This window comes from Chenopodium album, chromosome 22 (genome assembly GCF_948465745.1).
Source record: "Chenopodium album chromosome 22, dcCheAlbu1.1, whole genome shotgun sequence".
Classification (NCBI taxonomy): domain Eukaryota; kingdom Viridiplantae; phylum Streptophyta; class Magnoliopsida; order Caryophyllales; family Amaranthaceae; genus Chenopodium; species Chenopodium album.
Genome location: NC_137855.1, coordinates 11,969,900 through 12,041,988, shown reverse-complemented (window position 1 = coordinate 12,041,988; position 72,089 = coordinate 11,969,900). Strand labels below are relative to the sequence as shown.

General features: G+C 37.6%; 3 protein-coding genes across 3 annotated transcripts; 2 read left to right on the top strand and 1 right to left on the bottom strand.

The window, feature by feature from the left end:
- The first annotated feature begins 24,775 nt into the window (after positions 1-24,775).
- LOC145603960 (uncharacterized) lies at positions 24,776-25,606 on the top strand. The gene has a single exon (XM_081659926.1). The coding sequence runs from the start codon at positions 24,776-24,778 to the stop codon at positions 25,604-25,606; it is 831 nt and encodes a 276-aa protein (XP_081516052.1).
- A 12,597-nt stretch (positions 25,607-38,203) lies between these two features.
- LOC145603959 (uncharacterized) lies at positions 38,204-39,679 on the bottom strand. The gene is made up of 3 exons (XM_081659925.1): positions 39,209-39,679; positions 38,658-39,012; positions 38,204-38,580 (listed from the first exon to the last, which is right to left on the bottom strand). Exons 1-3 carry the CDS (start codon positions 39,677-39,679, stop codon positions 38,204-38,206), a joined length of 1,203 nt encoding a protein of 400 aa, XP_081516051.1.
- A 27,264-nt stretch (positions 39,680-66,943) lies between these two features.
- Positions 66,944-67,774, top strand: LOC145603958 (uncharacterized). The gene has a single exon (XM_081659924.1). The coding sequence runs from the start codon at positions 66,944-66,946 to the stop codon at positions 67,772-67,774; it is 831 nt and encodes a 276-aa protein (XP_081516050.1).
- The last annotated feature ends 4,315 nt before the right edge of the window (positions 67,775-72,089 follow it).

Genomic DNA, 72,089 nt, shown 5'->3' with positions numbered 1-72,089 from the left:
CTCGTTGACTAACCCATATCCTGAATTTTAGAGAACTAGAGCCATGGTTAGGTTGCAAACTCATTGCATCATATTGTGATTATGTGACTACTTGTGCATTATTTGTTATGCATATCTTATATGTGTTTCCCCTAACCGTTTGTTTGACTTGTGAATGAGTTTCAATAAATTCATTAATGACTAAAGGACTTTGCTAATTTTATTAATTAATTAATAAATGATTAAAGTCTAAATAAATTGATCGAACTTGACTTAGTACGACTTTTAGGCTCGTCCCTTAGAATAAAATACTGGAAACAATCCTAGATCAATGTTCCAGCAATGGCGCAGAGGTCTGGACTGTAGCGCCACACACTAGTGATTAGCGTCAGGCGACAATGTTGTCGTCTGGCGCTGATCCTTAGCGTCTGGCCATAGTCATGTCATTTGACGACAGTCCATATTTCTGCTCGAGTCTTCACGACGAGTCTAACTAATCAATTTGCTTAAACGGTTTAATCGGTTTATTAATGACAGTAATCATGTAAAATCCTTAATTGAGTCTAGGCACATAGTCTCATGGTCTCACACAAGAGTTAAAGTATGTCACTCACATTCACTATTAAAGCACACACATAATATGTCACATTTTGACCATGTCTAGAGAGTCTTGTATGCGCGTATTTTCCGTCATTTTTCTAGGGGGTAAGTTGGATATTAATCCTCCAATTAAACTATACTTGTTTAAACCCTTACTTAATCCTAAAAAATACACCCTATTTTTGCTTTTTTGTTTTTTTATAAACCAATAAAGTCAAAGTCAATTTGAGTCAAGTCATTAAAACAAATAAATGGTTAATTTACAGCGCTTGGTCAAGAAAAGAAGGGCGATTAATCAAAGAAAATACATTTGTTCAAGTACTTCTTTTTAACAAACCAATCAATCGGAAAAGAAAAGCCAAGAAGATAATGGCGTCTCAAGAAGAAGTCAATGAACTCAGGAAGGACGTGGCCAACTTAACTGAATTGATGAAGAATATGGCTCTTCAAATCAATGACCCTGTGAAGCAACAACAAATGGAGCTCATGCAAGAAAGCTTGAGCAAAATATCCAATGATTATAGATTCTAGGGCATTAGCTCACAAGGGGTCTCACTAGATGAGGAACTTCTTCCGCAGAAGTTCAATACCAATGACATCCCTAGGTTCAAGGCAACAGATAATCCTTACTTCCACCTAAGAGCTTTCGAGACAATAATGAACATTAAGGGGATAGATAGGAAAGTTTTTCATTCACTGTTTTCCCTATCTCTTGAAACCGTTTGTCAACAATGGTTTTTTTCCCTTGACAAAGAGAAAATCTCTACTTGGGATGCCATTGTAAACGCTTTCATTGATAGGTATAAATGTAATATTCAAGTTGAAATTGATCATAGGGAACTTGAGATAGTTAAGCAAAAAAGAGAATGAAGGCTTTACTTCTTTCTTTAATAAATGGAAGGAAACCTCTGCTAAAATGATTGAGGTACCTACTGAAAAGGAATCTGTGAGATTATTCATAAAGGATCTCCAGGAAAAGTGTTCCAAACATCTTAAGTACCAAAGCAACTTGAATACTTTCAAGGCCGTTTATGACATTGGAATTAATATTGAAGACGACCTTGCAAAGCAAAAAGCTGGTAACACCAACTCCAACAGTGGCTGGAAAGGAAAGAAGAACGAAAATCCTTCTTCTTCCAAAACCACCCACTCAAATAATGTTAGCACCTTTTGAAGGACTTATGTCTTCGATAAGTGAAATTACTAGATATATCAAGGATCACTATTATGGAGATAATAAGTTCGTTCTTTTGGGTCGTCATTATCTGTTGCTAGACTATGATCAATGATCTTTGGGCTAGTCAAATAGTCCAAAGCCCGCTAGAATGGATCCTATGAGGTCACACACAAGGGTATTGGGTTAAGCAAGTTAGAGGCCCATTTATGGGCCTCATGAGTAAGTAACTAATCATGAATTGGATTGGGCTAGCATAGTTAGATTTGAGTTAGGTTTTGGGCTTTGTCATGGACTCTTATTTAGAGATGAGATCTATAAATAAGATCCATGCCTAGGGTTGTGACACAGAACAATTAACAGTTGATTGTGAATCAAGGCAACCAAATCCCAAAACCCTCTCACTCTCTCTTTAACCCAAGGCTCTCTCTCTCCTCCCCTTGGACTCATGGCCGGCCACCCCTAGTGGCGCGTGTGGTGGTTTGTGGTGGTTCGTGGTTGGTTTGTTGCTTGTTATTCTGCTTAGAAGGTCAATTGAAGGGTTCAATTGCAACTAACTAGCATTAGTGGAGGTCTTAATCCGTGCCCGTGGACCAAGTAGAGGAATCACGTTTGAGGTTCTTTGTCTCCCTTGTTCTTGTTCGATCACACGTGGAATCACGCTACAAAGGTATTAATTCTAATTCTTTATGTGTTATGCATGATCTTGGGATTAGGTGCTATATGAATATGATTCATGTTTTCCGCATTCGTACCTATAAACTCCTACAGTGGTATCAGTTAGCCTATGCATGTACATTATATTGAATATAATTCTTTGATAGTCCACAATTTGAATTCAATTTGGAAAGAGAATAATTTAATTATGGGTCAATTATTATTTTAATTGTGATTTAACAATATAGAATCATTAAAATTTGTTTAATTTGCTCCAAATTATCCATCAAAGATCCGAATTTTGCCCCTAAATCACTTGAAAATTCGAACCCCCCCCCCCCCAACCCTAATTTTTGAAATTTTCGAAACCCTAAACCCTAATTTGTGAAATTTGTGTTTTGGTTTTGATTTAATTCGATAATTATGTGATTAATGAATTTAATCTATTTGATTTCATGTTAAATTATGAATTTTCATAAACAAATTACTTAATTTAAGAGTTAAATTAAATTGGGGATTAATTTCATGAAGAACCCTAATTTCAAGATTGAATATGATTTAATTTTGAAATTAATTGGACCACATTAAGATTAATTTAATTTTAACAAAATTGTTTTGTTTTTATTTAAATTAAAATAAAAAAAAGGGGGGGTTTTAAAGCAGCGGCAACCGCGGCTGGGTGGCGCAGCCACGGCGGCTGCCGCTGTAGGTGGTCCGGAGGGAGGGCGGGGCGGGGTAGCAGGCGGGTCAGGGAGGGGCAGCAACAGCAGCACCGTGCAAGGGTTGCGCGGCACTGCTGCTGCTGCTGTGCACCGCTGCAAGCAGTGTACACCTCACGAAGTACGGCCACCGTGGCTGGCTTCGGCTGGCCACACCACGATGGCTGGTGCACGGGTCTAAAAAATTATTTTATTTAAAAAAAACAGATTTCAAAATTAAAAAAAAAAGGATAAGTTTTGATTTTGAAAAGATAATTAACAAAGTTAAAGTGGTTAATTTTGTTTAGTTTGGATAATTATGGAGCAAAAGATTCTATTTGGATAATAATTAATTTAATGAGATTATCCCATAATGAATTTTGGATAATAATTGATTTAAAATTATGTGATTGGCTAGGCAATTAGGATAGAATCTCCTAAATAAGTTAGGATAATCATAGAAAATAAATATGATTTATCTTCCATAATTAAAATATGATTTGATTCTATCTCTTACCTAAAATAAAATATATGATATTTTATGGTTGGTTAGAAATAATATATGATATTATCTAATTGCAGTAATTAATTAAAATATGAGATATTTAGAGCCATGTTTCCTTAATTATGAACATTTGATGTTGTAGTTTAGGAAAGCATGATGAGTGATTTATTATGTGGCACTTTATAATATATGATACTATTTATTGCTATATATAAACTAGTATGGCCTATAGATTCTAAATACAATCTGCGCATCGTTTTGTATTTTCGTAATCTAAATACGGTATGCGTACCGTTAAGTATTTTTCTAATTTATTTTATTTTATTTAAGTAGTAGATAGAATAGAATAATATTACAGGTTGCAGTTGATCCAAGAAGCCTATGGAGTGGAGGCCCAAAGGAATAAGATGGATGAGATCCATGAAGATTCAAGTGGGAGCATTTTCTGCTTTATTAGTTTTCTTAGGATTAAGGGGCCATACTATGTCATGTTTTATTTATGCATTAGTAGATTATGCATGTTAGATTTATTTTATGTTGATTGATGATGCGCTAGAGTTCGCTAAATAATCACAGCATAATAAATCTAGGTCTCAGTAATATTGAGGTTGCTTTTCCAATTGAATACACAACAATCCTTAGATCATGAGTGATGGGTCGGCCTCGGCAGAGTGTCACTTGTTATCATAGGTAATTGTGGGGTAGATCACGTTCTACAAATTTAATTGGTCATACTCAACAAGGTTACCTAAAGAGTTTAGAACCTTGAAGCTAAGGGTAATAATTAAACATGTGATGATTAATTATTCAACCAAGAATTACAAAGAGTTGTAATCAGTAAAGAGTTTACTCACCTTGAAAATGTAATGCTTGATGGTAGGGCCTCAGTCCGGTCAACTATTACACAAATAAAGGATCTTGGAATCATTTAATTCAATAGGGATCAATTTAATATTGAATAAATGCTTTAAAGTTACCAATTTAAATCGTTTATGGTACTTTAAATTTATTAAACATAATTATTGAACTTTGCCTCGTTTTATTTTTGTTTGTAGATGAATAACCTTTACGACAACACTATTTTGCCAAACAAATTGAATTTAAGGCTGAATCTCATAAACTTCAGGGAATGGGAAAACGAGCTGAGAAATGTTCTCAAAAGCCAAAAGCTTGAAGCTCGTTTATATATACCCATTGAGAGCAGATATATTGTTGGTTTTACTCCTGAAAGGCATGCAAAAGATGTTTCGGATGCAGAGAAAATCAGGAAACTCATTTTAGAATCTATTCCAACTTGTTGGAAAGGAAGGTTCAGGCACTATGAGTTGACCAATCTTCATGAATGTCTTCGTGCCATCTGTCGAGGTGGCATTGGAAGGCTAGGAAGTGGAGGCTTCAACGACTATAATGTAAGAGATGTCGTTAATTCGATACCTCATATTTACTACTCCTAGACTGACAGTGTAAGGTTTGAGACTTACAATATCCAATGTAAGATTATGGCTAAGAAACTCATGCTTGGTCAGTCAGTTAAGACCCATGTCAATGAACTGATTGGATTATTCAATCAGATGGATGTCCTAGGGAGGCCGTTCGATGATGACTCTGTACATGATATTATCATGTTCTCGCTCCATGATGGATTTGATCTAGTCAAGCTTATTCATGATGATGAAGGCTCGACAATGACACTAGTCAACCTTTTGATCAACCACTCAGAGGAGTACTTGAAGAAGGAAGGAAGTCAGTGCTTCTATTGCGGTAGGTGGTCTTGCCACATACTTGGGTGTCCCTATTACACACCAGTGAGAACGGAAGGTAAAGAGTTACCTAACATTTTTGTTGTAGAAATTAATCTTACTTCTTCCTCAACTTGGGTATTCGATACCGGTTGTGGTGCTCACATTGTTAATAACATGCAAGGCTTAGAAGGAAGTAGGAAGTTAGCAAGAGGGGAAGTCACACTCCGAGTAAGAAATGGAGCAACAGTTGCTGCACTTGCTATTGGAGATTATCATTTGAGACTTCTGTTTGGTCTAGTTTTGGTTCTTAATAAATGTTATTACGTTCCAACAATTACCAAAAACATTATTTCAGTTCCAATTTTAGATACTGAAGGTTTTTCTTTTGAAATAAGAGACAAGTGTTGTTTTATTTCCAAAGAAAATATGTTATATGCTAAAGCGAAATTATTTAATGGCTTGTATGTCATAGATTATACAACTCATATCTACAACATAGATCATAAAAAGCAAAGAACAGATGGATCAAACCCAACTTACCTATGGCATTGTAGGCTTGGACATATTAACCAAAAGCGCATCCAGAAATCACATAAGGATGGACTCCTTTAAACATTTGATTATGAATCATTTGAAAATTGTGAGTCATGCTTGCTTGGTAAAATGACTAAGTCACCCTTTACGGGTGTAGGTGAAAGAGCAAGTGACCTTTTGGGACTCATACATACGGATGTGTGTGGACCAATGAGTTCAAAATCTAGGGGTGGATTTAGTTACTTCATTACTTTTACTGATGATTTAAGTAGATTTGGTTATATTTACTTAATGAAGCAGAAGTCGGAAGCTTTTGAAAAGTTCAAAGAATTCCATAATGAAGTACAAAACCAGCTTGGGAGAACAATTAAGGCATTACGATCTGATCGTGGTGGTGAATATTTAACCCAAGAATTTGATGAAAATCTGATTAATTGTGGAATACTTTCACAGTTAACCCCTCCAGGGACGCCACGGTTAAATGGGGTGTCATAAAGGAGGAATAGGACCTTATTGGATATGGTTCGGTCCATGATGAGCTTTACTGATCTTCACATATCATTCTGGGGATATGCATTAGAAGCAGTTGCTAGAGTACTGAAAAGAAGCCCGTCCAAAGCAGTTGAAAAGACACCATATGAGATATGGAATGGAAGAGTTCCAAGTTTGTTTTTTCTCAAGATTTGGGGATGTGAAGCCTATGTAAAACGTTTACAAGGCAACAAACTACACCCTATATCAGACAAGTATTTCTTTGTGGGTTACCCCAAAGAGACAAAAGGGTATTACTTCTACAATCGCGAAGATAACAAAGTGTTTGTTGCTCGCGATGGTGTCTTTCTAGAAAAGGAATTCCTCTCTAGAAAGCCAAGTGGGAGTAAAGTAGTTCTCGAAGAAATTCGAGACGAGCAAAAAATGGATGTGGATAACACCACATCAGAGGCGAGGGCGCATAATCATGCGTCGAAGCAAGCTAATTCGACTAGCGAGACTCCTATCGTCCCACTTGAATCTAATTCTTGTGAAAATCTTTAAAGAGTTGAAGAGAGAGCATTTCTATTGTTGCTCCTACCCCACGTATTTCTGCCAGAATCAGAAACAAACAGTTTGTTGAGAATGAGGAACCTACAACCTACAAGCAAGCTTTGGCGAGCCCCAACTCAAATGAATGGCTTGAGGCCATGAAATCCGAAATGGAATCGATGTCTGAAAATGCTGTGTGGACCCTGGTGGACTTGCCTAATGGGGTAAAACCTATTGGTTGCAAGTGGGTTTACAAGATTAAAACAGACAAGGATGGAAATGCCTACATCTATAAAGCAAGACTGGTTGCAAAAGGGTACAGACAGATTCATGGTATTGACTATGATGAAACCTTTTCCCCATTAGCAATGCTTAAGTCCATTCGGATTCTTTTAGTAATTGCTGCATTTTTCGATTACGAAATTTGGCAGATGGATGTCAAAACTGCCTTCTTGAATGGGTTTTTGATGGAGGAAGTGTATATGACACAACCTGAGGGTTTTGAAGATCTAAAAAATCCTGGAAAGGTATGCAAACTTCAGAAATCCATTTATGGATTGAAGCAAGCATCAAGGAGTTGGAACCTTCGTTTTGATGAAGCAATCAAAAAGTTTGGTTTTCTTAAAAGCGAAGAGGAACCTTGTGTATACAAGAAGTCCAGTGGGAGCAGTATAGTTTTCTTAGTCTTGTATGTAGATGACATACTGCTCATAGGAAACGACATACCAATGCTTAAGTCAGTCAAGGAGTGGTTGAAGAGTTGTTTCTCCATGAAAGACTTGGGTGACGCCGAGTACATCTTGGGAATCAAGATCCATCGGGACAGGTCTCGAAGGATGATTGGACTGAGTTAGGAGACTTATATTGATAAGATTCTTGATAGGTTCGAGATGGCAAACTCCAAGATAGGATTTCTCCCCATGTCCCATGGAATTACGCTTAGTAAATCTCAATGTCCGGTTATGCTAGATGAGATGAGACGTATGGCTATTATACCTTATGCTTCGGCAGTAGGGTCGATAACGTATGCCATGATTTGTACAAGGCCGGATATTTCATATGCTTTAAGCATGTGTAGCAGATTTCAGGAAAATCCAGGTGAAGCACACTGGACAGCTGCCAAGAACATCCTTAAGTACTTGAGAAGGACTAAAGGAATGTTTCTAGTATATGGCGGTGAAAATGAGTTGTTTTTCAAAGGTTATACGGATGCGAGTTTCCAAACAGACATATATGATTTTAAATCCCAGTCTGGATACATCTTCTGTCTGAATGGAGGAGCAGTGAGCTGGAAGAGTTCAAAGCAAAGCATTATCGCAGACTCTACAACAGAATCAGAGTATTTAGCTGCTGTTGAAGCAGCTAAGGAAGCAGTTTGGATTAAGAAATTCCTTATTGAGATGGACATTGTACCAAGTGCTCAAAAAGGGATTGAGTTGTATTGTGACAACAATGGCACCATTGCTCAATCAAAGGAGCCTAGGTCACACTTCAAATCCAAACATGTTGAGAGGAAGTATCATCTCATTCGAGAAATCGTTGACAGAGGAGATGTCAAGATGTGCAAAGTTCATACGGATGAGAATATCGCTGATCCACTTACTAAACCCCTTCCATTGCCTAAGCATGAGAAACATGCTAATGCAACTAGATTGAGGCTAATGATGTAATTTAAGTTGTATTTGTTTTTGAGAAAAAACTTATTACATATGTAATACATTCATTGGCAGAATTATGTTTAATAAGAAATTCATCATTTCTCTTATTTAATTATGGTTTTATGATATTAAATAAAATGTCCAAAATAATTATGGATTGATGGGCTCATCAGGTTGATGACCTGGTGATGAAACCCCACAGGTGAACAAAATCCATACATTATTCTGTTCCTAGTTTGAAATCATTAAATTGGACATAAATGATTTCAATAACTGGACTAGCATGTAAGATTGATTGGATAGCGCAGTTTCATGGGCTATAGGAGCGTAGTGATGCTCGGTCAATCACATGGATATGCATGAATGATGCATGATCGAACTATAGACCTACTTTGAAGCTCAAGTATAAAGCTTCCGGATATATTAGTGGATTCCTTTGACATGAGTGGAACATTGATTCCATTCAATGAATTATATAAATGTGTACACTCAAACGTCTTCCCGTAACTGGAGATTATAAAGGGTGTTTCCTGGTTACTTCATGATTTGAGTGGGAGCCTTGGTTTCCACAAGATTGGATTGAGTCTACCTATTTAATTAGGAATGTGTATTGGCCCCTTGAAGAGGGAGAATTTAGAAAATGCATGGCCGTGCTCAAATGGATTACATAGTAATTATTTGTTTTGTAATTCTAACTCAGTTTTCAAGAAAAGATTTGTAGATTAATATGATCACGCCATGAGATGCAATCATATTATCAAATCGACACACATTGACTTAAGGAATTTGAATATTGCGCACTTGTCTCAGACAAGTGGGAGATTGAAGGAGTTATGTCTTAGATAAGTGCAATTACTAGATATATCAAGGATCACTATTATGGAGATAATAAGTTCGTTCTTTTGGGTCGTCATTATCTGTTGCTAGACTATGATCAATGATCTTTAGGCTAGTTAAATATTCCAAAGCCCGCTAGAATAGATCCTATGAGGTCACACACAAGGGTATTGGGTTAAGCAAGTTAGAGGCCCATTTATCGACCTCATGAGTAAGTAACTAATCATGAATTGGATTGGGCTAGCATAGTTAGATTAGAGTTAGGTTTTGGGCTTTGTCATGGACTCTTGTTTAGAGATGAGATCTATAAATAAGATCCATGCCTAGGGTTGTAACACAGAACAATTAACAGTTGATTGTGAATCAAGGCAACCAAATCCCAAAACCCTCTCACTCTCTCTCTAACCCACGGCTCTCTCTCCTCCCCTTGGACTCACGGCCAGCCACCCCTAATTGCACGTGTGGTGGTTCGTGGTTGGTTCGTTGCTCGTTCTTCTCATTAGAAGGTCAATTGAAGGGTTCAATTGCAACTAACTAGCATTAGTGGAGGTCTTAATCCGTGCCCGTGGACCAAGTAGAGGAATCACGTTTGAGGTTCTTTATCTCCCTTGTTCTTGTTCGATCACACGTGGAATCACGCTACAAAGGTATTAATTCTAATTCTTTATGTGTTATGCATGATCTTGGGATTAGGTGCTATATGAATATGATTCATGTTTTCCGCATTCGTACCTATAAACTCCTACACCTTTAACCTGAATGAAGTCCTTGCCATGAATAATCAAGGACAAAAGAAACCATTTAGGAGAAACTTTACTCCTATTGGTATGAGTTATGACACCGCATTTGACCGTCTTCATGCAAAAGGTCTTATAACTCCTATTAGACCATTTGAGGATCCACTAGTCGAAAGGAGAACGGCTAATTGGAACCCCAATGCACACTGTAAATCCATCAAGGTAAGGGCCATCTTACTAAAATTGTCTAATAAATTGAAAGTAAAGCAATGCTCTAATCTTTCTTCTCTTTCTTTGCCCTCTTCTAATTCTTGTCAGCTTCTTCCTCTTTATCCATCACCTTTGCTAGCAAGCGTCCCTTAGAGGATCTGCATTCGATCTTGGTGCCGATAGTTTCCCCTTTAGCCATCACACCATGTTTCTTCTCTACCCACACTTTCTTTTCTGTTAAGACATCTTTTCTTTTCTCTTTGCCTTTAGTAGTGTTTTTCTTATTAGGCATAATAGAAGTCTTAAATTCAACCTTTTCACCTAGGCGTTCCTTAACAGGAGCTTTCTTGTCTCCCAGACGATTCTTCACGTTGGTTTTATTTTGAACTCTATTCTTGTCCTTTTTAGGTCTATCAAGTAGCCAATACTTCACATCCTTAGACAAAGAAGGAGGAACCTTTTGGGTAACAACTTCCCATAAAGGCCTAGCACTCCAATAATTATCAAACCTCTCCATGTCTTGTGAAATAGGGAATTCATAAGGACGACGAAGATCTCCAGAAGGAATGGTTTAAGCAAGGCCATACTGTCTTTTTACCCTACAGGGGTAATAAAAAGTCAACTTTGATAAGCTAGGAAGACGGCAAAAGGGTTGTTTGTTGACACCAACCATCTTCTCCATTTTCCACAAAGGGATGACCCACTTGATGGCAAAATCACAAGAGGCAAATATTTTGCTCCACTCTCGACGGTCCATCTTTATGGAAAAGCGTTTCTTTCACCTTACAAAGCAATTTGGTGTATATTTGTCAATATTGTCAGGAGGACTAATTAATTCTAGCCTCTCCATTAGCCACATCTGCAAAAATTCAATGCAAATAATTAGTATTACTATACAAAAATATATGTTTTTGATTCCTGTAATTAAAAGTATTATTTTTCTACCTGTAATAAAATTAGAGAACCTCGAAGAGGTGCTTTTGGATTTTTCTTTAATTCATCCAAACTAAGCATAGTTTCTCCAACAATTGATGGCATTGGATTCCTCCCTGATTCAATTTGTTCCATAACGGACACTAAAATTGCTTGACCCTCACGATTACTTCCACTAGTGAGGAGATATTGGCTAAACAGGCAAAAGAGGAAAGCTCTCCTCCTATAAACATGAAAATACTCAGAATATGGTCTATCAAAGTAATGGCGTGCAAAATATTTCAGATTAACTACATTTCCATCTACAATATTTGTTAGATCCCTGTCTTTAAGATTAAAGAAACGCTCAAAATCTTTATAATAATATTCGCTCACATTAAGAATTACCGCAAGATCTATGGAAGGGAAGCCTAGAATGGCACCAAATTCTTCCGATAAAGGACTAATTTCATCATAGCCTAAACTAAAGCAATGGGTGTCTGGATCCCAATATTCTAAGGTGGTATGAATAAAATCTATATCTATGTCTACCCCCTTAATACCATAAATACCTCCCTAGTGAAAGAAATCAAGCTCTTTTCTCTCCTTAGCAGTCAAAAATCGGCACCACTCACGAGTAAAATCACTAAAACTCTTAGACATGATTTCTTAATGAGAATTAAAGCTATAATTATTGTTTTAATCTGCTCGAAATATACAAAAATCGGCAGATTTGGGGGCTATTTATGCACAAAACTAGTACAGTCTGTTTCCCGAAAGGATTCGGAGAAAAAAGTTTAGCGCCAGACGACATGAGCAGCGTTTGGCGATGAGGCCTATTGCCTGGCGACAAAGGTCAGCGTTTGGCGACAGAGAGTCGACACGACGCCAGCTTTTCGCGGTATGCGAATCATGTTTTTATGATTACGACTCGATTTTGTACATTGACTTTACGGTTTTTGACCTCTTGTTTTCAAAACCTTATCCAAACACTTTTTCGATTAATTTAAGCTTAATTAATTTTAGGCTTATTTTAGTCAAAGTTTACTTTATTTTTCATTTTTTCTTTTTGGGGGAGAAAGTCGGATACCCTCCATTGATAATAAAAATGACGGAAATTTTTGCGCAAAATTAGTCACAATTTTTCACACACTCACATGCACATGAAATGAAAAATAAAAATGCAGAGATAACATAAGCATAATAAGTTTGTATATACAGTATGTCTAACATAGAAATCATATAATACATGATAGCAAAATCCTACAAGTCAAATAAAATAAATACAGGTACAACTACGATGCCGGAGGACGCAAATGGGGAGGACCTCCCAAAGTATCAAAGAACAAAGCAGATCGCGGGGTATGCCCCTCGCTAGCTCCGGGATCACCGACAGTCGGGATCGACAAAGTAGGGTCAGCCCATCCAGGCTCACCCTGATGATGAATAGCCAACGGCTGAGGCTGCAGCGGATGCTGCGACGACGAGCCAACCTCGTACGTCCCACCACCCCCTAAAGGAGCCGATGTCACGCCTCCTTGGCCTGTCGGCCTAACATGTGCACCCTCAGACGAAGAGCCTGAACCCTCCGATCTCTCAGCAGGAGCCGTCTCCGATCGGCCACCCTCACCCCTGGAAGAGGTACGACGACGCCTCGAGCCAGACCCGGATCTCTCTCTCCTAGCCTCGGGTCTCGTCCGAGTATGTGGAGGAGGAATAGGATGTCCCTGCGAAAATAAATCATGTCAGATGCAAAATAATTAAATAAAGCATAAGATAAGGATAAGAGAAATACCTCTGCAGCATCGTCACGACGACAAGAGGCTCGATCCCTCAATCACACCAGCAGGTAGCGAAAGGCATCCAAACCCCTCGCCATCCTCGTTACCACCTCGCGAGAGAACTGTCAAGAGACAAGTCAGTGACAATCAAAGATATATTTACAAGTAAACTGCAAATAAATAACTCACCCAAGTCTGGTGCCGAGGTATCGACCGCTCAATAAAGCAGTGATCCGGAGGAGCTAGAGGAATCATCTCCTCAACGGGACCATACATCCCCTGGTAGGTGATAGATATGGGTGGAGCAACAAACTCCGCGCGCGCATCCTATAAAATAAATCTGAGTAGTCAGTTACTACTTGGGGGCTATACAAAAGGCAAAAATGGAAGATGAGGAATACCTCCTCCGCTCCCTCTAGAAAAACAGGTGGTGGAGCCAAAAGCGGCAGCAACGCCTCCGTATAGCATAGCTCCAAACGGGCATGAGTCCGCCAAGGTGTACCCACTGGCGACCTACTCGCAAGGGTCCTCAATCTCGCCTTGTCAAACATGTGCCGAGAAGGGCTAGCAGGAACAACAAAAGCCTCCGAGGAGTGCTGAATAGCCACTTTCTCGCCTAGATAAACCACAGCGTCGTACGTCCCCTGTAAGTACCGACGCTGAGCAATGTACTGCACAGCAAGCACAGGAATGTCGAAATCGGCCTATGGCCGAAACTCTACGGCCGGCTCCTACAAAATGCATATTCATAAGATAAAATCCTACTAGAGATACTAAAAGGCAAGTATTTGAGGAACATACCGAGAGGATCAACTCTCGAACGTGCCTGGTAGTAGCCTCATCATTGTGATGGCCTCCCCAACCGGCAGCAATGGGGAGCTCGCGAGTTGAGGGTCTCGCCGGCGCGAGAGACGGAAAATACTCGTAGAATCAGATCTACGAGAATAAAGAAGTGTCAATAAAAGCTAAAGAGATCTAGGGCTAACTTTAATAAAGGAAATAAAGTATACCTCTACGGTTCTCCAAAAGCTTGAGAGCGTGATATCTCGCTCGAAAGAACCATGACGACTAGCAAGTCGCAATTCGACTAGGAAGTCCGCGTAGGCCAAGCTGGCCCAATCATATGACCCGACCATGTGAAGGTCGCGAAGAGCAGGCAAGTAGTAGAGTAGCACTCGACTACCTCTGTCAGGTGAAAAAGTCCCTAACAGCAAGATCAGAGCAAAGATGCGCACCCGCTGCTTTGGGGTGGTCGCACCATCCTGAAAAGCCGCCGCGAGCGTGGACCGGCGAATACACCGAGAGCTAAGATGCGTCAGCTCAGCCTCACTACGAGCCCGAATGATGATAGGGCCCAACAGCTCCAATACCTTTAGAGAAAAGATGGAGATCTCGCTATCAAATGGAAGCACGACCGAACTAAACTCCAATCCCGTGATGAGACTTAAGTCAGTAGGGGTAACAGTCATCTCACCCCAGGGAAAATGGAAGGTGTTGGTGGTGTCCCAAAAGAACTCCACCAAAGCTCGGACCACGTAATGGCTCTATCTGAAAGAACACAAAGCCCGAGTGGCCCGCAACAGAGGAGTCAAGCCACAAGACTCCCACAGGCGGCGCAGACCGTCATGATCGCGGAAGTAAGTGTCGTATAAGGAGCCAATGGTCGTGTTGCCAGAACCATGGCTACGAACTCTCCCACTATGGATCCCACGCCGAACACGTTCCGAGATGTGAAACTCAGGTGCAAAGTACAGAGTTCGCTCATCCCACTCTGGGAATGTCCCTAGAGAAGAAGAGGTCCCTACGCCGACATCGACGGGATCGTCCTCCCGATGAGTCTCCCTAGAACGAGAGCCGAAACCTCATCGTCTATCCATGCTATATTATGCAAAATGACAGTAAATTAAAGGTTCTATAGTATCTAAGGTTCGCTTAGACACATGATACTATGTTCGCAAAAAAAAAACAGAGTACGTAGTACTAAAACAGAGCGTAATTTCAATACATGCAGAAATAGCAATTTTCAATAATCAAACAATTTCTTGCAATACTATGACAAATATTGTGACAAATTGAATAAGAATGGCTAGCAAAAATACAAAGAACAAGCCGCATTATTCTCACGAACTCAAGGGGCTTAACAATGGCAATTTGCTCATTTCTTCACCAAATCGAGTAAAACAAGTCTCAAAATACTCTAAAGGCAATATATAAACATAATCAAACAATTTCAAGGCATAAGATTCAACAAACAAAGCAAATTAAGCATAATTGGGTTTGAAATTTTCGAAAACCAACGGATAAACATACTCGAATTCAGCAAAAATCGAGACAAGTTTGATTAAAACTTACATGGATCGGGAAAATAGATGAAATAAGCTACGATTTGCAACAAGTTTGAGCGAATTTGGTTGAAAAACAAGCGAGAACAAGCAATTTGAAGTTTTCGAGCGAAAACGCGAGCAAGCAGCAACAGCAACAGCAAAATGAAGAAGAAAGGGGTTTTATTTGAAAAACCCGACATCAGCGCCGGACGACAAGCTTGTCTCCATGCGCCAATGCCTGTCACCTGGCGACAAAGCGAAATCCTGGCGACCGCATGTATCGGCGTGCGCTGGTGCGGCGACAGGATGCATGTCACCCATAAATGATTATGCGGACCTTACACGACAATTTTGGGTTCCTTGGTACGCCTGTTAGCCCCTATAAGCAATTGACATGATTAAGTAATCGGTTCGGTTACAATTGCAGTAAGTGATCGACCTAGTAAAAGATCGTTTTACTTAGCTTAAAGCGCCTAAGTATTGGCTCATCGCAAGCACCGAACTAATGGTTCACAAAGAAGCACAAGAGCCAAGGTACCGGCTCATTCACAAAACGCGCCGAGGTACAGGAACAGCAGCAAATATTCAAACAAAGCATTGAGGATCAACAAGCGATGGTCTTCGGTAATTTTCCTCGGAAAGTTATCACTAGAAATTGAAGATAACTACAAGCAGCGGTCTTCGACGATGTCCCAAAGCAGAGAGGAGATTGTCTATAGCGGCGAAGCACAGCCGTGGCGAGGTATTGCCACAAACCTTGAAGATGGCGAAGCACAGTCACCTTCGACGATGTCCCGAAGCAGAGAGTAGATTGTCTATAGCGGCGAGGCACAGCCATGGCAAGGTACTACCACAAATTTGAAGATGGCGAGGCACAGCCATGGCGAGGTACTACCACAAAATATCTCTCTTTCTGTTTTCAAAAATATTTTTTCTTTTACTTTATTCATGAAAATTGCCAGTCCAATTTAGTTTGGTCCATCGTAAGGGTCCAATAATAGTGTAGTTGGATTGGGCTCGAAAAGAGCTTTCCAACGATATATTATAAGCCCAATTCCGATGAATAATGAGGAAGTTATGGATTAAATTAAATTAGGCCCAATGATTTTACCTGTGGCCCAATGGTCTAGAGGATGGCCTATTAATTATTAAACCTAAAGTTATTAGGATTGATTTTAATCTTCTAGAAATATCTAGAAGGTACCTTTTAATTCTAATAAGATTAGGATTGATAATTATATTTTAAAGATGTTTTATTTTGAATAAAATATGTGATTTATCACAAATATGATTTTAATTTGCTTAACGCGGAATTAGCTGCTTAATCGTATTAAGAAGATGATTCTGCGTACAAAGCGCGTTTTAATTTTGACTTAGCGCGAGACGACAATGTTGTCGCCTGGCGCTAACAGCTGTCGCATGGCGCTGCTCCTGTCGTCTAGCACTAACTTCTGTCGTTGGCGACAGGAGGTATTTTATTCCGAGTATGACTTGATTTGATTTCGAGCTATTTTTTCTATAAATAGGGGTCGTATCTCCCCGTTTTTCATCATTCACAACCATCATCTCTCTCTATTCTCTCTCTAAAAGCTAGAAGCTTCTTCTCTCTATTCTTTTTCTAAACCTTCCCTCTCTCAAAATTCCTCATACATTAGTTCTAGGCACACCTAGCCAAGTTCGAAGTTGCCTTCGCCCTAGATGTGAAAGGTTAATATTTCTGAGGGTTTGGTCCCAAATGTCTATTTCAATTATTTAATTTAATTGTTTAATTATTATTTTCCTTTAATTTACTAACGTGTGTATTTTGTTATTAGAAAGAGGTACGAGGCATCGAAGTAAGTAATTTAATTGCTTTATTGATCTTTTGATATAGAAATCATGCTTAGATTATTTTGTTGATTCCTAGTATCATGTTAGGATGTTTTTCTTGCTTCCTAGTATCATGTTTAGGGTAATAACTAAAATTTCTAATATCATATATGTTTATGATGTTTTCTATTTCTTTCCTAATATCATGGTAGTGTCATGTTAGGGCTAATTGATCTTTAATGTTTAGTGACATGCTAGGGTTTGTTATTAATCTTGTTAGTATCATGCCTAGGATCTTGCTATTATTATTATGCTTTATTTTTAACATGATTATGATTATGATTATGATAATGATCATTATAATTATTGTTATTTCTTGATCACACCTTTTATGCATGTTTAAAGGGAATTTGTACTTGTAATCACGCTTAATAAGATAATTGATAATCTTGTTTAGGCTAATATGATTGTAATTCAAGTGATTGCCAATAATAGTTTTGTTTGTGCATTACTATTCAACCAATATAGATTAAACAGGTTTAGGGTTAATCTATTGATTGTATGTTAGTCAGAAAGCGCACATGAATACCAGAAGAATAAAGTAGAGGCCTATTTTTAGGGTAGATTCAATCTCTTTTAGGTTGGATTTGTACCTTCATCCCCGAACTTCCAGTCATGGTTCCATACCTGTTGGAGTTAATGATCTCCTGCATCGTTAAGGGGTGTAACCTTCACCCAATAAATTGTTTACAAGTTCCTAAAACTTGTTGGCGACTCTTTTACTTTAGTTTCCTTCCCTTTGGACGCCACCATGCTTAAGTGTACGATCACATTGGGCCTCAAGTGTGGGATGCTTGAAATATTCCCTACAGGTCCCTAACTCCCTATTGAGTTCAAGACGAAAGTCACTTGGTAAGTGAGGGATCATAGCTTGATGTCCAATATGTGTTAATTCAAGTCACGAGACATTGACACTTATGCAATTGTTTTATTTTGCCTAGAATTCATTTTTCTTTCCTTTATTTTTCATATCTTCGAATATGTGGGGGATTGTTGGAAGTTCTTGATATAAAACAAGAGAGTTGGGAAAAACAAAGAGAGAGAAAAAAACAAATGAAAGGGAAAAGTCCCACATTAATTAGGGAATGAGGTTTTGCCCTGTTTTTATATTGTAGTGCTTAAGCACTACTTAATTGAGTGAGTGGGAGGTGTGTGTTACACCACACACACACGCGCGCGCGCGCGCTGAGCCGGGTCGGGTCGGGCTCAGGCCTCAGGTCTTGGGGTCTTAAGGAATGCGATGCGCGGGCGTGGGCCCTTATTATCTTTTTGGAGAAATTTTATTTCCTTTCTTTGTTAAACAGAATATTCCTTTTTGACTGTTGGGATTACGGAATTTAATTAGTCCCTTGATTGTAGTTGACTGATTCAATTCCTTGATTATTGCTTCTGTTCTTGACTGGCCAAATATTAATCTGGACGGTTTCTTGGCCAAATTCCTCCCTTGTTTTATGCTAGTCGTTTTCCATTAGTTGGCTATATATATTCCGTCTTTCTTCAGCCAGAAAACACACAAAAACTTCAGTCTTCTCTTTTCTAAATATTATCTAAACACGAGTTCTTTCTATTCTGTATTCTGAGCAAGTATTCTGAATTCCAGTCGGGTTTGTGAGTGCACATAAACTTTGGCGCTGTGCTTATCCTGGAGGGCGACCGCTTCTAGTCTACTACACCGGGAGGTAGCGCGGAATCGTCTTTTAGGTCAGTGGTTCTCCATGACACGGCTACCGTCAGTTTGGTTCACGCATCAAGAGATAAGTTATTTTTGTTTTATTGCTTTTTAGAATAACAATTCTTACAAAAAAATCATTCATAAACACCAATTTTTATGTTTGGCCTGGCCAAACAATATAATAATGAAAACAAAAAGGAAATCAACTTGGTCTTTAGCTTGTTGGAAAATATGAGAAAATACGAAGAATCTCCAAATTTCAAAAAATAGTCACATGGTAGCTGTAAATAGCAATAATATCAACAGATATCAGCAGTTAGATATGGTAGAACGTCAATAGCAATATATAGCAGCTTGCAGAACGACAACGGTAATATATAACAGCTAGTAGAACGGAACAATAATAGCAGCTAGCAGAACGGCAACATCAGACAGTTGTAGCAGGAAAACAGCAGTCAGCAACAAATAGGAGTAACAGCAAAAAAATAGCAATAATAGCAAAACAGCAGTAGCAGCAGCAAAACAGTAGTAACAACTAGCAAAAAGCTCCAACCTTTTCAATCCCGGGATAATAAAAGAAACAAAAATTTATTATTTATCTCTCTAAACATCAGCAATCACATATATGCAAGCATGCTTCTTGTGGCATGATCACTTCCGATATACCCTAATTTTTCATCTGGATCCATTTGATCCTATATATGTGTGAAAGTATCATATATCAAACAAATGTAGCAAAAAATGAATTATGTGCTTTTTAAAAGAAAACTAGTGAATAGCCCGGGCCTTAGGTTGCAAATTTTGTAATTGTACATACAACTGCTAATTTTTTAAAAAGCATTTAATAGTTTGTATGTGTTTTTAATACTTTTGTACGTAGTATAATATTGATTTATTTGTGTGTAAGATTAGAGCATTAGTGACAATTAGCCTAGATGATTAAAAAAAAAAAATTATCTTATGCTATCTTTTTTCTTTTTCTGCTTTTTCTTTGTTGCTCATATTGATGTTAGACTTGTTTGTTTGGGCTGAGAAAAGTGAGTATGTGACTCATGTATGTGAGTCTTTTTTTTTTGTAATTTTTTTACAAGCTCTTACCTTTTTCATTGGTAATTATTAGTCCTGTAACTTGTGGACTATCTTGTGGGTTATTGAGCTTTATTGTAGTCGTTCAGTTCCAAACCATGTCTGTTCAGCTCTTACCTTGTTCTGTTTTTGCTTTGTTGCTCATATTTCAGTTTTGGATTTGATTTTCTAAGCTGTGTTTTGGCTTCATCACTGAGTTAGCTTGAATATGTTGCCATGCTGCTTCCCCTCTGCTGCAATTTTCATATCCCAATTTAAGTGAGTTAAGACAACAAATGGGCCCTCAATTGTTGATTTTTTCACCGTTTAAGTACTCAATTTCATCGTTTGGGTACTCTTACCCTATTTCCGGCCAAAAAAATTAATTCACCCAAAAGAATTGAGTCCCTTGATTAAAAATTGAGTACCTTGGGTTAACTTGTGGGGCCCACCAAAAAAAAGCACGGCTTTCTTTTTTCTTCCTCCCCTTTTCATATTCTTTTTCCTTTTCTGGAAAATTGTCACGAGGTTTGGTGAGGAAAAGGGCTTGGATTGTAGCCAAATTTGGGGAAAAAGGTAAGAATCCCATCCATTTTGTGAGGTATGTATGATTCTTCAGTAATCTACTTGTTTTTTTACTTTTTTATTTCGATTATTTATGGTATTTGAATAGTGTAGTTTTGCGAGTTAGGGTTTATAGTTTATGGGTTGAGAACGACAATGCAATGGTGACTTGTTGTTGTTTTTTCAATTAATTTGTGCTTATGATGTAGTATATTGCTGCTATGTGATTGATTTTGTTGAATTGTGGGTAATTGTTGTAGAAATTGTGCTAGGGTTTGATCATAAATGTTTTTGTGCGTTCAAAAATTTTATGGGTGAATGTTGCAAATTTGGTTGTTTTTGTTGTCAATTTGAAGTCGCTAACTTTAGATTATGGTCAATTTAATTTGTTTAGGCAAGCAAAAATGTTCCAAGGGAGGATCTTGAACACAAAAGGGAGAAGGATATCTGTTCTTGAGAAAGCTGGACTGATTTTCAGGATTTTTTGTCTTTTTTTTTTTTTTTGTTTGGGATTTTTTGGATTTTTTGTTTGAATTTTTTTTATTTTTTTTTTGGAAAATCTTGCTTTGAATTTTGCCTTATTGATATGGTTTTTTTTGGGTGAAGAAGGATATTTTTATGGCTTTTTTTTTACTACTGTAAACTCACATTAATAGCCACTAACGACTATAGATTTAATCAGTCATCAGAGTTTGATTGTGAGTTAGAAAGTTGAAGAGGGAAATATTCTGATTTTTTCATCCTCTTCCTCATGAATTGTCTGTATACTGATATGTATTGAAAGGATTTTCAGGAATTCTTGTTCTGTTGTTTCTTTTTTTTTTTTTTTGTGGGGAAATCTTGCTCTCAATTTTGCATTACTGATATGGTTTTTTTCCATATGTTTGGAAGGATATTTTTATAGTTTTTTTTTTTTGCTGTTGTAAATTGATTTTAAAAGCCTCCAATGGCTATATTTTTTTAGAAAACAGATTAGTTTAATTTATACATTTTATTTTTATTAAATCTATAACTAATACTAAACTAATTCCCGCTGACATCATCACTATCCACGTGTCAGCTTCTTATAATAATTTCCCTCCAAAATTATTTTTGACATTATTTTCTTTTTAACTTTTTCAAGGTAAAGCTAATATTTGAAAATGGTTAATTAATTATACATTTTTCTAAAAGTTTTAACAATTAAATTGACTAAATAAAAAATTTCTATTTCTATTTCTATTAAGTAAAAATAATTGACGATTGGTCTCTTTCACATTTTCTTTCCTCCTACAATTTATTGGTGATTGTAGAGTTTGGATTTTTCACTCTTTATTAATTCTTCCTACTTTCAACAATGAATAAAAAATGAAGGCTAACATGTTTAAAATTTTATTAAAGCTATGAAGTTAATAAGAATATTTAACAATATTAATCCTTCATTTTAACTCAGTTAATATTACTAGAGGGACCACAATTTGCGTGCTATGTTTTACTTAAATATTAGATAAAGTGGCGCGTTTACCAAAATATTTATAGTAAATTTTTATTATTTAAACCGTGCATTGCACGGGACTAATTAACTAGTGTAATTAGTATTTAATTACCTATAGTTAACGGTGAGTTAAAGGTGAGTTAGTTGGCCGGATTTTGGGTTAAAGTACCCAAAGAGTGAAAAAAATAATTGAGTACCCGAAGAATGAAAAGGTAAGAATTGAGGGCCTGATTGTGATGTTAACTCAATATAAGTTAACTTGGTGTTCAATAAACTTTTAATTTCATTAGACATAATGTGTGGGACGTGACACCAGATTTATTGTTTTGACAGAGCTTCCTGATGACTATACATTTAAGACTACCTTTAGTTTGAATCATCTCCTTATGTTGATTGCTGTTATGCCCCTGCTCCTGTTGCTGTTTTGCTATATAGCTATTTTGTTGTACTTGTTTTGTTTTTTTTTTGTTGAATTAAAATTGTAATATTATAGCTTTGTATTAATGAAAATTATAAGTTTATATACTTCCTCTGTTTTTTTTAGTTGACACCTTTCTATTTTCACGCTTGCCAACGCATGTTTTTAACGATTAATATCTCTAATTATCAACATTGTAAAATTATAAAAAGTGAATAGTAATAAAATATACATTGAACCGATTCAAACAAGATCCCACATGAATATGTTTTATCGTATGTATAAACCACAAAAGCGAGTCAAAGCGTGTTGTGTGAATAGTGTAAAAGTCAAACAGTGTCAACTAAAAAAAACGGAGGAAGTATATCTTAGTGTTTATATATCAATTTAAATGAAAAAAATGCAAAAAAAAAAAAGTTAGACCATTAAGGGCATCGATTCTAAACAGGAACCGGTACTAAAAACCCCATTTTTGCCACCGAACCATAACTAAAAATATCAGTTTTTGGCATCCCTCAAATAAGCACTGGTCCAAAATCGGTGCGCAAAGCCGGTTTTGAACCGGTGCTCATTCGCTATTTTCTAGTAGTGACTGGGAGTACCGGACGCTGTATTTTCCTTTTATTATTATTATGCGTAGGACGTTCATTACTTCATGTTACATTTACTTACCCGGTTAGCTCCCGGTGTAGTTTACCTCAATTTATTTGGGGCAGGGATTTGGTTGGAAACCCGTTCGATGCGTAATCAAATTAAATGGACATTGGTATTTGTCTAGTTAAATGTTGAATGTCTTGAATGCTTGTTTACAGGTGCAACAAGGTAAGCTGTGCGGTTGATAGGATGAAAGCATGTTAGTGTGTTTGATTTTGTTATGTACTCAACTTTGCTGATTGTGTGTTTGTATGTTTGTATGTTTATTTGGTCTTGTCTTTATCTTGGCCTTACGAGTGGGGACAAGTAGAAAGAAGTTTTTCAGGTGATGAAGTATATTCATGATGAGCATGAGTGAATAGCGAAGCATGCTTAGTTCTCCTCGGAATATGTTGTGTTTTATTGCTTTATTAATATTTATTTATTATGCTTGCAGACTAACGCAAAGGTTTTGGTATCACTTGGTTTTAATAAGGGACTTCAAAAAAAAAAATTTGAAAGAAAATTTTTATTTTATTTGTGCAACAAATAGATAAGTATAAGGAAAATTTGATTCTAATAAACCAACCTTTGCGTGGTCTATTTTTATTAATCCGACCTTTTGATTATTCTACAATAATCCAAGCTTTAGGGGTTGTTCTATTCTATTAGGTCAAGCATGTCACTTAACCTAAAATAATAGGTCACCTGCCACGTGTTGCATTTTTATTTGTCCAAAAAATATTTTTGGCTATTTTTTTTTAAAAAAAACTTTAAATTTTTTTTAAAAAAAACTTTTCCCCCCTTTTTTTTCTTTCATCTTCTTCCTCCCTTACCATATTCCTCCATACCCAGATCAAAACCCAGAAATCCGACAGCAAGGAACCCACACTTCCACCTCCGACAGCAAGGAACCACCTCCGTTGAAACCTAACCCTCGAACCCAGACATCTCGCGAAACCATCGAAAACCCATCATTCCCTTCCTCATCTTTCTCTCTCCTCCGATTTCAAGATCAAAGATGGACTTCTATGGAAAAAGCTCATGGATCTTCTCTCTCCTCTGCGCTCTTGAGCTGCTCCTCGCGATTTCCAAGAGATAATTTTTTGGTTCTCTTCATTTTGATTTTTGTTTCTTGTTGTCTATTGTGAAGCACGTGTCTCAAGTTGTTACAACTGTAACATACTAGTGCCACCTCAGCACAATTAGTTAGAGTATTTTAGTGCTCGAATTAGTTGTAATAAATACAGAGTAATATATAAGATCTTGTATTAAGCTTTACATGCAATTAATTCATTTCATATTTTTCTCCTACTATCTTCTTCTTTCTTTCTCTCTGTAATAAAGCTACAGTTCAAAGCCTTTAATAGAGATTAATAAAGCTTCCGATATTTTCTGATTCTTTCTTCAGTTTGTAACATGGTATCAGAGCGAGGTGTTGCGATTCTGATTAGTGCGAAGTTTGTGCTAAGTTCTTGAAGAAAAATCTTTGTGAGTTTTTCCTTCAGTTTTCCGGGTTTAATCAATTGTTTCGATAGTGATTCAAATTGTTTCTGTTTGTCTGAGTTTGATTGATTTTGTTGTACGAATTGTTTTTGGGTTTGTTTGTTGGATTGAATCGATTGAATCAATTAAATTTCTTGATTCTGGTTATTCTGGGTTTGGAATTTTTTGTGCATATCTTGTGTTTGTGAAATTGATTCTTAAAAATGGCTAGGAGTGATAGAGTTCTTGATCTGAATCAAGATCCAACTAGTTCATATTATTTGCATCCTTCTGATTTTACTAGGATGAAGCTTGTTGCTAGTGTTTTTGATGGTAATGGATATGGAAACTGGAAGAGGTCAATGATTGGCTTAACAGCTAAAAATACGATGGGTTTTGTAGATGGAACTTTGACTAAACCTTCTAGTACTGATGTTGTCACTTTAAGGGCATGGAATAGGTGTAACAACATGATCATAGGATGGATTATAGCTGTTTTAGATCCACAGGTTGCTGATAGTATTCTGTTTGTTGACACAGCAAGAGAAATTTGGTTGGACTTGGAAGAAAGATTTGGTCATGCTTCTTCTGCACAATTATTTGCATTACATCAAGATTTGGCTAATGCTGCTCAAGATGAAGACTCAATTTCGGAGTATTATAATAGGCTTAAGAAGTTATGGGATGAATTGGACAATCTTTGTCCATTGCCTATTTGTTCCTGCACTGGTTGTACCTGTAATTTGGCACAAAAGTATGTGAAAGTTCAGCAAGATCAAAGGTTAATGGTGTTCTTGATGAAATCGACTAACAATTATGCAAATGTTAGGTCAAATATTTTGATGATGCCTGCTTTGCCTACTCTAGCACAAGCATACATGATGGTTTTACAAGAAGAGAAACACAGAGAGTTAAGCAATTTGTCTCAGAAGAATACTGTTGAACCTGTAGCCTTTGCTACAAAAAGGTTTGATAATAGATATAAGGGTAATCAGTATAATAGAGGAGGATATAATAGAGGTGGTTACAATAGAGGTGGTTTCCAGCAAGGTTAGTCTAATAGAGGAGGTGGAGTTAAAAGGTCGATCAATTATTATTGTGATCACTGTAAAATAACTGGACATAGTATGGAAAAATGTTTTCAGCTGAATGGGTTTCCTCCTAGTTACAAGGGGCAGCCTGGTTACAATCAAGGTCAGAGCAATAAGAGGTTTGCTAACTATGCAGAGAGTAGTTTTGGTAGTGGTGATTTGCTTGAGGTGCCTGTACAATCTGTTGCTCCTGATGCTGGTAGTTTCACCATGGAAGAGCTCAGTTAGCTCAGGAATTTTCTCAACAGACAGAAAGAAGAGTCAATGAATGAAAGTGGAGATGGAAGTGCTCTTTTTGCAGGTAACTATTGTATGTTATCACCTGCTTATAGTTCTGGTTGGATTGTGGATAGTGGTGCAAGTGATCATATGTGTTATAGTTTGGATTTGTTTGATTTCTATAGGATAGTTAATGATTTGAAATATTTCATTACTATTCCAGATGGGTCTAAGGTTCAGGTGACACATGTTGGTACAGTTAAGTTGAGTGAGAGTATTGTTCTTGAAAATGTGTTATTTGTGCCTTGTTTCAAGTTCAATCTGATTTCTGTCAGTAAACTTTGTTAAGATGGGCAGTGTACATTAAATTCACACCTGATAAGTGTGTTATTCAGGATTAACACTCTATGACACCTCCACTTGTTATTGGTAAAGTGGGAAATGGTTTGTACTTTGCTGAAGTTGGTATGGGAATAAGAGTTGGAGCAGCAGCTGCAGGATCTTCAGGTACTGCTTGTACTAGTCTTGTAGATCAGGCTAAGTTGTTGCATCTTAGAACGGGTCACTTACCATTTAGTCAGTTGAATTTGATACAAGATAGTGTAGATTGTCATAGAGTTTCAGGTGATATAATCTGCATCATTTGTCCTGCTGCTAGGCAGCATAGCAAATCCTTTCCTCATAATAGCATAAAGTCTTTTGCACCATTTGAGCTTATTCATATTGATGTCTGGGGTCCTTATCAGACTATGACTCATAATAAGTGTAACATGTTCTTGACAATAGTTGATGATTTTACAAGGAATGTTTGGATTCATTTGTTGAAGTCTAAGACAGAATCAGTTGATGTTTTGGTTAATTTTGTTACTTATGTTGAGAATCAGTACAATGCTTCTGTGAAAATAATAAGAAGTGATAAAATGCTAAGGAGTTATGTGAGGGTAAGATTGTGCAGTTGTATACTTCCAGAGGTATTCTTCATCAAACAAGTTGTAGTGACACACCTTAGCAAAATGGGGTTGTTGAAAGGAAACACAAGCATTTGTTAGAAGTTGGGAGAGCTTTGTTTTTTCAGTCAAAACTTCCTATGAGCTATTGGGGTGAGTATGTTCAATGTGCATCATATCTGATAAATAGGATGCCTTCTCAAAGTTTGGGTAATCTAACACCTTATGAAAAGTTACATGGTCATAAACCAGATAACAGTTACTTAAGAGCTTTTGGGTGTTTATGTTTTGTTTCAACATCAAAACAACATAGATCAAAACTGGATTCTAGAGCTGATGCCAGTGTCTTTGTTGGCTATTCTCCTACACAAAAAGGGTATAATAAGGTTTTGAATTTGTCTTCTAGGAAAATTACAGTGTCAAGGGATGTTGTGTTTCATGAAAGACACTTACCTTTTCATCTTTCTAATAATCCACAACCAGCGCCTACACCCTTCTTTCTGCCAGCTCATACACCCTTTCCTACTATTTTTGATGATGTTATCCTTGATGTGTTTACTGAGCAAAGTGTTCCAGCTGATACCACAGCAAGTTCCAGTTCTTCTGCAACCACATCTTTAAGTCAGGGTAATAACGAGTCAACTGTTGTTGATCTTTCTCATGGTGTTAATACAATCAGACAGTCCACAAGGCCAAGAAAACCTCCAGGTTGGATGGATAAGTATGTATGTGGTAATGTAGTTGCTAATATAGACCACTGGTGTAATCTGGTGGCTTTTACTTCTTATTCTGATGATCACAAAGCCTTAATTGCTAGAGTAATGTCTGTCAAAGAGCCTGTGTCTTATAAAGAAGCAGCTGGTGACAAGAATTGGGAAGAGACTATAATGAAAGAGTTACAAGCACTAGAACAGAACAAGACTTGGGTTTTAGTTGATCTTCCAGCAGGGAAGAAAGCAATTGGATCTAAATGGGTTTTTTAAATCAAGATGAAGAAAGATAGCACTATTGAAAGGTTTAAGGCCAGATTGGTTGCAAAGGGATATAATCAGAAGTATGGTATTGATTTTGAGGAGACTTTCTCACCTGTCATCAAGATGGCTTCTGTTAGATGTATCATAGCCTTAGCTATACACAAAGGTTGGCATATTTTTCAGTTAGATGTTAATAATGCATTTCTCCATGGAGATTTGCATGAGGAGGTATATATGAAAATGCCTGAGGGAGTGCCAAACCCTAGTAACAAAGTCTACAAACTGAAAAAGTCCCTTTATGGTTTGAAATAAGCCAGCAGACAGTGGTTTGAGAAGTTAGTTTCTAAACTAAGAGTTTTGGGTTATGTTCAATCCAAAGATGATTATTCATTGTTCATTAAACAAACAGCAAATTACATAATAATTGTTGCTATTTATGTTGATGATATAATCATCACAGGAAATGATTTACAGCAGATCAGTTTTTTGAAGTCACACTTGCATAATACTTTCACCATCAAGGATCTTGGAGTTTTGAATTATTTCTTGGGAATGGAGATTGGATATGAAGATAAAGCTGTCACTATGTCACAAGCTAAATTCACCAGAGAATTGCTTGAGATGTGTGGTATTTCAAGTTACAAGCCTGTTGTTACTCTATTTCCCCTTCATCTTAAGCTGAAAGCTACTGATGGTGATTTGTTGACAGACCCTTCACATTACATACAGATGTTTAGTGGGAAAGTTAAATTTTCAACTCACACTAGACCTGACTTAGCCTTTACAGTTCAGAATCTAAGTCAGTTCACGTAAGCTCCAAGAAGTTCTCACTTACAGGCTTTGCATCATACTCTTAACTACGTTGCTGCAACAGTTGGACAAGGCATTATATTCAAGGGTGGATTGGATCTCAAGTTGCAAGCCTTTATTGATCAGATTGGGCAGCCTGTATTGATACAAGGAGGTCAATTTCTGGTTATGTGATGTTGTTAGGCAACTCCCCTATCAGCTGGAAATCTAAGAAGCATCCAACAACTTCTAAGTCATCTTCAGAAGCTGAATACAGGGCTATGGCCTCTGCTGCTTCAGAGGTAACCTGGTTAGTCAGAATTTTAGGTGAGCTAGGTGTTGATGATTTGAAACCTATGCAGCTACACTATGACAACATGTCAGTTCTATACATAGACTGTCACTTCACAAGGGAAAAGGTCCTAGAAGAGTTGCTGCAGCTTACTTATCTGCCTACTACCTCTCAATTAGCTGACATCATGACAAAGATCCTTCCTTCTGCTCAGTTTGAAGTCTTAAAGTCCAAACTTGGTATGTTTAAACCATCCCAAGTTTGGGGGGGGGGGGGGACGTGTCTCAAGTTGCTACAACTGTAACAAACTAGTGCCACCTCAGCACAATTAGTTAGAGTATTTTAGTGCTCGAATTAGTTGTAATAAATACAGAGCAATATATAAGCTCCTGTATTAATATTTACATGCAATTAATTCATTTCATATTTTTCTCCTACTATCTTCTTCTTTCTTTCTCTCTGTAATAAAGCTACAGTTCAAAGCCATTAATGGAGATTAATAAAGCTTCCGATATTTTCAGATTCTTTCTTCAGTTTGTAACATCTACTTTTGATTTGCATTTTTGGGTTGTAATTTTTGTGGGGTTGGTTAGTTGATCTGATTTAATTTTGGTGCGACAGCGGGGGTGGAGGTGGCGACGGTGTCGATGTCGAAGAAGAATTTGACGGTGTAAGTTTTGGCATTTTGCGGCGCTTTGAGTTGGGGTTTGAATCGGGAATTATGGTTATGGAATCTGGGTTCATTGTTGTTGAGTCGTGGGTAGGGTGGCTGTGGCTGGGGGTAAGGGCAGTAAGGAGGTGGCTGGGGAGAGAGCTGGCCGGAACGCTGGAAAGAGACGGGAAGGGGAGAGGTTGGCCGGAATCAATGGGGGGGGGTGGGGAATGGGAGGATTGATTTTTTTTTTAAGAGTTTAAAAAATTGAAAATGAATTTAAAAAATTTGAAAATGAAAAAAAAAATAAAAAAAACTAAAGATCAGGTTGTAGGTCACCTTAGCCTAATAAAATAGAACACCCTTAAAGCTTGAATTATTGTAGAATATTCAAAAGGTCGGATTAATAAAAATAGACCGCGTAAAGGTTGGATTATTATAATTAAATTTTCCTAAATATAAATACAAGTATGTATCAGATTCGTGTATACACACACCGTATGACCTTGGCAATCCTAATAGCTTCAGGACTGAGGAGGCACCGCCTTATCTTCCTATAAATACAAACCCATCTACTCCTTAGGTTTTTTTTTTATTCACAATCATCATTAGAAAAAAAAAAAGGTGGGTTAGAATTTGAATCAGAATCTCCATGGCGTGTTTTGGTGGTTTTTTTCCTTGTGATTCTTCTTTGGTTTTTGTTTCAAGCGATGAATTTGATGATGGTGATAGATCTGTTTCTCATTCCCAATCTCCAGTTTCTCGTTCTCGTTCCCGATCTCCGGTTTGTCGTTCCCGATCTCCGGTTTGTCGTTCCCTATCTCCGGGTTCTCGTTCCCGATCTCCGGTTTCAGTTTGTAGTTCCCAATCTCCAGTTTCTCGTTCTCGTTCCCGATCTCCGGTTTCAGTTAGTCGTTCCCAATCTCCGGTTAGTCGTTCCCAATCTCCGGTTAGTCGTTCCCAATCTCCAGTTTCTCGTTCTCGTTCCCGATCTCCGGTTTCAGTTTGTAGTTCCCAATCTCCGGTTAGTCGTTCCCAATCTCCGGTTAGTCGTTCCCAATCTTCCGTTTTTCCTATTAGTATTAAAGGCACAAAAGTAGACATAGTATCATTGCTATGTAGCAGGCAGCGGGATTTCCTGGTTGACGAAAAGGGTAATAAAATTAGTGTTTCTAGCCTTATGAATACGGGCAAATACATAATTATCCACTGCTTCGAGGTTCCTGTTTTATCGAACTCCTATCCTGGCGAACTTTGCTGGGCACTTAAAGCCGCGTTATCTACTCCTCTGTGGTCCAATAATTGTCAGTTGGTTGTGGCTCTCAACATAAAATCGGAATGGCAACACAAATACGAAGATAGTTATTTGTTAAATTCTTTTTTATCGGCCCTCCCCTCCTCCCTTGCTATCCCCCTATGGGACTCCGCCTCTTACCATCGCCTTTCTGAGTTGAGGCCCCGTTACTGTTCTCTGCCTGCTCTTATTTTAGATCCTAACCATATTGTTTTGGACCAAGATTGTGACGATGTCGTTCTTTATGGTGCTGAATATTTTCCCTTCACTAATGATCACCTCTCAACCTTAATAGCCACTTTCCGTGATTGGTCAACTCGAAGACCTATACCGCCCCTTGAGGATCTCTTGGGTCTTCCACTTGATCATTCCCTATCTAACCTCACTGCTACTGCCACCACTTGTGTTTCCGATCTCAAACATAAGCTTGTGGGATTGTACTTGTGCCGTTATGGCAGATTATCATACAAAATCAACACGGTTTTTAAACAATGTCAAGCAAAACACCGTGACTTGGAGATCGTTGTGGTTTACCTCAGCTTTAATGATAACCCTCTGCATTTCATGGCTTCTGCCAATGCCTTTTTAATTAATCAGGGGATAACTTCCTGGTGGGTGTTGCCGTTCGACAACTCTACCAGCCGTAGGCTGTGGAATATTTGTCTTAGGTCTGATCGTGAGAAGTTGATCATCATAGGACCTCAAGATCAATTTTTAGAAATAAATGCAGCTAGTGCTATTACCGACTTTGACCCAATCTATGATATGTATCCCTACGCTGCGGAACCCATTGCCCGGCAAGAGACTGCAAGGCTTCAAAACCTAACTTTAGAGTCTCTCTTGTTTTCTACTACACAGAAACATGAACATGGTTACCTACTTACCCAAAAAGGTGATCATATCCGTAATTGGTGCAGTTATAATAAAAAAGAATACTGTATCAAAGAATACTGTAAGGATTCTGAGATTATTCTAGTTTTCGTCCCTCTCTTTTTTTCAAATCAGCTGTTATTCAGTAAAGATTTAATGCCGTGGCTTTGGGATTCCACAATTCCATGGCTCATATGCCCTCCTGATCCTGTTCGTGAAGCACGAATATCCAAGGACACAGTTCTATATGGTTTGGACAGTGATTACTACTTATGTTTGACATTTCGAGAGGATGGCCGAATTGTTTCAAAGAATTGGCCTCAATTATTGTCAGACCATAATTGGGTTGATGATCAGCTCTACTCCGAAGTTCTTTATTTATACAATGAGAAATTAGAAGGTTTTTTTGATTAACTTGTTATCATTTGACAATTAGTTTGACGATCATGTAATGTAAGTTTTTTTTTTTTTTTTTTAAAGACGTTATATTAATATGTTTTAATTACCAGTGTTTTAATAATTGATAACTGTACAATATAATTTTGTTCTTCGTATTTTAAGTTAACATCAGACACATTATGATCTAATGCCTTTAGGGTCGTTCTAATTATTTTGGAGTTCCTGTGCAAGATAAAATTCAGCTCTCCAGAGTCTAAGCAGAGGTGGAGTGCTGATAAAATTCAGGCACCTCTTTAGTACTCTACTCGGGTTTGGGTTAAGGAGGGGCCTTTAGCTATTTCAGATGGTGTTGCTGCAGATTACTGCTTATTCTTCAATAATAATTAAGTGCCTTTAGTCATATCCAATTATCCATGGTATTAAGTGCTAGTCTTTAGGCTGATAGCTGATAGCTTTAGGCAACACTGTTTCAGGGCTAGTCTTTCCTTCTTTCTTCCATTTTGAGGATGTTCACTTATTATCTTCAATCCTGCGTTACGTAACTTAAGTTCCAAAGCTCTAACATTTTGGTGATAGCCTCTTCTGTCAAACTCGTAAAGTTCTACTGAGCTCTTGTTACATTACACTCACTAGTTTTGCTCGTAATTAACTGATTCATATTTGTTCCTTTATGTTCCTCTAAACTCGTCAGCATATTGTTATGCTAACCCCATCCCTACGTAATATTCTATTGATAACCTAAATATATTTTTTGCATATAAAGTATATTGATATGAATCTATGATGATGTATAAAGTTTTACTAACGAGCTCCTAAAAAATTGCCTCATAGTAGTGTGTGTAAACTGTAAATGACCAGTCACATATACAGAGTAAGTCTGAATAGTCCAAAACAAGTTAAGCAAAAGTATCAGTATCAACTCTGGGCTAGTGTCATAATCCTTGGGTAATTTGGAGTTCAGAAGCCAATTATATCTTAGACAGCCATTGAAGTCCATTATTATCTTGCTTACTTGACATTTCGAGTGAGCTTATTCAGGTTGGGTCAATTTTGACAAAATGATCCTAAACTAATGAATCGTTTTCATGTTGTCGCTGCACCATAAAGGGCCTATAATGTCATCCATATAACCATGCTCCTGTCATTCATGTAAAAGAAAATTCTGGTGAAGCGATTTACAGGAGGAAAGCAGCCAGAAATGTCAGAGGAACAGCACAGAGAACAAATCTGAAGCCTTCTTCTATACAGCCCTGTTTCATGGTCGGATGATTTAGAACTTAAAATTTCTCTGAATACTATGCTTCCATCTATATTGGGTGTGTACACGAACAATACTAAAGGAGAGTATCTTACCTATTGTGCTTCATGATTCATCATGAACAACAAATTCGCTCACCAATCACGCAATCAGCCCAAATATGCATCAATAATTAGTTGTTCAGAGCAAAAGAGGCCAAGAACACAAAAATGAAATTATGGATAACTGACAAAGATTTAAAGAATTATATCAATAAAAGCTTCTACAAAACCCCCAACCATCCTCAGTATCGGGTCCAACCCAGTAGCCAGTTAATGTTTGGGGACTGTAACTTACATCAGAATAAAGGGGTGATAGAACAAATGAATCCCTAGATGGTACTCTAATCAGGTGCCCTGAGTACAGACTCTGTACAGCGGTGTGATTCCTGATGCAGGCAGAGGAGATGACTCTGAATGCTGCAAGCATAGGATATGATTTTAGAATAACAATTCAATTTTAAGTTTAAAAGCAACTCTAGCATAAGGAAGTTTGAAAATGTATTATTGATTATATGAAACCATATTGAATATATTAGCATCGTATAAGACATCCATGTTTGCAATATTTCTCAAGGGAAAAAAAGAGCTATATAAAGAGAAAAATAAGGTGAGAAGGTTCAAAAACAAAAGAAAGAAAGTGAGAGAAGGGTCAAAAACAAAAAATGCAGAAGGTAAAAAACAAAGAGAATACGTGAATCCTAGTTGTTAAAACTATGATCTATACCAAATTACCAAGCAGCCAAGATCAGAAGTATAACATCAAAATCAGTTTCTCATATATATGATGGTACCATTTTTTCTAGGCTTCATATTATTCCTGCTCCAAACCAGAGATTCCTATAAGACATTTGATTCCAAACATACATCAACAATCCAAACCTAACCCATTGATCAAACTCATCAGAGTCGGGAGCTTCACAGGAATTGCTTAATTGTTCTCATGTAGCCTTAGTTATGGGAACTTGGAAGTCCCACCAAATAATTAGTAAAAAATGAGCTACAACCATAATGACACGGATAGTCAGCTAGGGGGGAGCAATATAGCAGTTTTGAAGAACCAACAGTCTCATGCCACCAGCTCCTAAGAAGAAAATTAAGATCAAGATGAACATGACAGAAGAGATATTTGAAAGTTGATATAAGAAGCAAAGGTGGATCAAGTCAAGTGCCTTAGCTTACATGCTCTCTTATAGACCATAGACTTGAAACCATGTAAAGAAATCTGTAGTGAAAACCTTAATGGCGCAAAATGAAACTTACATGCTCTTAAAGACCATGGACTTGAAACTACACGGTGATCACTTGTTTTGGGCTGTAGCTCCTGAAGTGAATAAATTACTTTGTAAGTCAGTAAAACCAATCATCAAAACTAAAAAAATAAATAATACAAGTAGTAACAATGTAAAAGTTGCTAATATATTTTGGTGCTTCTACAAGAGAACAATCCCTCCTCACCCTTACTCCCAGAGTAATCACATGAACAGCCAGATCACCCCACCAACTTCCCTGCATCAGCGGGGGAATGGGCTAAGCGCCATAGCTTTTTAAAAGGAAAAAACACCGAAAAGAAGCTCAGGGAAGTAGGGAACTCTTGATATTCGAAATGTGTCATCATATATTGCATTCAGACACAAGGTTACGAGTGAAACTAATCAACAGAAGTATTGAGATATGTGTATTTCAAGCAAATACCAAGTAGTAAAGGACTAATGAACAAAGCTGATTAGCAGAAGAAATGAGATACGTCCTATTACTCTAAGCTGCGCCCTATAATACCTCCAAAAGACTAAGGCCAATCTTACTCACTCAGACTCTTCGTTCCAACTCAAAGTTCCCATACTGCCCAACCCTCGAAAATACACAATGTCGCATACTACATATTCACTTGGATACCATAGTAGAATGCAGATAGCTGCACAATTGACCTCTTGCAATCAACAACAACTATAATTGATTTCTTGATACCAACAATTATAATTGAATTTAATTTCAATCAGCAAAGCCTGAGTCTCATCTAAACAATGTACTTGTATTTCAACAATTTCATACTTCATCTAAGTTAATATGATAGGTACATACACTATTTTGATATGTCCTAAAAACCTTGTCATAGTTCCTAAAACAGTATGATGAATGAATTATCATAATTATATTCCTCAAAAGTCACATACCTACTTAAAAGTTATAACTATATCAAATAACGGTCCAAAATTTTCAAAGTCTCCTACTAATTTAAGGGTTTGAAACTATCCAACAATAACAGAATCTAATGCCTGGAATTCCAGAAATAATGAAGGGGCTAATATCTAACGGGGTAGATTCTACTTGAGCATTGATTTAGAGAGTAATAATTCATTTTATACTTATAATGGCGGCTAGCAGCTTCCACCAGGCGGCTATAAAATTGGGTGGAGGGATATGAAGGTGAAGGATAGAGTACATAGCATGGGAAAAGAAGATGCAGTATAGAAGAGGAATTGTTATGGGGGAAATTGTTATGCTAGGGGGGAGGTGGGTAACTATTAACCTCATTTTTTAGGGAAATAGATTAATTACCCTAGATCTAAACTTTAAAATAATCCAGAATTATTACTCATGTAATTTTTCCCCTCCCATTACACCTATTCCAGGCAGCCCCTAAGTGTTACACTTTTCATTTCTGATCGTGTTTTTTTAAGTGTTATACTTCATTTTTTAGCAAAAAGCTACATTAAAATACAATATCTCTCTCCTCTTATGGTCCCCACCCAAACCCACTACTACTTTTTTATTATATCTATCCTCTCACATTCGTTACTTTTCAATAAACTATTAACCCCGGCCCACTGTCTTTCTTTAATACTCCAACTATCCCACTTACCTCTTATTTTATTTAAGTCAATTATATTGCCTAAAACTATGTGCCGGTCAAAGTGTAACACTTAAAAAAACACGGAAGGAGTGATAATTTGCTTTACACTTTGAATAAAATGAGAAATTGGGAGATTTTAATGAATAACATTATACAAGTAAGTTACAAAATACAGCAATTAGCCTTCAGATTCTTCAAAAGAAAACTTGTGAAATGTAAGATAACATTAGCTCAAATGAAAATAGGAAAATAAATAAAAAGCGCAAAATTGAAAAAAAGAGTAATACCCTGAAATAATAAGAGACGATTGGAAAAGGAGAGAAATTAACTGCAATTAAACACGCCATTTTCTTCTCTCTCCAAATTCTTCAGCCCTTTTTTGGCTACTTTGAAGTTTGAACTGCTTCAAGTTTTCTTCTGTTGCTTCACAATTTTTCCAGAGAATATTGATGAAATTTTTTTTTGAAAACGAGAATATTGATGAAATTTTAATGGGTAATTATCACTGGTACACTCGTGGTTTTGGCTTTTATCTTTGGTACACCTCATTAAAATTTGATTATCAGCGGTACACTCATAATTAGCAACTAATTACTACAGTAACTAAAACGTTAACTAAACGTTAGTCAAGGGATCTAAGGTCATTTTTAGTCGAAAAAGATGAAAAGACCTCAATGCCCTCCCACTTATTCTCCCTCCAACCTTTCCCTCCGACAATTCCCTCATAATTTTTGAAAAAAAAAACACAATTCCCACCACACTTACACTTATAAATACATGCTCTGCTTCTTGCTTTCTCCTTGAATTTTTTTCCCTTTCTTACTTTTCCTTTCAATCAAATCAGCAATGGCTTCCTCGTCTTCCACAAGGTCTATTTCAAGCAACGTATTTGTAAGAGGTGTGTGGGTTAAAAGCATTACCTGCAACTGTAATATATCCTCCAAGAAGTGCGGACATGAGGTTCTCAAACTCAGCAGCAAATCCAGAAAGGCCCTATTACAAGTGCAGCCTTTGTGGATTTTTCTTGTGGGTTAGTGATGAACACATAGTGAGGGATGTTGGTGGAAGACCTGGTAACATGTCAGAAGCAGCACACGTGTAACATTTAAGGGCAGAGTTCAGTGAGTTCATGAAGAAAACCGATGAATTTGCTGATTTTGTCCATATGGTTGTTAAGATTGCAATTGTTATGTATTTTGTCTTATTGGTTGTTGTTTTGAAATAGATCCAGGTTAAGAGTGGGTGTATCAGTTGCAATGGGAAATTAGTTATGTAATCTAATTCGAATTGATATAAATAAAAGTGTTTAATTTATGTTCTTTTCCTTGTTTCTGTAATTATTAGTACTAAATGGTTCTACAACATAAATAAGGTATCAAAATTAGGCAAAATGACATAAATTAGACAAAAGCCATATATTTACTGTTATAGCAAAAGAAAACAACCCAAGCATTTGATGGTTACAGCAAAGGTACTGAATGTATTTTGTTCAAAACAAGTACACATTTTCACCAAAAAAAATCCTAACCAGTTTCTGTTCAAACAACCTTAAACTTATGCATCAGTTGTAGAAAAAAAAAACCAAAAGCAAATCTGCATATATCCCTTGACTCAGCTCTAAGATTGTGACAGGTCTTGTGGCTGACTTGACAGCTGTGAACTGCTGAGCTCAGTTGCACCAGAACCTTCAGCTTGTGATTTTGATCTAGCAGCTTTTGCAGCATTTGTCTGATCTCTAACTCTTGGGTTCTTGATCACAAGTGCTTCTCCAGAGCTCTTTCCCAGTCAACCCACCTTTGGAAGTTGCCTTGTTATGTCCAAAACATCCACAACTTGAGCATTTCACAGTCCTTGACCTTTTGCTTGGCTGGTCTTCTCCTTGTTCCCTTTTCCTATTTCTGCTAGGTCTGCCCACCCCCCTTTTCATCTTTGGTGGGTGGACATGTTGAGGGTTCTCAGCAGCAGATTCGGGCCACTAAGCAAGGTCTGGTATGGGGAATATGCAGTGACTGTAAACCTTCTGGTATGTCTGTGCAGAATACCAAGAGCTGACATACTTGTGAGGATCCACTTTTGCATGAGTCATTGCTCTAATGGCATGTCTGCAAGGTATGCCAGTTAATTGCCATGCTCCACATGAGCAAATCTTGGAATTCAGGCTTAGAGGGAACTGTGATTTCCCCTCATGAATCTCATATTCACCAGGACTTGACTGGAAAGCTCTACAAGTTGCCACGGCTTTGCTAATCTCTCTGACCAATTTTGCTATCTTGGGGCAGAGCTCATCATCACTCAAACCCATTGCAGCTTCATGTCTTGAAGCCATTCTGACCATGCACACTCTCCTGATACCTATGACAGCATTAACAGATAATTTAGGAATTTGAAATTGCAAGTGTGAAAATGAAGTATGCAGTGATCATCATTACCTTCTAGTAAAGTCAATACTGGCCTGCATCTGTCAGCTCCAAGTGTTGAGTTAAAACTCTCAACAAAGTTTGAAGTGTTGGAGTCATTGCACACATTTGGATCAAATTTGTGCTTACTCCACTTGGACTGATGGCCTAAATCTGCAAACCATTGCATGACATCCTCACCACCTTCTTTCTGAAGTCTCTCCATAGCCTTTCTGAATGTGAATTTGTTGGTAGCATTGCAAGCTCTCGAGAATAAAATGTACATAAGTGGACCTGGGAAAGACTTCTTGTAATTCCTACTTAAGTGTCTGCAACAGTATCTTCTTTTAGCTTCTGGCCATACACTTTTCAATGCCACATCAACACCCTACAACAACACAATTTAAAAAGTTATGCCATGTATTTGTAATTTAATATACCAATCAGAAACTGAAACAAAGTAAATATTTACAAACCTTTTACCTGTCAGAAATAATTGTCCAATCTTTTCTCCCTGAATCTTTGACTATGTTGTGAATGTGCCAGAAAAAATAACTCCAAGTATCTTTGTCTTCACTACTAACAATTGCATATGCAACTGGGTAAATCTCATTGTTTGGATCCAAGGCCACAACAGACAGTAAAACTCCACCATAATTACCCTTCAAATGAGCACCATAAACTCCAATCAATGGCCTACATCCTGCAAGAAAGCCTTGGAACTGTCTAGCAAATGAGATGAATATGCTGCTGAATAAGTTGACTCTTGGAATGCTTTCACTCTCATGCCATGTAACAAAAGCCTTTGATCCAGGATTGGTGTTCATTATGACTTCAGCATATCTAGGAAGATGACTGTAGGACTCATCATGTCCTCCAAATAGCTCCTGAACAACAAATCTCTTCAATCTATACAAGGTGGCTTGCTTCAAGTAAATGCCAAACCTCTGTAATAGAAGCTCATTTAGGGCCTTCCCTGGGATATCTGGGTTAGCCCTTATGTCTTCCATAACCTTAGGGGCAGCCCATCTTACTGTACGGATTGGATTGTACATCTCTAAGCCTCTACAGTTATGGACATCTGGCCATATCTTTTTGATAGCCCATGTCTTACCATCAGGGAGCCTACTAGCATGCAGCCTCCACTCACAACTGTGCCAAGCAAGTGACAGTGTACCTCTTGTTGTCTGCAGCTACAACAGCTATTGCAAAGCCTTCCTGCACTGCATAATCTTTCAAAGTCTCTCTCAAATGGCCCTTGTCAATGAATATCATCCAAGGCCTAAGCACTATCTTCCCAAATTTTACTTCTTCATACATCTCTCCCTGCTTATAAAGCTTATCCATGTAATTATCATCATCAGAATCATCAATGAATGCTGACCAAAAGCTAGGTTCCCAGTTGTCTTCTATATGTGGAACATTGCCTAATTCAAGCAACTCATCCTCAGGGACATCACCATCTGGATATATCTCTTCATCTGAGTCTTCACCAGAATCATCACCACCAGAATCATCATCACCGGAATCATCACCACCAGAATCATCCTCAGAATCATCACCAGAACCTTCAGGACCCCCACCAGAACCACCCAAACCATATGTCACCCTCCTTCTAGCACTAGGTGCACTACTCTCCCCTATCTTAATAAGGTCCACACCCTGTTTAGGCACTCTACCTTTCTGACCAGTCCACAAACCCTTCCTAAATTGAGTTGTCTTGGGAATTTTCCTAGCAAATAGGTTAGGGTCAGTGATTATATGTGATGGTTGGCTGTTTGGACTTGATCTAGGTAGGGGGGGTGTTGTGTTTAGTTGGGACTTGGGCAGGTGAAAACCTAGGACTCCTTCTCAAAGGTAGCTCTTTGAAGACAGTGTGTGGTGATATTGGGGAAGGTGGTAACTTCTCACTCCCATGCCCAACTGAAACTAACTGTATAGGTGTGGCCTTACCCTTGCCCTTACCTACAGCAGAATTATCACCTTTCCCCCTACCCTTGCCCTTACCCTTTGATGCTGCACTTTTAGCCTCTACCTTCTCAAAAGCCTTCCTACCCTTGGTATATTCCTTACTAGACATGTCCACACCACTATCCTCAACTTCATTTTGCAAATCAACTGCAGTTACAGTTGGATCATAATTAAACTCTGGAGGGAACATGTCACCTACAATGGGGTCAGTAGGAAAATCATCTAGTGATGGGTCTGTAGGCATAGCATCTACATCTTTGGTTTCCTGAAATTTCTTGACCAATCTCCTCCTAGGTTTCAGTTTGGCCAAAGGTTCTTTTGAAGGTTGCTCAGGATTTGTTTCAAGCAGAGGCTGCTGAATATTTGTTTGAATCAGAAGCTGGTCAATCACAGGTTCTTCACTACTAGGTCTAATTATGTGGCTCATCACTAGTGGAGGTGACTCTGGTTCATTCACATGTGGAGGTGGAGGTGGGGGTGGGGGTGGATGTGGAGGTGATTCTGGTTCTTCCATAGGATGTGCTTGGTTAGCTTGTTCTGCCTCTACATTTCTTCTCCTAAACTCAGAGACTAAGTCATTCATGTAACTATTGATTAAACAGGTTTAAGGTTAATCTATTGATTGTATGTTAGTCAGAAAGCGCACATGAATACAAGAAGAATAAAGTACAGGCCTATTTTTTGGGCAGATTCAATCTCTTTTAGGTTGGATTTGTACCTTCATCTCCGAACTTCCAGTCATGGTTCCAGACCTTTTGGAGTTAACGATCTCCTGGATCGTTAAGGGGTGTAACCTTTACCCTATGAACGGTTTACAAGTTCCTAAAACTTGTTGGCGACTCTTTTGCTCTAACTTCCTTCCCTTTGGACGCCACCATGCTTAAGTAGTGTATGATCACAGTGGGGCTCAAGTGTGGGATGTTTGAAATATTCCCTATAGTTTTTCGGCGACTCCACTGGGGAGTATTTCTATTTTAATTCCTAAAATTTATTTTGGCAATAATTTAGAATGAGTGGATGAGACTCGAAAAGTTCTAAGTATTTCATGTACGTAATTTTGATTAACATTATTGGCATAACATAAAAAGGTTCGCATTGGAAAGACCATCCGTAATGCATCAAAAACATAGGATTTTTACACGTAGGACATTAGGGAAATATCTTTCACAACTAAAGTCGAAATAATGCTACGAAAAAAAACTGGAAAATTCAAGAACAGAAAGCTGCCGAGGCATGTAGGAATTAGCGCTGAGAAAACAGCGACAGCGCCGAGCGATGGCTTTGTCGCCTGGCGACAGTACTTGTCGTCTGGCTACAGCGGCATCGTCTGGCGACAAACGCTATTTCTCGCGCCAAATTCTTCCAATACCGAGCTAGAAATCTACCTTCTTGTTTTGACTATTTTTCTAGTACTGTTTGCTCGGTTTTACTTCCTGATTGAGTTTTTCCCTTTTTTCTGAAACCCATATGTGTTCTACATATGGCCATAACCCTCTGGGAATTCACGCTCCATTTATCTAATCGAACACTCCTAGCAACGAAGGGTACATCCGAGTTTATTGAATTCACCAAACCATGAAAGCGAGTTTAACTCGCGGGGTCCCATCCACTCGCGCCAACCCTTCCAAAGGTAAGGCTTCCGCACGGTGCATCCGGACTCATAACCATGGACCCTCGTTGACTAACCCATATCCTGAATCTTAGAGAACTAGAGCCATGGTTAGGTTGCAAACTCATTGCATCATATTGTGATTATGTGACTACTTGTGCATTATTTGTTATGCATATCTTATATGTGTTTCCCCTAACCGTTTGTTTGACTTGTGAATGAGTTTCAATAAATTCATTAATGACTAAAGGACTTTGCTAATTTTATTAATTAATTAATAAATGATTAAAGTCTAAATAAATTGATCGAACTTGACTTAGTACGACTTTTAGGCTTGTCCCTTTAGAATAAAATACTGGAAACAATCCTAGATCAATGTTCCAGCAATGGCGCAGAGGTCTGGACTGTAGCGCCACACACTAGTGATTAGCATCAGGCGACAATGTTGTCGTCTGGCGCTGATCCTTAGCGTCTGGCGATAGTCATGTCATTTGACGACAGTCCATATTTCTGCTCGAGTCTTCACGACGAGTCTAACTAATCAATTTGCTTAAACGGTTTAATCGGTTTATTAATGACAGTAATCATGTACAATCCTTAATTGAGTCTAGGCACATAGTCTCCTCATGGTCTCACACAAGAGTTAAAGTATGTCACTCACATTCACTATTAAAGCACACACATAATATGTCACATTTTGACCATGTCTAGAGAGTCTTGTATGCGCGTATTTTCCGTCATTTTTCTAGGGGGTAAGTTGGATATTAATCCTCCAATTAAACTATACTTGTTTAAACCCTTACTTAATCCTAAAAAATACACCCTATTTTTGCTTTTTTGTTTTTTTTATAAACCAATAAAGTCAAAGTCAATTTGAGTCAAGTCATTAAAACAAATAAATGGTTAATTTACAGCGCTTGGTCAAGAAAAGAAGGGCGATTAATCAAAGAAAATACATTTGTTCAAGTACTTCTTTTTAACAAACCAATCAATCGGAAAAGAAAAGCCAAGAAGATAATGACGTCTCAAGAAGAAGTCAATGAACTCAGGAAGGACGTGGCCAACTTAACTGAATTGATGAAGAATATGGCTCTTCAAATCAATGACCCTGTGAAGCAACAACAAATGGAGTTCATGCAAGAAAGCTTGAGCAAAATATCCAATGATTATAGATTCTAGGGCATTATCTCACAAGGGGTCTCACTGGATGAGGAACTTCTTCCGCAGAAGTTCAATACCAATGACATCCCTAGGTTGGTTCAAGGCAACAGATAATCCTTACTTCCACCTAAGAGCTTTCGAGACAATAATGAACATTAAGGGGATTGATAGGAAAGTTTTTCATTCACTGTTTTCCCTATCTCTTGAAACCGTTTGTCAACAATGGTTTTTTTCCCTTGACAAAGAGAAAATCTCTACTTGGGATGCCATTGTAAACGCTTTCATTGATAGGTATAAATGTAATATTCAAGTTGAAATTGATCATAGGGAACTTGAGATAGTTAAGCAAAAAAGAGAATGAAGGCTTTACTTCTTTCTTTAATAAATGGAAGGAAACCTCTGCTAAAATGATTGAGGTACCTACTGAAAAGGAATATGTGAGATTATTCATAAAGAATCTCCAGGAAAAGTGTTCCAAACATCTTAAGTACCAAAGCAACTTGAATACTTTCAAGGCCGTTTATGACATTGGAATTAATATTGAAGACGACCTTGCAAAGCAAAAAGCTGGTAACACCAACTCCAACAGTGGCTGGAAAGGAAAGAAGAACAAAAATCCTTCTTCTTCCAAAACCACCCACTCAAATAATGTTAGCACCTTTTGAAGGACTTATGTCTTCGATAAGTGAAATTACTAGATATATCAAGGATCACTATTATGGAGATAATAAGTTCGTTCATTTGGGTCGTCATTATCTGTTGCTAGACTATGATCAATGATCTTTGGGCTAGTCAAATAGTCCAAAGCCCGCTAGAATGAATCCTATGAGGTCACACACAAGGGTATTGGGTTAAGCAAGTTAGAGGCCCATTTATGGGCCTCATGAGTAAGTAACTAATCATGAATTGAATTGGGCTAGCATAGTTAGATTAGAGTTAGGTTTTGGGCTTTGTCATGGACTCTTATTTAGAGATGAGATCTATAAATAAGATCCATGCCTAGGGTTGTGACACAGAACAATTAACAGTTGATTGTGAATCAAGGCAACTAAATCCAAAAACCCTCTCACTCTCTCTTTAACCCAAGGCTCTCTCTCTCCTCCCCTTGGACTCATGGCCGGCCACCCCTAGTGGCGCGTGTGGTGGTTCGTGGTGGTTCGTGGTTGGTTTGTTGCTTGTTATTCTGCTTAGAAGGTCAATTGAAGGGTTCAATTGCAACTAACTAGCATTAGTGGAGGTCTTAATCCGTGCCCATGGACCAAGTAGAGGAATCACGTTTGAGGTTCTTTGTCTCCCTTGTTCTTGTTCGATCACACGTGGAATCACGCTACAAAGGTATTAATTCTAATTCTTTATGTGTTATGCATGATCTTGGGATTAGGTGCTATATGAATATGATTCATGTTTTCCGCATTCGTACCTATAAACTCCTACAGTGGTATCAGTTAGCCTATGCATGTACATATATTGAATATAATTCTTTGATAGTCCACAATTTGAATTCAATTTGGAAAGAGAATAATTTAATTATGGGTCAATTATTATTTTAATTGTGATTTAACAATATAGAATCATTAAAAGTTGTTTAATTTGCTCCAAATTATCCATCAAAGATCCGAATTTTGCCCCTAAATCACTTGAAAATTCGAACCCCCCCCAACCCTAATTTTCGAAATTTTCGAAACCCTAAACCCTAATTTGTGAAATTTGTGTTTTGGTTTTGATTTAATTCGATAATTATGTGATTAATGAATTTAATCTATTTGATTTCATGTTAAATTATGAATTTTCATGATCAAGTTACTTAATTAAGAGTTAAATTAAATTGGGGATTAATTTCATGAAGAACCCTAATTTCAAGATTGAATATGATTTAATTTTGAAATTAATTGGACCACATTAAGATTAATTTAATTTTAACAAAATTGTTTTGTTTTTATTTAAATTAAAATAAAAAAGGGGGGTTTTAAAGCAGCGGCAACCGTGGCAAGGTGGCGCAGCCACGACGGCTGCCGCTGTAGGTGGTCCGGAGGGAGGGCGGGGCGGGGTAGCAGGCGGGTCAGGGAGGGGCAGCAACAGCAGCACCGTGCAAGGGTTGCGCGGCACTGCTGCTGCTGCTGTGCACCGCTGCAAGCAGTGTACACCTCACGAAGTACGACCACCGTGGCTGGCTTCGGCTGGCCACACCACGATGGCTGGTGCACGGGTCTAAAAAAATTATTTTATTTAAAAAAAAACAGATTTCAAAATTAAAAAAAAAAAGGATAAGTTTTGATTTTGAAAAGATAATTAACAAAGTTAAAGTGGTTAATTTTGTTTAGTTTGGATAATTATGGAGCAAAAGATTCTATTTGGATAATAATTAATTTAATGAGATTATCCCATAATGAATTTTGGATAATAATTGATTTAAAATTATGTGATTGGCTAGGCAATTAGGATAGAATCTCCTAAATAAGTTAGGATAATCATGGAAAATAAATATGATTTATCTTCAATAATTAAAATATGATTTGATTCTATCTCTTACCTAAAATAAAATATATGATATTTTATGGTTGGTTAGAAATAATATATGATATTATCTAATTGCAGTAATTAATTAAAATATGAGATATTTAGAGCCATGTTTCCTTAATTATGAACATTTGATGTTGTAGTTTAGGAAAGCATGATGAGTGATTTATTATGTGGCACTTTATAATATATGATACTATTTATTGCTATATATAAACTAGTATGGCCTATAGATTCTAAATACGATCTGCGCATCGTTTCGTATTTTTGTAATCTAAATACGGTATGCGTACCATTAAGTATTTTTCTAATTTATTTTATTTTATTTAAGTAGTAGATAGAATAGAATAATATTACAGGTTGCAGTTGATCCAAGAAGCCTATGGAGTGGAGGACCAAAGGAATAAGATGGATGAGATCCATGAAGATTCAAGTGGGAGCATTTTCTGCTTTATTAGTTTTCTTAGGATTAAGGGGCCATACTATGTCATGTTTTATTTATGCATTAGTAGATTATGCATGTTAGATTTATTTTATGTTGATTGATGATGCGCTAGAGTTCACTAAATAATCACAACATAATAAATCTAGGTCTCAGTAATATTGAGGTTGCTTTTCCAATTGAATACACAACAATCCTTAGATCATGAGTGATGGGTCGGCCTCGGCAGAGTGTCACTTGTTATCATAGGTAATTGTGGGGTAGATCACGTTCTACAAATTTAATTGGTCATACTCAACAAGGTTACCTAAAGAGTTTAGAACCTTGAAGCTAAGGGTAATAATTAAACATGTGATGATTAATTATTCAACCAAGAATTACAAAGAGTTGTAATCAGTAAAGAGTTTACTCACCTTGAAAATGTAATGCTTGATGGTAGGGCCTCAGTCCGGTCAACTATTACACAAATAAAGGATCTTGGAATCATTTAATTCAATAGGGATCAATTTAATATTGAATAAATGCTTTAAAGTTACCAATTTAAATCGTTTATGGTACTTTAAATTTATTAAACATAATTATTGAACTTTGCCTCGTTTTATTTTTGTTTGTAGATGAATAACCTTTACGACAACACTATTTTGCCAAACAAATTGAATTTAAGGCTGAATCTTATAAACTTCAGGGAATGGGAAAACGAGCTGAGAAATGTTCTCAAAAGCCAAAAGCTTGAAGCTCGTTTATATATACCCATTGAGAGCAGATATATTGTTGGTTTTACTCATGAAAGGCATGCGAAAGATGTTTTGGATGCAGAGAAAATCAGGAAACTCATTTTAGAATCTATTCCAACTTGTTGGAAAGGAAGGTTCAGGCACTATGAGTTGACCAATCTTCATGAATGTCTTCGTGCCATCTGTCGAGGTGGCATTGGAAGGCTAGGAAGTGGAGGCTTCAACGACTATAATGTAAGAGATGTCGTTAATTTGATACCTCATATTTACTACTCCTGGACTGACAGTGTAAGGTTTGAGACTTACAATATCCATTGTAAGATTATGGCTAAGAAACTCATGCTTGGTCAGTCAGTTAAGACCCATGTCAATGAACTGATTGGATTATTTAATCAGATGGATGTCCAAGGGAGGTCGTTCGATGATGACTCTGTACATGATATTATCATGTTCTCGCTCCATGATGGATTTGATCTAGTCAAGCTTATTCATGATGATGAAGGCTCGACAGTGACACTAGTCAACCTTTTGATCAACCACTCAGAGGAGTACTTGAAGAAGGAAGGAAGTCAGTGCTTCTATTGCGGGAGGTGGTCTTGCCACATACTTGGGTGTCCCTATTACACACCAGTGAGAACGGAAAGTAAAGAGTTACCTAACGTTTTTGTTGTAGAAATTAATCTTACTTCATCCTCAACTTGGGTATTCGATACCGGTTGTGGTGCTCACATTGTTAATAACATGCAAGGCTTAGAAGGAAGTAGGAAGTTAGCAAGAGGGGAAGTCACACTCCGAGTAAGAAATGGAGCAACAGTTGCTGCACTTGCTATTGGAGATTATCATTTGAGACTTCCGTCTGGTCTAGTTTTGGTTCTTAATAAATGTTATTACGTTCCAACAATTACCAAAAACATTATTTCAGTTCCAATTTTAGATACTGAAGGTTTTTCTTTTGAAATAAGAGACAAGTGTTGTTTTATTTCCAAAGAAAATATGTTATATGCTAAAGCGAAATTATTTAATGGCTTGTATGTCATAGATTATACAACTCATATCTACAACATAGATCATAAAAAGCAAAGAACAGATGGATCAACCCAACTTACCTATGGCATTGTAGGCTTGGACATATTAACCAAAAGCGCATCCAGAAATTACATAAGGATGGACTCCTTTAAACATTTGATTATGAATCATTTGAAAATTGTGAGTCATGCTTGCTTGGTAAAATGACTAAGTCACCCTTTACGGGTGTAGGTGAAAGAGCAAGTGACCTTTTGGGACTCATACATACGGATGTGTGTGGACCAATGAGTTCAAAAGCTAGGGGTGGATTTAGTTACTTCATTACTTTTACTGATGATTTAAGTAGATTTGGTTATATTTACTTAATGAAGCAGAAGTCGGAAGCTTTTGAAAAGTTCAAAGAATTCCAGAATGAAGTACAAAACCAGCTTGGGAGACCAATTAAGGCATTACGATCTGATCGTGGTGGTGAATATTTAACCCAAGAATTTGATGAAAATCTGATTAATTGTGGAATACTTTCACAGTTAACCCCTCCAGGGACGCCACGGTTAAATGGGGTGTCATAAAGGAGGAATAGGACCTTATTGGATATGGTTCGGTCCATGATGAGCTTTACTGATCTTCACATATCATTCTGGGGATATGCATTAGAAGCAGCTGCTAGAGTACTGAAAAGAAGCCCGTCCAAAGCAGTTGAAAAGACACCATATGAGATATGGAATGGAAGAGTTCCAAGTTTGTTTTTTCTCAATATTTGGGGATGTGAAGCCTATGTAAAACGTTTACAAGGAGACAAACTACACCCTATATCAGACAAGTATTTCTTTGTGGGTTACCCCAAAGAGACAAAAGGGTATTACTTCTACAATCGCGAAGATAACAAAGTGTTTGTTGCTCGCGATGGTGTCTTTCTAGAAAAGGAATTCCTCTCTAGAAAGCCAAGTAGGAGTAAAGTAGTTCTCGAAGAAATTCGAGACGAGCAAAAAATGGATGTGGATAACACCACATCAGAGGCGAGGGCGCATAATCATGCGTCGAAGCAAGCTAATTCGACTAGCGAGACTCCTATCGTCCCACTTGAATCTAATTCTTGTGAAAATCTTTAAAGAGTTGAAGAGAAAGCATTTCTATTGTTGCTCCTACCCCACGTATTTCTGCCAGAATCAGAAACAAACAGTTTGTTGAGAATGAGGAACCTACAACCTACAAGCAAGCTTTGGCGAGCCCCAACTCAAATGAATGGCTTGAGGCCATGAAATCCGAAATGGAATCGATGTCTGAAAATGCTGTGTGGACCCTGGTGGACTTGCCTAATGGGGTAAAACCTATTGGTTGCAAGTGGGTTTACAAGATCAAAACAGACAAGGATGGAAATGCCTACATCTATAAAGCAAGACTGGTTGCAAAAGGGTACAGACAGATTCATGGTATTGACTATGATGAAACCTTTTCCCCAGTAGCAATGCTTAAGTCCATTCGGATTCTTTTAGTAATTGCTGCATTTTTCGATTACGAAATTTGGCAGATGGATGTCAAAACTGCCTTCTTGAATGGGTTCTTGATGGAGGAAGTGTATATGACACAACCTGAGGGTTTTGAAGGTCTAAAAAATCCTGGAAAGGTATGCAAACTTCAGAAATCCATTTATGGATTGAAGCAAGCATCAAGGAGTTGGAACCTTCGTTTTGATGAAGCAATCAAAAAGTTTGGTTTTCTTAAAAGCGAAGAGGAACCTTGTGTATACAAGAAGTCCAGTGGGAGCAGTATAGTTTTCTTAGTCTTGTATGTAGATGACATACTGCTCATAGGAAACGACATACCAATGCTTAAGTCAGTCAAGGAGTGGTTGAAGAGTTGTTTCTCCATGAAAGACTTGGGTGACGCCGAGTACATCTTGGGAATCAAGATCCATCGGGACAGGTCTCGAAGGATGATTGGACTGAGTTAGGAGACTTATATTGATAAGATTCTTGATAGGTTCGAGATGGCAAACTCCAAGAGAGGATTTCTCCCCATGTCCCATGGAATTACGCTTAGTAAATCTCAATGTCCGGTTATGCTAGATGAGATGAGACGTATGGCTATTATACCTTATGCTTCGGCAGTAGGGTCGATAACGTATGCCATGATTTGTACAAGGCCGGATGTTTCATATGCTTTAAGCATGTGTAGCAGATTTCAGGAAAATCCAGGTGAAGCACATTGGACAACTGCCAAGAACATCCTTAAGTACTTGAGAAGGACTAAAGGAATGTTTCTAGTATATGGCGGTGAAAATGAGTTGTTTTTCAAAGGTTATACGGATGCGAGTTTCCAAACAGACAGATATGATTTTAAATCCCAGTCTGGATACATCTTCTGTCTGAATGGAGGAGCAGTGAGCTGGAAGAGTTCAAAGCAAAGCATTATCGCAGACTCTACAACAGAATCAGAGTATTTAGCTGCTGTTGAAGCAGCTAAGGAAGCAGTTTGGATTAAGAAATTCCTTATTGAGATGGACATTGTACCAAGTGCTCAAAAAGGGATTGAGTTGTATTGTGACAACAATGGCACCATTGCTCAATCAAAGGAGCCTAGGTCACACTTCAAATCCAAACATGTTGAGAGGAAGTATCATCTCATTCGAGAAATCGTTGACAGGGGAGATGTCAAGATGTGCAAAGTTCATACGGATGAGAATATCGCTGATCCACTTACTAAACCCCTTCCATTGCCTAAGCATGAGAAACATGCTAATGCAACTAGATTGAGGCTAATGATGTAATTTAAGTCGTATTTGTTTTTGAGAAAAACTTATTACATATGTAATACATTCATTGGCAGAATTATGTTTAATAAGAAATTCATCATTTCTCTTATTTAATTATGGTTTTATGATATTAAATAAAATGTCCAAAATAATTATGGATTGATGGGCTCATCAGGTTGATGACCTGGTGATGAAACCCCACAGGTGAACAAAATCCATACATTATTCTGTTCCTAGTTTGAAATCATTAAATTGGACATAAATGATTTCAATAAATGGACTAGCATGTAAGATTGATTGGATAGCGTAGTTTCATGGGCTATAGGAGCGTAGTGATGCTCGGTCAATCACATGGATATGCATGAATGATGCATGATCGAACTATAGACCTACTTTGAAGCTCAAGTATAAAGCTTCCGGATATATTAGTGGATTCCTTTGACATGAGTGGAACATTGATTCCATTCAATGAATTATATAAATGTGTACACTCAAACGTCTTCCCGTAACTGGAGATTATAAAGGGTGTTTCCTGGTTACTTCATGATTTGAGTGGGAGCCTTGGTTTCCACAAGATTGGATTGAGTCTACCTATTTAATTAGGAATGTGTCTTGGCCCCTTGAAGAGGGAGAATTTAGAAAATGCATGGCCGTGCTCAAATGGATTACATAGTAATCATTTGTTTTGTAATTCTAACTCAGTTTTCAAGAAAAGATTTGTAGATTAATATGATCACGCCATGAGATGCAATCATATTATCAAATCGACACACATTGACTTAAGGAATTTGAATATTGCGCACTTGTCTCAGACAAGTGGGAGATTGAAGGAGTTATGTCTTAGATAAGTGCAATTACTAGATATATCAAGGATCACTATTATGGAGATAATAAGTTCGTTCTTTTGGGTCGTCATTATCTGTTGCTAGACTATGATCAATGATCTTTAGGCTAGTTAAATAGTCCAAAGCCCGCTAGAATAGATCCTATGAGGTCACACACAAGGGTATTGGGTTAAGCAAGTTAGAGGCCCATTTATCGACCTCATGAGTAAGTAACTAATCATGAATTGGATTGGGCTAGCATAGTTAGATTAGAGTTAGGTTTTGGGCTTTGTCATGGACTCTTGTTTAGAGATGAGATCTATAAATAAGATCCATGCCTAGGGTTGTAACACAGAACAATTAACAGTTGATTTTGAATCAAGGCAACCAAATCCCAAAACCCTCTCACTCTCTCTCTCTAACCCACGGCTCTCTCTCTCCTCCCCTTGGACTCACGGCCAGCCACCCCTAATTGCTTGTGTGGTGGTTCGTGGTTGGTTTGTTGCTCGTTCTTCTCATTAGAAGGTCAATTGAAGGGTTCAATTGCAACTAACTAGCATTAGTGGAGGTCTTAATCCGTGCCCGTGGACCAAGTAGAGGAATCACGTTTGAGGTTCTTTATCTCCCTTGTTCTTGTTCGATCACACGTGGAATCACGCTACAAAGGTATTAATTCTAATTCTTTATGTGTTATGCATGATCTTGGGATTAGGTGTTATATGAATATGATTCATGTTTTCCACATTCGTACCTATAAACTCCTACACCTTTAACCTGAATGAAGTCCTTGCCATGAATAATCAAGGACAAAAGAAACCATTTAGGAGAAACTTTACTCCTATTGGTATGAGTTATGACACCACATTTGACCGTCTTCTTGCAAAAGGTCTTATATCTCCTATTAGACCATTTGAGGATCCACTAGTCGAAAGGAGAACGGCTAATTGGAACCCCAATGCACACTGTAAATCCATCAAGGTAAGGGCCATCTTACTAAAATTGTCTAATAAATTGAAAGTAAAGCAATGCTCTAATCTTTCTTCTCTTTCTTTGCCCTCTTCTAATTCTTGTCAGCTTCTTCCTCTTTATCCATCACCTTTGCTAGCAAGCGTCCCTTAGAGGATCTGCATTCGATCTTGGTGCCGATAGTTTCCCCTTTAGCCATCACACCATGTTTCTTCTCTACCCACACTTTCTTTTCTGTTGAGACATCTTTTCTTTTCTCTTTGCCTTTAGTAGTGTTTTTCTTCTTAGGCATAATAGAAGTCTTAAATTCAACCTTTTCACCTAGGCGTTCCTTAACAGGAGATTTCTTGTCTCCCAGACGATTCTTCACGTTGGTTTTATTTTGAACTCTATTCTTGTCCTTTTTAGGTCTATCAAGTAGCCAATACTTCACATCCTTAGACAAAGAAGGAGGAACCTTTTGGGTAACAACTTCCCATAAAGGCCTAGCACTCCAATAATTATCAAACCTCTCCATGTCTTGTGAAATAGGGAATTCATAAGGACGACGAAGATCTCCAGAAGGAATGGTTTAAGAAAGGCCATACTGTCTTTTTACCCTACAGGGGTAATAAAAAGTCAACTTTGATAAGCTAGGAAGACGGCAAAAGGGTTGTTTTTTGACACCAACCATCTTCTCAATTTTCCACCAAGGGATGACCCACTTGATGGCAAAATCACAAGAGGCAAATATTTTGCTCCACTCTCGACGGTCCATCTTTATGGAAAAGCGTTTCTTTCACCTTACAAAGCAATTTGGTGTATATTTGTCAATATTGTCAGGAGGACTAATTAATTCTAGCCTCTCCATTAGCCACATCTGCAAAAATTCAATGCAAATAATTAGTATTACTATACAAAAATATATGTTTTTGATTCCTGTAATTAAAAGTATTATTTTTCTACCTGTAATAAAATTGGAGAACCTCGAAGAGGTGCTTTTGGATTTTTCTTTAATTCATCCAAACTAAGCATAGTTTCTCCAACAATTGATGGCATTGGATTCCTCCCTGATTCAATTTGTTCCATAACGGACACTAAAATTGCTTGACCCTCACGATTACTTCCACTAGTGAGGAGATATTGGCTAAACAGGCAAAAGAGGAAAGCTCTCCTCCTATAAACATGAAAATACTCATAATATGGTCTATCAAAGTAATGGCGTGCAAATTCTTTCAGATTAACTACATTTCCATCTAAAATATTTGTTAGATCCCTGTCTTTAAGATTAAAGAAACGCTCAAAATCTTTATAATAATATTCGCTCACATTAAGAATTACCGCAAGATCTATGGAAGGGAAGCCTAGAATGGCACCAAATTCTTCCGATAAAGGACTAATTTCATCATAGCCTAAACTAAAGCAATGGGTGTCTGGATCCCAATATTCTAAGGTGGTATGAATAAAATCTATATCTATGTCTACCCCCTTAATACCATAAATACCTCCCAAGTGAAAGAAATCAAGCTCTTTTCTCTCCTTAGCAGTCAAAAATCGGCACCACTCACGAGTAAAATCACTAAAACTCTTAGACATGATTTCTTAATGAGAATTAAAGCTATAATTATTGTTTTAATCTGCTCGAAATATACAAAAATCGGCAGATTTGGGGGCTATTTATGCACAAAACTAGTACAGTCTGTTTCCCGAAAGGATTCGGAGAAAAAAGTTTAGCGCCAGACGACATGAGCAGCGTCTGGCGACGAGGCCTATTGCCCGGCGACAAAGGTCAGCGTTTGGCGACAGAGAGTCGACACGACGCCAGCTTTTCGCGCTATGCGAATCATGTTTTTATGATTACGACTCGATTTTGTACATTGACTTTACGGTTTTTGACCTCTTGTTTTCAAAACCTTATCCAAACACTTTTTCGATTAATTTAAGCTTAATTAATTTTAGGCTTATTTTAGTCAAAGTTTACTTTATTTTTCATTTTTTCTTTTTGGGGGAGAAAGTCGGATACCCTCCATTGATAATAAAAATGACGGAAATTTTTGCGCAAAATTAGTCACAATTTTTCACACACTCACATGCACATGAAATGAAAAATAAAAATGCAGAGATAACATAAGCATAATAAGTTTGTATATACAGTATGTCTAACATAGAAATCATATAATACGTGATAGCAAAATCCTACAAGTCAAATAAAATAAATACAGGTACAACTACGATGCCGGAGGACGCAAATGGGGAGGACCTCCCAAAGTATCAAAGAACAAAGCAGATCGCGGGGTATGCCCCTCGCTAGCTCCGGGATCACCGACAGTCGGGATCGACAAAGTAGGGTCAGCCCATCCAGGCTCACCCTGATGATGAATAGCCAACGGCTGAGGCTGCGGCGGATGCTGCGACGACGAGCCAACCTCGTACGTCCCACCACCCCCTAAAGGAGCCGATGTCACGCCTCCTTGGCCTGTCGGCCTAACATGTGCACCCTCAGACGAAGAGCCTGAACCCTCCGATCTCTCAGCAGGAGCCGTCTCCGATCGGCCACCCTCACCCCTGGAAGAGGTACGACGACGCCTCGAGCCAGACCCGGATCTCTCTCTCCTAGCCTCGGGTCTCGTCCGAGTATGTGGAGGAGGAATAGGACGACAAGAGGCTCGATCCCTCAATCACACCAGCAGGTAGCGAAAGGCATCCAAACCCCTCGCCATCCTCGTTACCACCTCGCGAGAGAACTGTCAAGAGACAAGTCAGTGACAATCAAAGATATATTTACAAGTAAACTGCAAATAAATAACTCACCCAAGTCTGGTGCCGAGGTATCGACCGCTCAATAAAGCAGTGATCCGGAGGAGCTAGAGGAATCATCTCCTCAACGGGACCATACATCCCCTGGTAGGTGATAGATATGGGTGGAGCAACAAACTCCGCGCGCGCATCCTATAAAATAAATCTGAGTAGTCAGTTACTACTTGGGGGCTATACAAAAGGCAAAAATGGAAGATGAGGAATACCTCCTCCGCTCCCTTTAGAAAAACAGGTGGTGGAGCCAAAAGCGGCAGCAACGCCTCCGTATAGCATAGCTCCAAACGGGCATGAGTCCGCCAAGGTGTACCCACTAGCGACCTACTCGCAAGGGTCCTCAATCTCGCCTTGTCAAACATGTGCCGAGAAGGGCTAGCAGGAACAACAAAAGCCTCCGAGGAGTGCTGAATAGCCACTTTCTCGCCTAGATAAACCACAGCGTCGTACGTCCCCTGTAAGTACCGACGCTGAGCAATGTACTGCACATCAAGCACAGGAATGTCGAAATCGGCCTATGGCCGAAACTCTACGGCCGGCTCCTACAAAATGCATATTCATAAGATAAAATCCTACTAGAGGTACTAAAAGGCAAGTATTTGAGGAACATACCGAGAGGATCAACTCTCGAACGTGCCTGGTAGTAGCCTCATCACTGTGATGGCCTCCCCAACCGGCAGCAATGGGGAGCTCGCGAGTTGAGGGTCTCGCCGGCGCGAGAGACGGAAAATACTCGTAGAATCAGATCTACTAGAATAAAGAAGTGTCAATAAAAGCTAAAGAGATCTAGGGCTAACTTTAATAAAGGAAATAAAGTATACCTCTACGGTTCTCCAAAAGCTTGAGAGTGCGATATCTCGCTCGAAAGAACCATGACGACTAGCAAGTCGCAATTCGACTAGGAAGTCCGCGTAGGCCAAGCTGGCCCAATCATATGACCCGACCATGTGAAGGTCGCGAAGAGCAGGCAAGTAGTAGAGTAGCACTCGACTACCTATGTCAGGTGAAAAAGTCCCTAATAGCAAGATCAGAGCAAAGATGCGCACCCGCTGCTTTGGGGTGGTCGTACCATCCTGAAAAGCCGCCGCGAGCATGGACCGGCGAATACACCGAGAGCTAAGATGCGTCAGCTCAGCCTCACTACGAGCCCGAATGGTGATAGGGCCCAACAGCTCCAATACCTTTAGAGAAAAGATGGAGATCTCGCTATCAAATGGAAGCACGACCGAACTAAAATCCAATCCCGTGATGAGACTTAAGTCAGTAGGGGTAACAGTCATCTCACCCCAGGGAAAATGGAAGGTGTTGGTGGTGTCCCAAAAGAACTCCACCAAAGCTCGGACCACGTAATGGCTCTATCTGAAAGAACACAAAGCCCGAGTGGCCCGCAACAGAGGAGTCAAGCCACAAGACTCCCACAGGCGGCGCAGACCGTCATGATCGCGGAAGTAAGTGTCGTATAAGTAGCCAATGGTCGTGTTGCCAAAACCATGGCTACGAACTCTCCCACTATGGATCCCACGCCGAACACGCTCCGAGATGTGAAACTCAGGTGCAAAGTACAGAGTTCGCTCATCCCACTCTGGGAATGTCCCTAGAGAAGAAGTGGTCCCTACGCCGACATCGACGGGATCGTCCTCCCGATGAGTCTCCCTAGAACGAGAGCCGAAACCTCATCGTCTATCCATGCTATATTATGAAAAATGACAGTAAATTAAAGGTTCTATAGTATCTAAGGTTCGCTAAGACACATGATACTATGTTCGCAAAAAAAAAAACAGAGTACGTAGTACTAAAACAGAGCGTAATTTCAATACATGCAGAAATAACAATTTTCAATAATCAAACAATTTCTTGCAATACTATGACAAATATTGTGACAAATTGAATAAGAATGGCTAGCAAAAATACAAAGAACAAGCCGCATTATTCTCACGAACTCAAGGGGCTTAACAATGGCAATTTGCTCATTTCTTCACCAAATTGAGTAAAACAAGTCTCAAAATACTCTAAAGGCAATATATAAACATAATCAAACAATTTTAAGGCATAAGATTCAACAAACAAAGCAAATTCAGCATAATTGGGTTTGAAATTTTCGAAAACCAACGGATAAACATACTCGAATTCAGCAAAAATCGAGACAAGTTTGATTAAAACTTACATGGATCGGGAAAATAGATGAAATAAGCTACGATTTGCAACAAGTTTGAGCGAATTTGGTTGAAAAACAAGCGAGAACAAGCAATTTGAAGTTTTCGAGCGAAAACGCGAGCAAGCAGCAACAGCAACAGCAAAATGAAGAAGAAAGGGGTTTTATTCGAAAAACCCGACATCAGCGCCGGACGACAAGCTTGTCGCCATGCGCCAATGCCTGTCACCTGGCGACAAAGCGAAATCCTGGCGACCGCATGTATCGGCGTGCGCTGGTGCGGCGACAGGATGCATGTCACCCATAAATGATTATGCGGACCTTACACGGCAATTTTGGGTTCCTTGGTACGCCTGTTAGCCCCTATAAGCAATTGACATGATTAAGTAATCGATTCGGTTACAATTGCAGTAAGTGATCGACCTAGTAAAAGATCGTTTTACTTAGCTTAAAGCGCCTAAGTATTGGCTCATCGCAAGCACCGAACTAATGGTTCACAAAGAAGCACAAGAGCCAAGGTACCGGCTCATTCACAAAACGCGCCGAGGTACAGGAACAGCAGCAAATATTCAAACAAAGCATTGAGGAACAACAAGCGATGGTCTTCGGTAATTTTCCTCGGAAAGTTATCACTAGAAATTGAAGATAACTACAAGCAGCGGTCTTCGACGATGTCCCGAAGCAGAGAGGAGATTGTCTATAGCGGCGAAGCACAGCCGTGGCGAGGTATTGCCACAAACCTTGAAGATGGCGAAGCACAGTCACCTTCGACGATGTCCCGAAGCAGAGAGTAGATTGTCTATAGCGGCGAGGCACAGCCATGGCAAGGTACTACCACAAATTTGAAGATGGCGAGGCACAGCCATGGCGAGGTACTACCACAAAATATCTCTCTTTCTGTTTTCAAAAATATTTTTTCTTTTACTTTATTCATGAAAATTGCCAGTCCAATTTAGTTTGGTCCATCGTAAGGGTCCAATAATAGTGTAGTTGGATTGGGCTCGAAAAGAGCTTTCCAACGATATATTATAAGCCCAATTCCGATGAATAATGAGGAAGTTATGGATTAAATTAAATTAGGCCCAATGATTTTACCTGTGGCCCAATGGTCTAGAGGATGGCCTATTAATTATTAAACCTAAAGTTATTAGGATTGATTTTAATCTTCTAGAAATATCTAGAAGGTTCCTTTTAATTCTAATAAGATTAGGATTGATAATTATATTTTAAAGATGTTTTATTTTGAATAAAATATGTGATTTATCACAAATATGATTTTAATTTGCTTAACGCGGAATTAGCTGCTTAATCGTATTAAGAAGATGATTCTGCGTACAAAGCGCGTTTTAATTTTTACTTAGCGCGAGACGACAATGTTGTCGCATGGCGCTGCTCCTGTCGTCTAGCACTAACTTCTGTCGTTGGCGACAGGAGGTATTTTATTCCGAGTATGAGTTGATTTGATTTCGAGCTATTTTTTCTATAAATAGGGGTCGTATCTCCCCGTTTTTCATCATTCACAACCATCATCTCTCTCTATTCTCTCTCTAAAAGCTAGAAGCTTCTTCTCTCTATTCTTTTTCTAAACCTTCCCTCTCTCAAAATTCCTCATACATTAGTTCTAGGCACACCTAGCCAAGTTCGAAGTTGCCTTCGCCCTAGATGTGAAAGGTTAATATTTCTGAGGGTTTGGTCCCAAATTTCTATTTCAATTATTTAATTTAATTGTTTAATTATTATTTTCCTTTAATTTACTAACGTGTGTATTTTGTTATTAGAAAGAGGTACGAGGCATCGAAGTAAGTAATTTAATTGCTTTATTGATCTTTTGATATAGAAATCATGCTTAGATTATTTTGTTGATTCCTAGTATCATGTTAGGATGTTTTTCTTGCTTCCTAGTATCATGTTTAGGGTAATAACTAAAATTTCTAATATCATATATGTTTATGATGTTTCCTATTTCTTTCCTAATATCATGGTAGTGTCATGTTAGGGCTAATTGATCTTTAATGTTTAGTGACATGCTAGGGTTTGTAATTAATCTTGTTAGTATCATGCCTAGGATCTTGCTATTAGTATTATGCTTTATTTTTAACATGATTATGATTATGATTATGATGATGATCATTATAATTATTGTTATTTCTTGATCACACCTTTTATGCATGTTTAAAGGGAATTTGTACTTATAATCACGCTTAATAAGATAATTGATAATCTTGTTTAGGCTAATATGATTGTAATTCAAGTGATTGCCAATTATAGTTTTGTTTGTGCATTACTATTCAACCAATATAGATTAAACAGGTTTAGGGTTAATCTATTGATTGTATGTTAGTCAGAAAGCGCACATGAATACCAGAAGAATAAAGTAGAGGCCTATTTTTAGGGTAGATTCAATCTCTTTTAGGTTGGATTTGTATCTTCATCCCCGAACTTCCAGTCATGGTTCCAGACCTGTTGGAGTTAATGATCTCCTGCATCGTTAAGGGGTGTAACCTTCACCCAATAAATTGTTTACAAGTTCCTAAAACTTGTTGGCGACTCTTCTACTTTAGTTTCCTTCCCTTTGGACGCCACCATGCTTAAGTGTACGATCACATTGGGCCCAAGTGTGGGATGCTTGAAATATTCCCTACAGGTCCCTAACTCCCTATTGAGTTCAAGACGAAAGTCACTTGGTAGGTGAGGGATCATAGCTTGATGTCCAATATGTGTTAATTCAAGTCACGAGACATTGACACTTATGCAATTGTTTTATTTTGCCTAGAATTCATTTTTCTTTCCTTTATTTTTCATATCTTCGAATCTGTGGGGGATTGTTGGAAGTTCTTGATATAAAACAAGAGAGTTGGGAAAAACAAAGAGAGAGGAAAAAACAAATGAAAGGGAAAAGTCCCACATTAATTAGGGAATGAGGTTTTGCCCTGTTTTTATATTGTAGTGCTTAAGCACTACTTAATTGAGTGAGTAGGAGGTGTGTGTTACACCACACACACATGCGCGCGCGCGCTGAGCCGGGTCGGGTCGGGCTCAGGCCTCAGGTCTTGGGGTCTTAAGGAATGCGATGCGCGGGCGTGGGCCCTTATTATCTTTTTGGAGAAATTTTATTTCCTTTCTTTGTTAAACAGAATATTCCTTTTTGACTGTTGGGATTACGGAATTTAATTAGTCCCTTGATTGTAGCTGACTGATTCAATTCCTTGATTATTGCTTCTGTTCTTGACTGGCCAAATATTAATCTGGACGGTTTCTTGGCCAAATTCCTCCCTTGTTTTATGCTAGCCGTTTTCCATTAGTTGGCTATATATATTCCGTCTTTCTTCAGCCAGAAAACACACAAAAACTTCAGTCTTCTCTTCTCTAAATATTATCTAAACACGAGTTCTTTCTATTCTGTATTCAGAGCAAGTATTCTGAATTCCAGTCGGGTTTGTGAGTGCACATAAACTTTGGCGCCGTGCTTATCCTGGAGGGCGACCGCTTCTACTCTACTACACCGGGAGGTAGCGCGGAATCGTCTTTTAGGTCAGTGGTTCTCTATGACACGGCTACTGTCAGTTTGGTTCACGCATTAAGAGATAAATTATTTCTGTTTTATTGCTTTTTAGAATAACAATTCTTACAAAAAAATCATTCATAAACACCAATTTTTATGTTTGGCCTGGCCAAACAATATAATAATGAAAACAAAAAGGAAATCAACTTGGTCTTTAGCTTGTTGGAAAATATGAGAAAATACGAAGAATCTCCAAATTTCAAAAAATAGTCACATGGTAGCTGTAAATAGCAATAATATCAACAGATATCAGCAGTTAGATATGGTAGAACGTCAACAGTAATATATAGCAGCTTGCAGAACGACAACGGTAATATATAACAGCTAGTAGAACGGAACAATAATAGCAGCTAGCAGAACGGCAACATCAGACAGTTGTAGCAGGAAAACAGCAGTCAGCAACAAATAGGAGTAACAGCAAAAAAATAGCAATAATAGCAAAACAGCAATAGCAGCAGCAAAACAGTAGTAACAACTAGCAAAAAGCTCCAACCTTTTCAATCCCGGGATAATAAAAGAAACAAAAATTTATTATTTATCTCTCTAAACATCAGCAATCACATATATGCAAGCATGCTTCTTGTGGCATGATCACTTCCTATATACCCTAATTTTTCATCTGGATCCATTTGATCCTATATATGTGTGAAAGTATCATATATCAAACAAATGTAGCAAAAAATGAATTATGTGCTTTTTAAAAGAAAACTAGTGAATAGCCCGGGCCTTAGGTTGCAAATTTTGTAATTGTACATACAACTGCTAATTTTTTAAAAAGCATTTAATAGTTTGTATGTGTTTTTAATACTTTTGTACGTAGTATAATATTGATTTATTTGTGTGTAAGATTAGAGCATTAGTGACAATTAGCCTAGATGATTAAAAAAAAAAAAAAATTATCTTATGCTATCTTTTTTCTTTTTCTGCTTTTTCTTTGTTGCTCATATTGATGTTAGACTTGTTTGTTTGGGCTGAGAAAAGTGAGTATGTGACTCATGTGAGTCTTTTTTTTTGTAATTTTTTTACAAGCTCTTACCTTTTTCATTGGTAATTATTAGTCCTGTAACTTGTGGACTATCTTGTGGGTTATTGAGCTTTATTGTAGTCGTTCAGTTCCAAACCATGTCTGTTCAGCTCTTACCTTGTTCTGTTTTTGCTTTGTTGCTCATATTTCAGTTTTGGATTTGATTTTCTAAGCTGTGTTTTGGCTTCATCACTGAGTTAGCTTGAATATGTTGCCATGCTGCTTCCCCTCTGCTGCAATTTTCATATCCCAATTTAAGTGAGTTAAGACAACAAATGGGCCCTCAATTGTTGATTTTTTCACCGTTTAAGTACTCAATTTCATCGTTTGGGTACTCTTACCCTATTTCCGGCCAAAAAAATTAATTCACCCAAAAGAATTGAGTCCCTTGATTAAAAATTGAGTACCTTGGGTTAACTTGTGGGGCCCACCAAAAAAAGCACGGCTTTCTTTTTTCTTCCTCCCCTTTTCATATTCTTTTTCCTTTTCTGGAAAATTGTCACGAGGTTTGGTGAGGAAAAGGGCTTGGATTGTAGCCAAATTTGGGGAAAAAGGTAAGAATCCCAGCCATTTTGTGAGGTATGTATGATTCTTCAGTAATCTACTTGTTTTTTTACTTTTTTATTTCGATTATTTATGGTATTTGAATAGTGTAGTTTTGCGAGTTAGGGTTTATAGTTTATGGGTTGAGAACGACAATGCAATGGTGACTTGTTGTTGTTTTTTCAATTAATTTGTGCTTATGATGTAGTATATTGCTGCTATGTGATTGATTTTGTTGAATTGTGGGTAATTGTTGTAGAAATTGTGCTAGGGTTTGATCATAAATGTTTTTGTGCGTTCAAAAATTTTATGGGTGAATGTTGCAAATTTGGTTGTTTTTGTTGTCAATTTGAAGTCGCTAACTTTAGATTATGGTCAATTTAATTTGTTTAGGCAAGCAAAAATATTCCAAGGGAGGAACTTGAACACAAAAGGGAGAAGGATATCTGTTCTTGAGAAAGCTGGACTGATTTTCAGGATTTTTTGTCTTATTTTTTTTTTGTTTGGGATTTTTTGGATTTTTTGTTTGAATTTTTTTTTATTTTTTTTTTTTGGAAAATCTTGCTTTGAATTTTGCCTTATTGATATGGTTTTTTTTGGGTGAAGAAGGATATTTTTATGGCTTTTTTTTTTACTACTGTAAACTCAAATTAATAGCCACTAACGACTATAGATTTAATCAGTCATCAGAGTTTGATTGTGAGTTAGAAAGTTGAAGAGGGAAATATTCTGATTTTTTCATCCTCTTCCTCATGAATTGTCTGTATATTGATATGTATTGAAAGGATTTTCAGGAATTCTTGTTCTGTTGTTTCTTTTTTTTTTTTTTGTGGGGAAATCTTGCTCTCAATTTTGCATTACTGATATGGTTTTTTTCCATATGTTTGGAAGGATATTTTTATAGTTTTTTTTTTTGTTTTTTTTTGCTGTTGTAAATTGATTTTAAAAGCCTCCAATGGCTATATTTTTTTAGAAAACAGATTAGTTTAATTTATACATTTTATTTTTATTAAATCTATAACTAATACTAAACTAATTCCCGCTGACATCATCACTATCCACGTGTCAGCTTCTTATAATAATTTCCCTCCAAAATTATTTTTGACATTATTTTCTTTTTAACTTTTTCAAGGTAAAGCTAATATTTGAAAATGGTTAATTAATTATACATTTTTCTAAAAGTTTTAACAATTAAATTGACTAAATAAAAAATTTCTATTTCTATTTCTATTAAGTAAAAATAATTGACGATTGGTCTCTTTCACATTTTCTTTCCTCCTACATTTTATTGGTGATTGTAGAGTTTGGATTTTTCACTCTTTATTAATTCTTCCTACTTTCAACAATGAATAAAAAATGAAGGCTAACATGTTTAAAATTTTATTAAAGCTATGAAGTTAATAAGAATATTTAACAATATTAATCCTTCATTTTAACTCAGTTAATATTACTAGAGGGACCACAATTTGCGTGCTATGTTTTACTTAAATATTAGATAAAGTGGCGCGTTTACCAAAATATTTATAGTAAATTTTTATTATTTAAACCGTGCATTGCACGGGACTAATTAACTAGTGTAATTAGTATTTAATTACCTATAGTTAACGGTGAGTTAAAGGTGAGTTAGTTGGCCGGATTTTGGGTTAAAGTACCCAAAGAGTGAAAAAAATAATTGAGTACCCGAAGAATGAAAAGGTAAGAATTGAGGGCCTGATTGTGATGTTAACTCAATATAAGTTAACTTGGTGTTCAATAAACTTTTAATTTCATTAGACATAATGTGTGGGACGTGACACCAGATTTATTGTTTTGACAGAGCTTCCTGATGACTATACATTTAAGACTACCTTTAGTTTGAATCATCTCCTTATGTTGATTGCTGTTATGCCCCTGCTCCTGTTGCTGTTTTGCTATATAGCTATTCTGTTGTACTTGTTTTGTTTTTTTTTGTTGAATTAAAATTGTAATATTATAGCTTTGTATTAATGAAAATTATAAGTTTATATACTTCCTCTGTTTTTTTTAGTTGACACCTTTCTATTTTCACGCTTGCCAACGCATTTTTTTAACGATTAATATCTCTAATTATCAACATTGTAAAATTATAAAAAGTGGATATTAATAAAATATACATTGAACCGATTCAAACAAGATCCCACATGAATATGTTTTATCGTATGTATAAACCACAAAAGCGAGTCAAAGCGTGTTGTGTGAATAGTGTAAAAGTCAAACAGTGTCAACTAAAAAAACGGAGGAAGTATATCTTAGTGTTTATATATCAATTTAAATGAAAAAAATGCAAGGAAAAAAAAAGTTAGACCATTAAGGGCATCGATTCTAAACAGGAACCGGTACTAAAAACCCCATTTTTGCCACCGAACCATAACTAAAATTATCAGTTTTTGGCATCCCTCAAATAAGCACTGGTCCAAAATCGGTGCGCAAAGCCGGTTTTGAACCAGTGCTCATTCGTTATTTTCTAGTAGTGACTGGGAGTACCGGACGCTGTATTTTCCTTTTATTATTATTATGCGTAGGACGTTCATTACTTCATGTCACATTTACTTACCCGGTTAGCTCCCGGTGTAGTTTACCTCAATTTATTTGGGGCAGGGATTTGGTTGGAAACCCGTTCGATGCGTAATCAAATTAAATGGACATTGGTATTTGTCTAGTTAAATGTTGAATGTCTTGAATGCTTGTTTACAGGTGCAACAAGGTAAGCTGTGCGGTTGATAGGATGAAAGCATGTTAGTGTGTTTGATTTTGTTATGTACTCAACTTTGCTGATTGTGTGTTTGTATGTTTGTTTGTTTATTTGGTCTTGTCTTTATCTTGGCCTTACGAGTGGGGACAAGTAGAAAGAAGTTTTTCAGGTGATGAAGTATATTCATGATGAGCATGAGTGAATAGCGAAGCATGCTTAGTTCTCCTCGGAATATGTTGTGTTTTATTGCTTTATTAATATTTATTTATTATGCTTGCAGACTAACACAAAGGTTTTGGTATCACTTGGTTTTAATAAGGGACTTCAACATTTTTTTTTTGAAAGAAAATTTTTATTTTATTTGTGCAACAAATAGATAAGTATAAGGAAAATTTGATTCTAATAAACCAACCTTTGCGTGGTCTATTTTTATTAATCCGACCTTTTGATTATTCTACAATAATCCAAGCTTTAGGGGTTGTTCTATTCTATTAGGTCAAGCAGGACACTTAACCTAAAATAAGAGGTCACCTGCCACGTGTTGCATTTTTATTTGTCCAAAAAATATTTTTGGCTATTTTTTTTTAAAAAAAAAACTTTAAATTTTTTTTAAAAAAAAAACTTTTTCCCCCTTTTTTTTCTTTCATCTTCTTCCTCCCTTACCATATTCCTCCATACCCAGATCAAAACCCAGAAATCCGACAGCAAGGAACCCACACTTCCACCTCCGACAGCAAGGAACCACCTCCGTTGAAACCTAACCCTCGAACCCAGACATCTCGCGAAACCATCGAAAACCCATCATTCCCTTCCTCATCTTTCTCTCTCCTCCGATTTCAAGATCAAAGATGGACTTCTATGGAAAAAGCTCATGGATCTTCTCTCTCCTCTGCGCTCTTGAGCTGCTCCTCGCGATTTCCAAGTGATAATTTTTTGGTTCTCTTCATTTTGATTTTTGTTTCTTGTTGTCTATTGTGAAGCACGTGTCTCAAGTTGTTACAACTGTAACATACTAGTGCCACCTCAGCACAATTAGTTAGAGTATTTTAGTGCTCGAATTAGTTGTAATAAATACAGAGTAATATATAAGATCTTGTATTAAGCTTTACATGCAATTAATTCATTTCATATTTTTCTCCTACTATCTTCTTCTTTCTTTCTCTCTGTAATAAAGCTACAGTTCAAAGCCTTTAATGGAGATTAATAAAGCTTCCGATATTTTCTGATTCTTTCTTCAGTTTGTAACATGGTATCAGAGCGAGGTGTTGCGATTCTGATTAGTGCGAAGTTTGTGCTAAGTTCTTGAAGAAAAATCTTTGTGAGTTTTTCCTTTAGTTTTCTGGGTTTAATCAGTTGTTTCGATAGTGATTCAAATTGTTTCTGTTTGTCTTAGTTTGATTGATTTTGTTGTACGAATTGTTTTTGGGTTTGTTTGTTGGATTAAATCGATTGAATCAATTAAATTTCTTGATTCTGGTTATTCTGGGTTTGGAATTTTTTGTGCATATCTTGTGTTTGTGAAATTGATTCTTAAAAATGGCTGGGAGTGATAGAGTTCTTGATCTGAATCAAGATCCAACTAGTTCATATTATTTGCATCCTTCTGATTTTACTAGGATGAAGCTTGTTTCTAGTGTTTTTGATGGTAATGGATATGGAAACTGGAAGAGGTCAATGATTGGCTTAACAGCTAAAAATACGATGGGTTTTGTAGATGGAACTTTGACTAAACCTTCTAGTATTGATGTTGTCACTTTAAGGGCATGGAATAGGTGTAACAACATGATCATAGGATGGATTATAGCTGTTTTAGATCCACAGGTTGCTGATAGTATTCTGTTTGTTGACACAGCAAGAGAAATTTGGTTGGACTTGGAAGAAAGATTTGGTCATGCTTCTTCTGCACAATTATTTGCATTACATCAAGATTTGGCTAATGCTGCTCAAGATGAAGACTCAATTTCGGAGTATTATAATAGGCTTAAGAAGTTATGGGATGAATTGGACAATCTTTGTCCATTGCCTGTTTGTTCCTGCACTAGTTGTACCTGTAATTTGGCACAAAAGTATGTGAAAGTTCAGCAAGATCAAAGGTTAATGGTGTTCTTGATGAAATTGACTAACAATTATGCAAATGTTAGGTCAAATATTTTGATGATGCCTGCTTTGCCTACTCTAGCACAAGCATACATGATGGTTTTACAAGAAGAGAAACACAGAGAGTTAAGCAATTTGTCTCAGAAGAATACTGCTGAACCTGTAGCCTTTACTACAAAAAGGTTTGATAATAGATATAAGGGTAATCAGTATCATAGAGGAGGATATAATAGAGGTGGTTACAATAGAGGTGGTTTCCAGCAAGGTTAGTCTAATAGAGGAGGTGGAGTTAAAAGGCCGATCAATTATTATTGTGATCACTGTAAAATGACTGGACATAGTATGGAAAAATGTTTTCAGCTGAATGGGTTTCCTCCTAGTTACAAGGGGCAGCCTGGTTACAATCAAGGTCAGAGCAATAAGAGGTTTGCTAACTATGCAGAGAGTAGTTTTGGTAGTGGTGATTTACTTGAGGTGCCTGTACAATCTGTTGCTCCTGATGCTGGTAGTTTCACCATGGAAGAGCTCAGTTAGCTCAGGAATTTTCTCAACAGACAGAAAGAAGAGTCAATGAATGAAAGTGGAGATGGAAGTGCTCTTTTTGCAGGTAACTATTGTATGTTATCACCTGCTTATAGTTCTGGTTGGATTGTGGATAGTGGTGCAAGTGATCATATGTGTTATAGTTTGGATTTGTTTGATTTCTATAGGATAGTTAATGATTTGAAATATTTCATTACTATTCCAGATGGGTCTAAGGTTCAGGTGACACATGTTGTTACAGTTAAGTTGATGAGAGTATTGTTCTTGAAAATGTGTTATTTGTGCCTTGTTTCAAGTTCAATCTAATTTCTGTCAGTAAACTTTGTTAAGATGGGCAGTGTACATTAAATTCACACCTGATAAGTGTGTTATTCAGGATTAACACTCTATGACACCTCCACTTGTTATTGGTAAAGTGGGAAATGGTTTGTACTTTGCTGAAGTTGGTATGGGAATAAGAGTTGGAGCAGCAGCTGCAGGATCTTCAGGTACTGCTTGTACTAGTCTTGTAGATCAGGCTAAGTTGTTGCATCTTAGAACGGGTCACTTACCATTTAGTCAGTTGAATTTGATACAAGATAGTGTAGATTGTCATAGAGTTTCAGGTGATATAATCTGCATCATTTGTCCTGCTGCTAGGCAGCATAGCAAATCCTTTCCTCATAATAGCATAAAGTCTTTTGCACCATTTGAGCTTATTCATATTGATGTCTGGGGTCCTTATCAGACTATGACTCATAATAAGTGTAACATGTTCTTGACAATAGTTGATGATTTTACAAGGAATGTTTGGATTCATTTGTTGAAGTCTAAGACAGAATCAGTTGATGTTTTGGTTAATTTTGTTACTTATGTTGAGAATCAGTACAATGCTTCTGTGAAAATAATAAGAAGTGATAAAATGCTAAGGAGTTATGTGAGGGTAAGATTGTGCAGTTGTATACTTCCAGAGGTATTCTTCATCAGACAAGTTGTAGTGACACACCTTAGCAAAATGGGGTTGTTGAAAGGAAACACAAGCATTTGTTAGAAGTTGGGAGAGCTTTGTTTTTTTAGTCAAAACTTCCTATGAGCTATTGGGGTGAGTATGTTCAATGTGCATCATATCTGATAAATAGGATGCCTTCTCAAAGTTTGGGTAATCTAACACCTTATGAAAAGTTACATGGTCATAAACCAGATAACAGTTACTTAAGAGCTTTTGGGTGTTTATGTTTTGTTTCAACATCAAAACAACATAGATCAAAACTGGATTCTAGAGCTGATGCCAGTGTCTTTGTTGGCTATTCTCCTACACAAAAAGGGTATAATAAGGTTTTGAATTTGTCTTCTAGGAAAATTACAGTGTCAAGGGATGTTGTGTTTCATGAAAGACACTTACCTTTTCATCTTTCTAATAATCCACAACCAGCGCCTACACCCTTCTTTCTGCCAGCTCATACACCCTTTCCTACTATTTTTGATGATGTTATCCTTGATGTGTTTACTGAGCAAAGTGTTCCAGTTGATACCACAACAAGTTCCAGTTCTTCTGCAACCACATCTTTAAGTCAGGGTAATAATGAGTCAACTGTTGTTGATCTTTCTCATGGTGTTAATACAATCAGACAGTCCACAAGGCCAAGAAAACCTCCAGGTTGGATGGATAAGTATGTATGTGGTAATGTAGTTGCTAATATAGACCACTGGTGTAATCTGGTGGCTTTTACTTCTTATTCTGATGATCACAAAGCCTTAATTGCTAGAGTAATGTCTGTCAAAGAGCCTGTGTCTTATAAAGAAGCAGCTGGTGACAAGAATTGGGAAGAGGCTATAATGAAAGAGTTACAAGCACTAGAACAAAACAAGACTTGGGTTTTAGTTGATCTTCCAGCAGGGAAGAAAGCAATTGGATCTAAATGGGTTTTTTAAATCAAGCTGAAGAAAGATAGCACTATTGAAAGGTTTAAGGCCAGATTGGTTGCAAAGGGATATAATCAGAAGTATGGTATTGATTTTGAGGAGACTTTCTCACCTGTCATCAAGATGACTTCTGTTAGATGTATCATAGCCTTAGCTATACACAAAGGTTGGCATATTTTTCAGTTAGATGTTAATAATGCATTTCTCCATGGAGATTTGCATGAGGAGGTATATATGAAAATGCCTGAGGGAGTGCCAAACCCTAGTAACAAAGTCTACAAACTGAAAAAGTCCCTTTATGGTTTGAAATAAGCCAGCACACAGTGGTTTGAGAAGTTAGTTTCTAAACTAAGAGTTTTGGGTTATGTTCAATCCAAAGATGATTATTCATTGTTCATTAAACAAACAGCAAATTACATAATAATTGTTGCTGTTTATGTTGATGATATAATCATCACAGGAAATGATTTACAGCAGATCAGTTTTTTGAAGTCACACTTGCATAATACTTTCACCATCAAGGATCTTGGAGTTTTGAATTATTTCTTGGGAATGGAGATTGGATATGAAGATAAAGCTGTCACTATGTCACAAGCTAAATTCACCAGAGAATTGCTTGAGATGTGTGGTATTTCAAGTTACAAGCCTGTTGTTACTCTATTTCCCTTTCATCTTAAGCTGGAAGCTACTGATGGTGATTTGTTGACAGACCCTTCACATTACAGATGTTTAGTGGGAAAGTTAAATTTTCAACTCACACTAGACCTGACTTAGCCTTTACAGTTCAGAATCTAAGTCAGTTCACGTAAGCTCCAAGAAGTTCTCACTTACAGGCTTTGCATCATACTCTTAACTACGTTGCTGCAACAGTTGGACAAGGCATTATATTCAAGGGTGGATTGGATCTCAAGTTGCAAGCCTTTATTGATCAGATTGGGCAGCCAGTATTGATACAAGGAGGTCAATTTCTGGTTATGTGATGTTGTTAGGCAACTCCCCTATCAGCTGGAAATCTAAGAAGCATCCAACAACTTCTAAGTCATCTTCAGAAGCTGAATACAGGGCTATGGCCTCTGCTGCTTCAGAGGTAACCTGGTTAGTCAGAATTTTAGGTGAGCTAGGTGTTGATGATTTGAAACCTATGCAGCTACACTATGACAACATGTCAGTTCTATACATAGACTGTCACTTCACAAGGGAAAAGGTCCTAGAAGGGTTGCTGCAGCTTACTTATCTGCCTACTACCTCTCAATTAGCTGACATCATGACAAAGATCCTTCCTTCTGCTCAGTTTGAAGTCTTAAAGTCCAAACTTGGTATGTTTAAACCATCCCAAGTTTGGGGGGGGGGGGGACGTGTCTCAAGTTGCTACAACTGTAACAAACTAGTGCCACCTCAGCACAATTAGTTAGAGTATTTTAGTGCTCGAATTAGTTGTAATAAATACAGAGCAATATATAAGCTCCTGTATTAATATTTACATGCAATTAATTCATTTCATATTTTTCTCCTACTATCTTCTTCTTTCTTTCTCTCTGTAATAAAGCTACAGTTCAAAGCCATTAATGGAGATTAATAAAGCTTCCGATATTTTCTGATTCTTTCTTTAGTTTGTAACATCTACTTTTGATTTGCATTTTTGGGTTGTAATTTTTGTGGGGTTGGTTAGTTGATCTGATTTAATTTTGGTGCGACAGCGGGGGTGGAGGTGGCAACGGTGTCGATGTCGAAGAAGAATTTGACGGTGTAAGTTTTGGCATTTTGCGGCGCTTTGAGTTGGGGTTTGAATCGGGAATTATGGTTATGGAATCTGGGTTCATTGTTGTTGAGTCGTGGGTAGGGTGGCTGTGGCTGGGGGTAAGGGCAGTAAGGAGGTGGCTGGGGGGAGAGCTGGCCGGAACGCTGGAAAGAGACGGGAAGGGGAGAGGTTGGCCGGAATCAATAGGGGGGGTGGGGAAGGGGAGGATTGATTTTTTTTTTTTAGAGTTTAAAAAATTGAAAATGAATTTTAAAAATTTGAAAATGAAAAAAAAAATAAAAAAAACTAAAGATCAGGTTGTAGGTCACCTTAGCCTAATAAAATAGAACACCCTTAAAGCTTGAATTATTGTAGAATATTCAAAAGGTCGGATTAATAAAA

Excerpts from the sequence above, each read along its gene's own strand:
- LOC145603960 (XM_081659926.1), top strand. The coding sequence starts at position 24,776 with ATGGCTAGGAGTGATAGAGTTCTTGATCTGAATCAAGATCCAACTAGT.
- LOC145603959 (XM_081659925.1), bottom strand. The coding sequence starts at position 39,679 with ATGTACAATCCAATCCGTACAGTAAGATGGGCTGCCCCTAAGGTTATG. Across the intron at positions 39,013-39,208 it reads ACCCAGTTGCATATGCAATT|GGTGTTGATGTGGCATTGAA; the intron begins GTTAGTAGTGAA and ends GTGTTGTTGTAG. Across the intron at positions 38,581-38,657 it reads AGTATTGACTTTACTAGAAG|GTATCAGGAGAGTGTGCATG; the intron begins GTAATGATGATC and ends ATGCTGTCATAG.
- LOC145603958 (XM_081659924.1), top strand. The coding sequence starts at position 66,944 with ATGGCTGGGAGTGATAGAGTTCTTGATCTGAATCAAGATCCAACTAGT.